The sequence below is a fragment of the Euphorbia lathyris genome, chromosome 6 (genome assembly GCF_963576675.1).
Source record: "Euphorbia lathyris chromosome 6, ddEupLath1.1, whole genome shotgun sequence".
Taxonomy (NCBI): domain Eukaryota; kingdom Viridiplantae; phylum Streptophyta; class Magnoliopsida; order Malpighiales; family Euphorbiaceae; genus Euphorbia; species Euphorbia lathyris.
Window position 1 is genome coordinate 48,909,882 of NC_088915.1, and position 72,089 is coordinate 48,981,970.

Genomic DNA, 72,089 nt, shown 5'->3' on the forward strand with positions numbered 1-72,089 from the left:
AAAAACATTTAAAATATGAATTGATTAGTAAAAATACGACTATACTATGTAGAATTGCAGCTTGAGTAAAACGGCTCAGCAGTCTTAACAAACTTTGGCGCCAAAATTACATGTTATTTATAATTACACTTAGTTGCCAGAAACTTAACTCATGATTAGTTTTTTTGATGTAAACATCACACGCATTACTTATTCAATCAATAAGAGAGGAATCATTTTCTCTTACTAGACTGTTTCCACCATCTAAGCGCTTGAAAACGAAACTCCTCCTATTTTCTCCGATTAATCACTTTAGACCTTTTTTTTTACCTCTAGATAATTTTTAGTCGTTTAGACTTCACCTAAGAACGACGAACAAAACCGTTATTTAATTTTTTTTTTTATTATAATTCGTTTTTGAACATTGTCGCATTTTTATTCGTAAATTGTGTTTATTATTTTCAGATATTTTTATTTAATTGTGTTCTCTACTTATTTTCATAATATGGTTTAAGATGGTGTTTGGTTACCTACTTTTCACCTTCTGTTTGTCTTTTCATTTTAAAATGCAGAATTTGATGTGTTTGGTTAGACACCTTCTGTTTATCTTTTACAGTTGAAAAGTAACTTTTTCCAAAGACAAACAACAAACAGGAGTAGTGATGGCAATGAGTAGGGTACCCGCGGGTAGTTTCACTCCCAAACCCTTACCCGTTTATTTTTTAATTACCCGTACTCTTCCCGTTACCCTAACGGGCATATGTTTTGTATCACATGCCCGTCCCATTTAATTCACGGGTACCTGCAGGTGCCCTTACCCGTTAAGAATCAATAAATAAAACAAAAAATATTACAAATTTAACAAAGTATAAATTTAATAAATCATCCATCTAAAAATCGAACAAATTGAACCTTAATCAATAAAAATAAAGTAGTTTAGTGGTATCACTTAATGGTCGAAGAACAAAAGTTTGGTGTTCAAATCTCAATCTTATATCTAAAACACAATAATATTTTTTAATATAAAAAAAATTATGATGGGTAACGGGTACCGGGTACCCTGGGGGGTCTTCCCATACTCTTTTATACAAGGTACGGGTAGTCTCATTAAAGTCGGGTAGTGTCGGGTACCCACGGATAGAGTACCCATTGTCATCCCTAAACAGGAGTAGGAACCAGCAAACAGGAACATCAAACAACAAGTAGCCAAACAAGCCATAAGACTTTAACGATATTGTTTCATAGTTTTTGGTGAATTATACTACTTGTGAACATTATATTTTATTTGTTTGAGTTGTTTCAATGATTTTGTTGTGAAATATTAGTAGTTGCACATTTTTAAAAATATATGTTACAAATATACATATTTTTCTATATTAAATAATTTTATATTATTATTTTTAATAGTATAATAGATATTTTAATTGAATTTATATAACAATTTATTGATTAACAAATAAAAAAATACAAAAATACAAATCTGATTATTCTCCGACTAATCCTCGTATCCTCTGATGGGTCATGGCCGTCCGACTAGTTGCTTCAGCCTCCTCTTCGGTTGCCTTCTGTGTAGGCAGCTGATGAGCTAGCAATTTTTCCTATACATCTTAGAACCTGCACACACATGAATCAACAAATCAAAACAAGAACGTATCATTTTAAACCTGCAAACGGAAGTGTACTGAGTCGTTCCCTCTCTATGAATTTCACCCTAGGAATCCATGAACACAAATGGCCTATTCTTATCAGTATGACTTAGCAGTTGCTCCCGAGTAAAGGTTAAAAGCAAGTCGGTCAAACAATCATGCATACACTGCTCTTTGGGAGAATGGGGAGCTAGCTCACAGAAGCCATCCTTTTTCATCACAGCCGAGTTCCAGGAGCAACGAAAGAGAAACCTAATAGGGTACAATGATTTATCCAAGATTCGTACTGCTTCGACCTTCGATATATCGATTCTCAACAGACGAAAAGGGGGACAAGAGAAAGAAGTAAAGATGTATTGGAATAGAAAAAATAATAGGTCCTCAACGATCGAAATGGGGTAAGACATATAAAAAGAAATGAAACACCCTTATATGAAAAGTAGAAGGAACGCAATGGAAAATGAAGAGACGACCAGAAGATGGAGAGTCATGGCATTAAAAGATTCTCACCATTAAGGCACAGATCATCATTTTCCAATGAAAAAGCCGCCCATACAAAACTCTAGTTCGAGTAAGAGCAAGACAAGTTCAGAAACGCGTGGGCAGAATTAGTCGAAATCAATAAAGTACAAATTCAAGTACACACAATTAGAAGGGGATAATTTTAAAAATGGTCCTTTCTAACATCCCTTATATCCTTATAAGTACAAATCCTAAAAAAACGTCTAAAGTCAAGGAAGGGGGCATATGATATCATGCAAAATGATATCATATGAATGGCGTCATCATCACCCCCTTTAAGCTTAAAGATCACGTGCAACGGAGCATGCCTAAGGGCGTCTTTAGAAGCTTCGGCTTCCTTAAGCTAACATTCTAGATACATTAGAATCCTATATGACAATGAATTCCTCTAAGGATAAGAGACTCCTCATAGGACACAGACATCCTCAACTCATAAGGATTCCTAATTAGTGAAAGACTTAACCTAAAAAGTCATATGTATAGACACAAGATACAGTATATTGACTATTATCTTGCAGCTAGTCCATACTCTTAAATCCTCCTAAATCATAAACTGACTTAGGCATCGGAGCGGATTCGCCGGACTCCAGCCTCTGGTTCTGCTTTATAGGTTGATACGAAGGAAGGTTACCAAGACGTTTTGGACAAATAAACAAGTTCAGAGACACGGTTATCACAAACATATTATTCGGAAGATGCTCTATTTGGGGTTTACATGACCTTAACACAACAAATAAGTTAGTTTCTTCAAGATCCAACCTAATTACACATGGATACTGATATTCATATTTTGAAATGTTTGAAAGGCACGACACATTTGGGTTCATTTTACTAAGTCAGTTTGATTTATAGTTGAGGCCTTTTACGATAATTATCATAATAAAAATGGTTATGAAGGGATGGTTACATCTTATAGTGATGCAAATTGGGAGCGTTATAAGCAAACCAGGAAATCAGTGGGGGGAGGGGCTATTGTATATTTTTAGGCAATTCCCTCATATCTTGGAAGGTCAAAAAGCATGCAACAGTTAGTAAATCCTCAATACAGATTGAGTATCATTCAATTGAAACTATTTCATGTGAAATCAAATGGTTGTCTTATCTTTTGAAAGAATTTCACGTGTTTGTTCATCAATCAATGTCCTTATATTGTGATAACAAAGTTGCAATTCATATTGCAGAGAATTCGATCTTGCATAAGAGGACTAAGCACCTCAATATTGAATGTCAACAGTTCAATGGCTTAACAGCCTTAGAAAACTTTGGCGCAAAATTACATGTTAATTACATTTTGTAGTTAGATGCTTAGTTGGAAGAAAGTTAACTCATTATTGGTTATAGTTTCTGTATATAAACATCAGATGCATTACACATTCAATTAATAAGAGAAGAATCATTTTCTATTACAATCCGATACTCTCAATTTTCTCCTTGTTTCTTCTTTGATTCGATTAATAGCTTTAATTGTTCATCAAACTCAACTGTTCACATCTAATGTCTATTGTTATTGATAGAAGTTTGTTGATTTTCCTTCCGAAATAGCTATTACTTATCTAATCCTATTGAAGCAACAGACATGAACAAGCCACAAAGTTCTTGGCTGTTGAAGAAATACAGGGAAAATAAACGAAGAAGAAGAAGCAAAGGAGCCTTTTGGGATTCTATCGAAGATCAGAAGAAGAAAATGGAGAGCCTTTGAAGTCACAAGTCCCAAGTACGAAGACTTAAGTGTAATAAACATCACAACAAGCAACCTTTCATTTACCAAGGACAACTTGGTCTTTTCACAGCCTCCAAGGGCATTTCAGTCTTTTCCGCAACAATGGAGCATTCTAGAAGATACCCACTCATTAAGTCATACACCCTACCACACTATAGTATTTACCAAATAAATCAACACCATCCATCATAAGGGAACATGATCAATGGTTGAGATCTTGACACTTGTAATAGATATTTACTTGCTCATCACACCTAGCATTTATATAAAAATGTAATAGTTAGACCTTTATTTTTCAATGAGAATTTCAGTAAAGTTCTTGAGAATTTTACCTCATTCATCTTCTTATGGTATCAGAGCAACTCTGATTTTTCTTACCTGAGTAAACTAAAATGGTTGTCCCTACCATTAGTGCCAACAGCCCCTATCACCTCCCACCAAATGAGACCCCGGCGTTGTCGCTCGTCTCCCAAATCCTTACAGGACCGAATTACCACCAATGGTCCTGTGCCGTCAAGGTAGCCCTCATGTCTAAGAACAAGTTCTCCTTCGTCGACAGCACCATCAAGGCTCCGGCTTTAGACGATGCAATGTATAACCAGTGGGAGCGATGCAATAACATGGTCATCTCCTGGATCAACCATGCCATCTCGCCTTCCATAGCTTGAAGTATTATGTGGCTGGATAAGGCGGACCAGATATGGGCGGATCTGAAGGAACGTTTCGCCCAAATTGACTCCTTGAGAATACTGGAACTCCGTAGAGAGATCCATAGCCTGAAACAGGGAAACGGAAATGTCAGTGATTACTACACAAACTTGAAAATATTGTATGATGAACTGTTGAACATGCGACCTATGCCCAAATGTACCTGCCGACAGACGTGTAGCTGTTGTGCCTTTAAGATCTTACGAGATCAACAAGATGCGGATCAAGTCATCGCCTTCTTGCAAGGACTAAATGAGTCCTACTCTACCATATGCTCACAGATCCTCCTCATGGAGCCTTTGTCCTCCATCAATAAGGTTTTCGCCTTGTCCACTCAGCATGAGCGCCAGATAGGCCTTGCGCCTGTCAAAAATGGGGAAGGAAATGAAAGCAACCCATTCGCAGGCTACACAAATACACAGGGCAAGCAAAACAATAATCGTGGGAACCCAAGGTATGCAAATCGCAAAAACAACAACAAAAGTTCATCTTTGTGTACTTTTTGTGGAAATACAGGCCACACTGAAGACATTTGTTTCAAAAAAAACACGGTTATCCACCAAATTACGGAAACAGAAACAAAGGAAATCCTTTCAGAACGAATCAACCCAAGGCAAATTCAGCAATGAATCAAAGCAGAGACAGCGGGGACTCTGGGGAAGAAGACAACAGACAGGCAAACACAGAGCCATTCACTCTAACCAAGGACCAGTATCAAACGCTGGTTGCCCTATTGCCACTGAACCAATCAGGAAAAGCCTCGGCCTCGGGCAGCAGCGTCAATACCTTTGTCAAGGGAGACAGCTCTGGTAACAGCCTAAACTCTAACTCTGTTTCATCTTACTGGATAATAGACACGGGTGCCACCGATCATATTATTTGTGATATCAAGTTCTACAGTGCATATACAAGGATTAACGAGTGCTGGGTAAATTTACCAAATGGGGACAGAGTCAAGGCGGAGTTTACGGGCACTGTAACTCTAAGCCCCCAACTTATTTTACACAATGTCTTATGCATACCCACTTTTGATTACAATTTAATATCAACCAGCAAGTTGTTGGACACCAATCGATTATGCATCGTGATAACAGGATTGACATGTATGATACAGGACACCAAAAGTTGGAAGAGGATTGGCTTGGCTAGAGAACACGAAGGATTATATTACCTAGAATATCCATTGCCTAGTGGATTTCATTCTGTTTTTTCAATTAAAGCCAATGTGTGGCACCTACGTTTTGGTCATCCCTCTTACGAGAGAATGAAAGGCCTCAACTTGTCTTGTAATGATTTCAATTCCTTTAAAGCAATACCATGTGATGTTTGCCAAAGAGCTAAGCAGAAAAGAATTCCTTTTCCACTAAGCCAAAACATAGCAAAAGAAAATTTCGATATGATACACATTGACATATGGGGTCCAACAACCGAGTCACATTCTAACCAAAGATACTTTCTAACTATAGTCGATGATCACAGCAGATACACATGGGTGACATTAATGCAAAATAAAGGGGAAACGAGCACAGTGGTGCAACAGTTCTGCACATACGTCAACAGACAGTTCAACAAAGACGTAAAGACTATAAGGACAGATAATGGCCCCGAGTTCATCATGAAGGATTTCTACACTACCAATGGCATCACACATCAAACATCTTGCCCAGAAACACCACAACAGAATGGAAGAGTTGAAAGAAAGCATCAAGATATCATGAACACCACGAGGGCACTCATGTTCCAGAGCTCTTTACCCAAAATATACTGGCCAGAGGCAGTCAGTCATGCTGTCTACCTCATAAACAGATTACCATCAACGCCTATACAAGGGGAGACACCGTATGAATGCATATATGGGGAAAAGAGCAGTCATGAACAGTTAAAGGTTTTTGGGTGTCTGGCATATGCATCAACTCTGGATAGACACAAAACCAAGTTTACAGAAAGAGCTGCCAAATGTGTTTTTCTAGGCTACAAACATGGCACAAAGGGGTTTCGACTCCTAAATCTTAGCACTAATGTCTTTTTCTTTTCCATGCATGTCAGATTTTTTGAAGATTATTTTCCTTTCTCAGAAAATAGCCAAGAGATACAGAAACCATTCTGCAGTGAGGAAGAACTTGACACACTACATATGGCATCGGCAAGTGATGATGAGGACACACATTCAGACACAGAAACAAACGATGCACAACAAATTGACGACATTCAAACCACAGATGATGAGACAGACAGAAACACAACAAATATACCACCTCAACAAATCACAGAAAGACCACAGAGAACCAGAAATATCCCTACTTATCTCAGGGATTACCACCTGGCGCTCGTGCAAGGTTCGCCCCTGCCGTGTTTATCATCACACCTAGCATTTATATAAAAATGTAATAGTTAGACCTTTATTTTTCAATGAGAATTTCAGTAAAGTTCTTGAGAATTTTACCTCATTCATCTTCTTAAATCCTAAATTACTATTTTCAGTTTACTATTTGGATGGATTAAAAAAAAGAACCGCGAACATGAGAATCAAATAGACACTAATATATATAATATAGATTGGCTTTTACAAATTTTACTTTTAGTTCATTTGTATATGTATATTTTTTTTAAGGGTCCTGATATTTACAGCCCTAAGGGCCGTAAATAAGAACCTTAAAATTCTTATTATTAGTGCTATTTTTGTTTTCCAATACCTAAAATTTGTTGATACTTTAATACTTAAATATTTAAATACATTTATCATAATATATTATTATATTTCCAATACAATTAATTCTCTTTTTTTATTGAAAATATAAAAAAAACACATGGATAATTAATGCTTATATACAACCCTTAGGGTTGTATATATCATTTGCCTTTTTTTAATTATTATTATCATTAAATTGGTTTTATCTAATCTATCATCGATTTATAATTATAAATTATTTTTCTTTTATCTAATTATCTAGTATCATACGCCGACAATTCATATTAATATAGATTTGAGCTGGTTAGGTCCTTTTTGGCTCTCTCGTCAAGTATTTTAATTACAAACTATGAGGGTGTTTGTTTCAGTTTTTCGGAGGAGCATTTAGCGTTTCACTCCAAACCGCATGAAATATAGTGTTTACTTAGGTTTATATAATCGCAACGTTTAGACATTATTTATATTTCTACAACATAATTACCAAAAGAACAAAGTTTTGTTGCGTTCAATAAATTTTTTATTTTTTATATAGATTATTTTTATTAATTTGTGTAACACATTTTTATTTTATAATAGGATAAGGTGCAAAAATACCCATGATATTTATAGTTAGGAGCAATTTTACCCTTAACATCCAAAATGGTGCAATTATACCCCTAATGTTGGCAGCCAAAAGCAATTTTACCTCTAATATCTATATTTTCTAATGATATCTGAAATCGATCCAATTTGTCAATGTTATGAGTAAAATTGCTCCTAGTTGTCAACATTATGGGTGAAATTGCACCATTTTAGACGTTAAGAGTAAAATTATTCCTAGTTGTAAATGTTATCGATATTTTTTCACATTTTCCCTTTTATAATTTCATCGTTGATTAATTTAAAACATGTCCATTTTAGACATTTTAAATTCAAACAGCAACATTTCAATATAATTTTACCAAACACTAGTAATTAAACAGCTAACAACTTACTGCAAACAGCTAACAGCAACCGCAACAGTTATTAGCTAACATCTGAACCAAACAGACCCTATATTTTCATTTTCAATATCTGAACCCTGAACCCTAAACCCAGATTAAGAGAGTGTTTGTTTCAGTTTTTCGGATGAGCGTTTAGCGTTTCACTCCAAACCGCAGGAAATATAGCGGTTGGTTAGGTTTATATAACCGCAGCGTTTAGTATTTTCTCTAGAAACTGCAATGTTCTGGAGCGTTTCACGAAAAGCTCATATTTGGATCTTTCATAAACAACTGTTTGTAGTTATTTGTTATTGATAAAATTATCCTTCTTATTCCACAAAATATGTTTATTTTTTAACATTATTTATATTTCTATAACATAATTACTGGAATGTGATATGTGCAATTGGTATAGAATAACAAATAAAATATCTATGTTTTCTAATAATATCTCAAATCAACCCAACTTGCCAATATTAAGGCTAAAATTGCTCTTACCTGCCAGCGTTATGAGTAAAATTGCACAATTTTAGACGTTAAGAGTAAAATTATTTATAGTTGTAAACATTATGAGCATTTTTTCACATTTTCCCTTTTATAATTTCATCGTTGATTAATTTAAAATATGTCAATTTTAGACATTTTAAATCGGAATAACAAGAGTTCAATATAATTTTAGCAAACACTAGTAATTTAACAGCTAATAACAAACCGCTAACAACAACTAATAGTTTACTGTAACTACAAACAACTAACAGCAATCGCAAAGCTATTAACTAACAGTTGAACCAAACAAGCTTAAATAGTCAAATTGATTCAGTAGCTTAACCATCAGTAGTGTTGACATGGACCCTGATGACCAAATGAATTGTGGTCATTCACTGTTAGATCGACCCTGATTAAATATAAACTTTAGGATGCTTTGAATCTCCATCCCATGATTTTGACCAGCCTCGATCTAATGGTGAATGACCACAATTCATTTGGTCATCAGGGTGCATGTGAACACTACTGGCTTAACCATTTGTACTTGGTACCAGGTGGTGATTATAATTATAAATGATTTGTAAACTGTTCTAAATTTATTATTTTATTTGCAAGAATATAAAAGGATAAAATTTGGTACCGTTAAGGAGATAAAACATTGATAAATATTATATACATAAATTATGCTTAAATAATTTATTATGATGTAAATTTAGGATGATCTATTCGTAATTGAATTCTGTTTAACAAAAAAAACTTGATTATTATTATTATGTAATTGAAATTGGTTAGTGATTGAAAGAGGTTGAATTATGATAAAGTAGTTTAATTAGGAAAAGGAGTTATCCTTATCGGAGTAGAATTGGCCTACTCTACTCTATATATGTATATCCAAACTCTTTCTTTTTCCAGGCTTCTGCTTCTGTTGTGTTTCTCGCCTGCAAACTACTACTTGTTCAAAGTAAGTTGCACTTTCTTTAACCCTCAAATGTATTCATCATATTCCTTTTGTGTTCTTCTTTTTCTCTCTAAACGCTAGAATATTGAAGATGTCACATCTTACCCATTATTTTAAACCATTCACATGGTACCAATTTAGCTGAAGTGTAATTCTACACTTACCACATTAATTAGTTCCATTGTTGGATATTAATTATTTAGGGAACAAATAATTCTGGTTTATGTATATAGTACAAAAATCACCATCAATTTCCATTCATATAATATCAGATTCAACTCCAAAATATTCTATTTTCTGCAAGTGAGATGCATGTGCATACATTATAATAACATCCTTATCATCACTTGCAATTTTTTTTTTTTATATCTGTTTAATTCTCCGAAATCAAACCTTATTTTGCCTGTCTGTCCATTAAACCTTGAATTAGGGTGTCAAAATTTCATTATATTAATTTGACAATTATTGGTGGTTTCGCTAATTCTAGGAATTTTTGCATAAAAAGAAAATGCAATTCAACTATTGTGGGATTTTTTCTGCACATGTAGCAATTACAGGACCAACTATAATATACTTGCCAAATGTAGTGTAACCCTTCAAGTGATTTTTTGTTGTTATTTTTGTTTTTTCATTCCTGAAATATCTATTAATTAGAATTTTTATGACTCTTTAATTAGTTTACTTGCTCTATTTGATGTTTTCTACTTTTAATTAAAAATCAATTAACCTTGAACTTGCACAATTAAAATATTTTGTACAAATTCAGACAACTTTAAAATGCATTCACATAGACCATTAAAACAAACGCATGCATATAGCAATAAATTTAATGCAATTTTGTGTTAGGAACAAAAGTTATTTATAGATAAAATACTGTATTAATTTAAATTCGTATTGTAAGCGTTAATTTATAATTTAGTGATTTGGGGATGATATTAAAAAAAATTATGAAAACAAATTAATTTAGTTGAGTTTAAATAGTAATTATGTGGAATCCGTAAGTTATAGGGAAAATAAAAGACCAAATTAACTCAACAATAAGGAGTTTTTCTGGTTTAAAAAAAAAGGAGTTTTTCTGTTTTTGTTTTTTAATCTTTGACTGTGTACCCAAAAAAAAAACAGTAAGGAGTTTTATTGTGTTTTATTAGAGTATTACTATACAGTATGAGAGTTATAAAGAAGTTAAAGTAGGATTAAGTTGGGATAACGAAAAAGAAAAAGAAAAAGAAAATTAGGATTCATATTTACAATGTCAGTTTTGTAGGCATTTTTCATCCACATGTTTAGGACTATAAGTAATAAATTCAATTTAAAATAATAAGTCATAGAAAATGCGTAATAAGGTAGAAAAATGTAAGCAAAAATTGCATTTATTGTCGGCTTGTTTGAATTTTCTTTGGAAAAAAGAGAGTTGAAAAGTTAATTATTATTATTAAAAAGAGTTAAATGGAGTCAAACAAAAACCCCCCTTTCTCTCTCAATTAATGAGTTGACTATGTTTATAAATACAACTTACAAGGAATGAAGCTTTCATTTTTATTTTTATTTTGAGTTTGAGTTGTGCTTGCTTTTCTCTCAGAAAAATAAAAATGGGGACTCAATCTACTGATCAAGACTATTCCAATAAGCAAGTAAGTGCCTCTATCTCTTTTATCTTTTCCAAACTTGTTGGAGATTTGTCTTCATCCTTTCAAACATTTATCCCTTTTTTTTTAATTGATGAACGAATTGCCTTACCCATTTGTTTCCTGTTCATTAATTGAAATCTTTTGTTTCTGAATTCTGAATTCTGAAACTCGAGCTCATTATGAAACAAAAATGGTCTTTTTTCCAAAATTACATTTTACACTGTTGGATGACGAAGAATTTCAATTTAGTGGCTGAAAATGAGAATTTTGTGTGTTTGTTTTCACTCCTATTTGGTTAGAATTGAACAACAGTTCAAATTTTGGAGCCATCAAGTAGAATATATGACAAGATGAGACCCTAATTACTTTGAAACTATGGAGGAGAGAATTAGATTTTAATTTGTTCATGCGGTTTAACCTTGTTTATACGGCACTTCCATTTTAATATATTATTATAATTCTCAATTCCCATACTCTTTTTCTTTATCATAAAATAATATCTAAGACGGTGTTTAGTTGAAAATTAGGATTTCTTTTTCTTTTATCTTTAAAAAGCAAGTATTCTTGAAATATCCCGTTGATTTGGTGGGCTTCTTTATTATTATTATTATATCTCAGATTGCATGTGATTAGGTGTTCTGAAACTCTCCCCTTTTTTAGCTTCAAATTAAATATCTTTTTCTTTTCTTTACAAGATAATTAACTGCATATATTACCATTAAGTAAACCCACTGCCTCTCTACTCTACGAGATTCCAGCTCATAGTATAAGAATAGTCACAAGTGTCTATATTAGATTCTTATTTTAAAGGATATTACAATTTTACCCTCCTAGGCTGCGGTTGTATTTTTATTATTCATTTTGTTTTGCCAAATAGACTCCCTCATAGAAAAGTCAACAGATATCATACTACTAGGATTGTCTTTTCTTGTTCAGTTTTTTAGAATGTTACTGTTGTGATTCCTAGGATTGTCTTTTCTTACTACTACTGTGTCATCAATTATTAAATAAATAGGATTTATGTTATTACAGATGAGTGAAATTGATGCAAAGCAAAAGAAAATAGATGAGTGGCTTCCAATCACTTCTTCAAGAAATGCAAAATGGTGGTACTCAGCTTTTCACAATGTCACTGCCATGGTTGGAGCTGGTGTCCTCAGTCTCCCTTTTGCCATGTCCGAGCTCGGATGGTATGTTCACCTCTAAACTTCAATTCCATTCAAAATATATTATAGCATACAGTATTTAGTCCACAACTCCACATTTTTATCAAATTAGTCTAAAAGGGTACGTATCAGTACATAAAAAAAGGTACCATCTTGGGACTAATTCAACCGAAAATGTGGAGTTGAGCAAGCAAATTGATGTTGCAATTGGCTAATGAAATTAATGGATGAATTGCAGGGGTCCAGGTGTTGCTGTGTTGATCTTATCATGGATCATTACGCTGTACACTCTATGGCAAATGGTGGAGATGCATGAAATGGTACCAGGGAAGAGATTTGACAGATATCATGAACTTGGGCAACATGCCTTTGGTGAAAAGCTAGGACTATACATTGTGGTGCCTCAACAACTTATTGTGGAAGTTGGTGTGTGCATTGTGTATATGGTCACAGGAGGCAAATCACTGAAAAAGTTCCATGATGTTGTATGCAGTACCTGCAAGCCAATCAAGCAAACCTATTTCATCATGATCTTTTCTTCAGCCCACTTTTTGCTCTCCCATCTTCCCAACTTCAACTCCATCTCTGGTGTCTCTTTGGCTGCTGCTGTCATGTCCTTGAGTTATTCCACAATTGCTTGGTCAGCTTCTCTACACAAGGGGGTTCAGCCAGATGTGCAATATGGTTACATTGCTAAGACCCCTGCAGGAACAGTGTTCAACTTCTTCAGTGCATTGGGAGACGTAGCTTTCGCCTACGCTGGTCACAACGTGGTGCTTGAGATTCAGGCAACAATCCCATCAACGCCTGAGAAGCCGTCGAAAGGGCCTATGTGGAAAGGAGTTGTTGTTGCTTACATAGTTGTGGCATTATGTTATTTCCCTGTTGCTCTAATTGGTTACTGGATGTATGGAAATTCAGTGAAAGACAACATTCTGATCTCACTAGAGAAGCCTGCTTGGCTAATTGCAATGGCTAACATGTTTGTTGTGGTTCATGTTATTGGAAGCTACCAGATATATGCAATGCCAGTGTTTGACATGATAGAAACTGTACTGGTTAAGAAAATGAACTTCCAGCCGACTACCATGCTTCGTTTCTTCGTCCGCAACACTTATGTTGGTAAGTAATCATCTTATTATGGGGTTCAGTTTTGATATGAATTGTGAAACAAAGGTTTAAAAGTCTTGTAATTTAAATGCAGCATTGACAATGTTTGTGGCCATTACATTTCCTTTCTTCGGCGGCCTCCTTGGATTTTTCGGTGGATTTGCGTTTGCACCAACCACATATTTCGTAAGTGATGCTCAATTCTTCTAATTAGAACCAACGAATGAATGAATGAATGGTGAATCTAATGATTGTGTTGTATGTTATTCAGCTACCGTGCGTAATGTGGTTGTCTATCAAAAAACCGAGGAAATTCGGGTTATCTTGGTGGGCTAACTGGGTAAGTTAACATTATATTATAAACTTATTTGGTTATTATAAATAAAATTGAATAGATTTATTGATAGAAATGAAAAATGTTGAAATGGATGCAGGTATGCATAGTACTTGGTGTAATGCTGATGGTTGTGTCACCAATTGGAGGATTGAGGCAAATAATTCTGCAAGCAAAGGACTACCAGTTCTACTCTTAAATGATGACGAAAATATCATAAGCTCAGAAGAATACATTAATTAATTTGGGATTTCTTTTTTGCAACTAGTTGCGATGCATATAGTGTGCCTTTTTTCTACTATAATGCTTATTATTTTTTCTTCAAGTATCGATATTTTTAGTATTAGTTTTATTTTATTGGAAATTGGAAATTGGAATGGTTGGAAATATAATCAAAGTATTCTTATTTAATAGAATTGTGTATGGTTGGATATTATTTTATAATCCACTAGATATCCGTAATCGATATGATCAAAGAGTCAGCTGAAATTTCAATAACTCAACAAAATCAGCTGTTTCCATCATTAAAATGGCTGGATTTACAACTTCATTCTTAAACCTTTTCTCTTGGAATGAATATTTTAGCCCATTTTAAACTTCTTTGCTTATTTTTATCATAATCTTCTGCTTAGATCAATATTTTTTTACAATTTCTCAAGTTTAATCATGCTAAGTCCAATGAAAAAGAGAGAGTAACATTTGTGATAAAACTGCTCAAATATAAGATGGAAGAATTTCAATTTATTTGTCGTTTAAAACTTTCATTTTGTTTTTGTATCTATTTATTTAAGTATATTGATTTCTCTCTGCCAGTATTTACTAATCAAATTTCTATCTCCAAGTATTGGAGTGGGTTTAACAATAGTAATAAATTACATACAGAGAAATCAACATAATAAAATTAAAACTTAGGTCAATTTAAACCAAATTACAGCATTTAGTTTTTGTTTGTAGTCGGTAGTAAATAAACAACATGCTGTATAAATTAATTAACAACTAATAAAAATGTCTAATTCTCTCTCAAAGATTAAAAAAAAAAAAAAAAAAGTCTAATTCAAACCTTATAAAATGTTGTTACTGCAATGACTTTTATGGATAATTAGATTAAATTACATATATACCTGACGTCATCATATATTATATTTTGACTATTTTAAAGGGCAAATTACTAGAAGCACCCGGTTTTCCATGTCAAATAGATGACCTCTCATACATATTTTGATACGTGTAACATGGACTCACATCTATTAGAAGAGACCTCAATATTTTAATTATAACGTGGGGTCACACTACACATGTCCAAATATGAATTGGGGGTCTTCCGAGTGATATGGAAAATCGGATGCTTAATATAAGAACTCGTTTCAAAGCCTACACACACAGTCATCACATTTGACCTCTTTTTTAAGTTTTGTATGTCTCCCATATTTTGGGAGAAATATCCCATTTTCAATATTGACTCGTTTGAGATGTGTGTCCAAAAGAAATGAAATTCTCAAAATATGTTTATGAAAACGAATAAAATATACGCCTAGTATAGCTTGACTTCTAAATAATCACAACGACTGAATGGGAAATATAAGGATTGAGAAAATAATTTCTTTTGGATTCCTAGTTGCACTAAACGTAAGTTTAACTAGATTTAAACCGATTGTTGGATTGAAAATAAAAACGACACACAAAAAAGTTTTTTTATTTCTTTCTTTATATCTATTTTCTCTATAATGTTTTTTATTACAATTGGAAGGAAATGAAAGAAATTACAAACCCAAATAATTTATCAAAAGGACAATACTTATATCCCAAGTTTGTAAATAAGCATGAACTTATATGGAATCAAATGAAATAAAAATAAAAACAGAAATTATATATGAAGCAACTTAACAAACTCGTGTTGTCGCTTTGACACACCAAATGGTCGATGTCCAGGCTGTCCAAAGCACTAAGATTGCAAACCGAGACTTATGAGGGAATTGAGCATGTAAATGAGTGAGTTGTTAAGTTCGAACATTGACTAAAATGGGACTGAAAAATTAATTGCGAAACCGACAAAAAAGCAATAGTTATGTGTTCGTTTGAAATGAAGAATTAAGGATGGAAATGGCCATGGTCGGAACATGTTTGGCTTTTGTTTCGTCCCGATTTGCCGAACATTTAAAGGTTGGCAGGATTCTTTGTTGATGTCCTTTATCTTTTGTATTGCCACTTTTCTAGTGCCTAACATCGGTTTTTTCCCCTTTCTTTTCGACCGTGAAGGGTCTATGATTTCCGAGGTGTTTCCGAGGCTGGGGAAGTGTGCCTCATATTTTCCCAACCTGTTTAAGGATGGATTTCCATCAGTCTTGACCTTAACCTCATCAGGTTGGTGCCTTTTGTCATGTTTCTGATCCTTCCAACACGTCGTGGCTAGAGCCTTGGCCTCCTGTTTCACGCATCCCCCGGGGGATTTTCTCTACTTTTCAGCCACGAGCTGATGAGGTCCCGATGCTATTCGGTTAATATCTGAAGGTCCTTTATCTTCAATGTGGGTCATCCTTTGCTCTGGGGTGTCAATCCTTGGTTTCTGACTCGGCCTTCGGGGGAATTTTGAACTCCTTATTTCCATGAATTTCCATAAAGGATTACCTTCGAACAGTCTTCCGGTATTTGAGGGCCTTGTGGGCTTGGTTGGCATCCATTTCTCCTGACAATCATTTACGTTGGACCTCCCACCTAGTAGGGTCTGATGGATCTATTGGATCCGCCATTGGCCGCCCTAGGCGATTGTCATGCCCCTGCTCGTGGGTATTCACCATGTCAAATACCTGATAGACAACGTTCCTACCGATTTAGACAGGAGCAGTCTTCCTATTATTACGTCGTATGGGAGTGCAACATCTGCCATAAAAACTTTCGCTTTACTCCCCCACCTAGGTCTTGAATCACCAATATCCACTTATAAGTAGATACTGCTTATCAAGGGGATTGTGTCGGCATTGACTCCCGTTAAAGGGGGCATATCGTGGATAGACCTCTTTTCTTTGACCTGCAGATCCTCAAAGGGCTATGATATTGACGAAGCTACTGATGTCAACGAAGGCTTTTTAAATTGTGCAACCATTAATAAACATCTTGATCACTAGCGCCCTATCGTATTCTTTATATAACTTTGATTGATGCTCCCTAGTTTTGACGGCACCATCGCCTTCCTTGCTCTTTATGGTCCGAGGACTGTTGCTTACTCCACGAAAGCCTCGACCTTCCTTCTTTTCCGCTTTCTCCTTTTCGCCTCCGTTTTTAAATTTTTCAAGAAAGCGGTCTAGCTTGCCGCTCTCTGCCATTTTTTCCAACTCAATTTTCACCTGTCTACATTCCTCTATCTCATGCCCTTCACTCTTGTGGAAGTGGCAATATTTTCCGTTACTTCGGTCCTTCTTGAGTTTAGGTGGATATTCGATTCGCATCTTATTGTCCTCCACACAATAGGGCATTTCTTTTCGGGGAGCATTAAAGGAATGACGTGGTTTATCCCTCTGCTCCCAAGGCCTGCCAGTGCTCTGCCTATTGCTCTTTTTCTTCTCGGGACGCTTAACATTGCCGGCGGGCTTTTCTTTCTAACGTAATGGGTTCGTTTTATGCCTGTCCCAACGAGTGTAGTCTCTGGCTCTCTTCATCAGTTCCTAGAAATCTTTTGGTCGAGTACTGATGATGCTTTGTTGAAGTGATCAGCTTCGGCAATTGCTCGCTAGGGCATCAATAGCTCCGCGCATATTAAATTCCTTTACCTAAATGGCCATGGCCTGAAACTTCTCAATGAACTGGGCCAAAGATTCCCCCTTGTTCTAAACTGCTCGATTGAGATATAGCATGGTCTTCCCCTCCGGTACTAAGGTGATGCAATGGTCCATGAAGGATTCTTCCATCTGATTGAAGTTATAAATCGACTCAGGTGGGAGTTGCTCGTACCAAAAGGCCGCTGATTCCTTCAAAGTAGTGGGGAAAATACAGCATAAGACAGCGGCAGTAGCCGTAGTTGCTTCCATTATTCGCCAAAATTTTTTGACGTGGGTAACAAGGTCACCCACTCCTCCATATTGTACAAAGGTTGGGACCCAAAATCCCTGAAGCATGGGTTGTCTTTGAATCTCCTTCGATAGAGGTGTGTTGGTCTCTGCTAAGTTCGAATATCTGTCTCAAGAACCGAATTTTCACGAAGAATTCTACTCTAAGAGCTCTAATATATCTTCTTTGCCGAGGGGCGAACCTTCGTTGGCCCTTGTTTTCTCTAATTCGGAACTTCAGTGGCAGTTACTCCGTCGTTAATGGGGCATAATTTTTTCCTCGCCCACATGGATTTTCCTTTTCATCGCCCTTTTCCTCCACTAGAAGCTGGTATTGAGGGTGCAACTAGGGTTGGGGCCCTACATGCTGATCAACTTCCTGATCATTATTTTGGTGGATCTCCGAATGAACGCAACTACATATTGAGCCATTGATGAATATTCTGGCAAATGGTGAATAATCGAACTCCACGCTTATCGCACCAAATATAACTTGTTACATGAACTCGGTCATGTGCCCAAACTACGTTGATGATCCGATGTCTTGTTATGCATGTCAGACGGGGCTGGAGTTCGGCAAACCTGCTCCGATGCCTAAGTCGGTTTTTGAGTTAGGACTAGATGGAAAGGTATGGACTAGTTTAGAAATAGCAGTTAACGTACCAAACCTTGTGCATATACCTGTATATTTATAGTGCATGACTAGATTTTAAGGTTGTCACCTCCTTAGGAATCCTTACGAGCTTAGAATTTCATATCCCTCAAGAATTCCAAATCCTGGGAGGAATCCTTTATCTCGTAGGATTTTAGAAGGTCCTTTGAGGTGCTGAGGTTAGAGGATTGTGCGTTGTCAGCGACAGGGATGGCAAATTTATTGGAAGCTTCTAGTCTGAACTATTCTGACTTCTGGGGTCGAGTGTTGACATGTCTACTAATTATCATCCCTAGACAACAAGGACAAACAGAGCAATTTAATAGCATGCTGGAAGAGTACCTTCGCCACTTCGTCAATGCTAGTCAATGGAACTGGTCTTCGTTGTTGGATGTGGCACAGTTCTGCTTTAATAGCCAGTAAAGTTTTGCTACTAATAAATCACCTTTTAAAATTGTTACAGGTCAACAGCCGTTAGTGCCTCATGTGATGGATATGCCGTATAAGGGCAAGAATCCAAAAGCATACCTATTTACCATGGAGTGGAAGCAGAACGAGGAGATTGCTAAAGCGTATTTGGAGAAAGCATCAACAAGGATGAAGAGGTGGGCGGATTCAAGTCGTTGTCCCCAAGACTTTCAAGTTGGAGACCGAGTCATGGTGAAGCTCCTACCTGAACAACTTCGTTGCCTATGCAACAGAGATGGAAGACTAGTGAGAAAGTACAAGGGCCCACTCCTAATCCTAGAAAAAGTGGGACTCGTAGCTTACAAACTCGAACTACCACAATGGATGTCAATCCATCCAGTCTTCCATGTTCGCAACTTGAAACAGTACCACCTAGATCCAGTGGACAATCAGCTCAACAAATCAAAACGACCACCAATCACAAAGAAAGCACCCGCCAGCAGAGAAGTTGAAGAAATCCTAGCAAAACGCACAGCATCAGCATCCCAACGCTCTTATAAGGAGTATCTAGTCAAATGGAGAGCCCAATGAGAAGAGGAAACTAGTTGGGAGAAAGGCACCGACCTCCAACCTTTCCAGCACAAGATTGAAGACTTTATTAAGACCCGTTCAATGGGGACGTCAAACCTTTGAGTGGGAGAGAGTGTAAGGGGGGACTATCCATGTAATCATCTTATATAATGAGGGGGGAGTGACTCTAGTGTAGCATTCAAACATTGTAATGGTCATTGACCATAGACCTCGACTTGGTATAAGAAACACTATAGGGGGGAGTGACCTGTCACTAGGTATGTCGGCGTTCTACCATCTCTAGTAGTCACCCCCTACTACTATGGGACGGGACCTCTTGGATGTAACAATGCTACTTATATATGAATAACATCATCTGTGTATTGTTCATTCTTGTGTGCCTTATATAATCTCCATATGTGTGTATGAATGTGATGATTGCCTATATGAGTATATCGTACGTATGCTACTATACTCTCCATGTATGGCTTATGTCTAACCCTCTATGTGTGGCTATTGCAGATAGAGTGATCTAATTCAATTGACGGGCTTACTTCAAGAAAGACAAGTAAGCCCCGCATGGGCCCCGACGACTGGCCCCGTGACACTGAGGTTGGAGGTTTGTGCGTTGTGAGGCTTGTGCACCGCCTATTGGGCTTCGGCCAAGTTGATCATTTCAGACTTGTTGGAGTAAGGCTGGAACCATCCTTTGGGCTCTTATCATTCTTTGGGTTTGAGCCGTAATGAGGATAGCGATGACGTCATGCACGTGATATCATTTAGTCTAGTATCATAGAGATTACGCGTAAATTTAATAAAATAGAAATAAAATTCCTATTTTTCTAATATTTAGATTAAATTCCCTAATTATTTCACTTAATTGTCATTAGCAAGCTGTCAAAATCAAAATGAGGAATAGTTCCTTGATGGGGAAAGGAAAGAAGAAAAATACAGAACATATGCTAATTTTGGTGAATCCGTCAGAAAAATGTTCCCTAATTACTCCAGGAAGCATTTAATACTTCATACTCCAAATAAATCCAAATTGCAGCATCATACAAATCGGACAGAATAATTATATATTTAGTCCATCAAATAATGTGAAATACACTATTCAGTCTCCTAGCTATAAAAATATATTATAATAATCTCATTAGTATTTGTTTCCCTTGGTTCATCCAACTTTCCACTCTAGAGATAAATAAATAAATTAGAATTATTACAAAGACGAAAGTATCCATTACTGGTGCTTAATCTTTAACAAAATATTTTTTTCAAAAAATAAATCTTTAAAAAATTACAATTTTTAATATATTTTGGTGAATTGACAATCCGACTATTTGTTTTTTTTTTAATTTCGCCACTCATTAAAAAAAACAAGGTACTTGTGTTGATTTCTTTACAGTTTTTGTCAATTACATTACATGTGAATATACCAAAATATTGTATTTAGAATATACAAAAACAATTTAATAGGATGGACACTAACGGACACTGCTAAATGGATAGAAAAAATGAGGATAGAATGGATAGAATGAGTTAAAATATCATAATTACCCTTCATAAAATAAAATTAGATTTTCGTTTATATATTTATAGTCATGGGAACTCACAAACTAAAATAGTATTTAATGTACTAGTAGTATTGAATCATTAATAGAATATAAAAATAAACAAAATAAAAATATTTTAAAAGGACATTTTGGTAGGATTTTTTTTTCCTATCCCTTCTATCCGGATAAATTCTATCCGGATAGCTTTTCCCGAAACTAATATACTATATATAGTGTTTTTTTTTTTTTTTTTTGAGGAATACTATGCATAGTGTTAATGAAACGAATATAAGATGTTTACTTAGTTAAAAAAATATTTAAGGATACAAAACACTTGTTATTTAGACAGGTATTTTTATATATAATTTATGTATTTAGACAGGTTTTTTTTTTTTTTTGAAAAGAGTGTTTAGACAGGTTTAATCCTACATTGAATGTAAATATTTTTCATGGAATACATTCAATGTTTTTGAGAGTAGAAATTAATATTTATGTTTTTATTTTCGTAAAGTGAACAGTGATGAAATGAATTTGGTTTTCATAAATGGGAACAATTGAACCTTAACCATAAATGTAATGAAGCAAAAAAATAAATATATATTTTGAATGGAATAGTATTAACTATTTATTTTGAAAAATAGAGTTAATTAATTAAAATATGGGAAAATAGGCAAGTGAAGGCAGGCCTAGAAATGGAAAACAATATTAAATGAGATTCTGTATTTGAATAATAATGAAGGCATTTTCTGTAATTTTGTTGATTGTCATTAAGCTGGAGGCCGGATATCTCATAATGGACATCGTCAGTTACGATATTTCCTTAGTTTATATAAATAAACACTTGTTTTTCTTCATTGTTTCATTTTCCTCAGAAAAATTTCATTTTTCTCAAAAATATGGCTACTGAAGTTGATAAGCCTGATGATGTTGTCCCCAGCCACAGCCAGGTAAGTTTCCCTCTTTCTTAATACTATTACACAAACGTTTCTGTTCAACTGGAATTAATAATGGATACACTCACTGCTTTTATGTTGCCTACAAGATCTAGACTGGTTACTCACTCAGTCTTTTCTTTTTTCTTTTCTTTTTCTGAAAGAAATTCAAATTGAAGGCTAATTTGTATGTTTTCAATTTTTTTTTTTTTTTTTTTTTTTTTTTTTTTTCACCATTGGATGAAAAGTAAAGTTTATTTTATAAAAAACAAACATAAAATTCAGTTTTGAGTCAAATTGAACTTTTTAAATCCAGATTGACCCTCTATACCATTGAACTAATGAAAAGATAGTAATGCGTTATTTGTTAAAGTGATTAGCAACTCCTTTCTATTAAGTTGTTTGCTTATTCCAATAAACATTCGTTTGGATGAAGGGTTAGAAAGGAAAACATTTACAAGGAAACTATCATCGCTCGTCTTTAGTTCCTCTACTCTGAATATTAACTAGAATCTACAACTGATGTTTGGATCGTTTATGTTCTCTGAAAAAAAGTTAAAGCCATAATTAATCCTTTGAATTTTGAGCATGTTGTTAAGGATTGAGGTGTGTTAACAGGTAGATGCAAGGCAGAAGGAAATAGATGATTGGCTTCCAATTACATCTTCAAGGAATGCAAAATGGTGGTACGCAGCTTTCCACAATGTGACTGCCATGGTTGGAGCTGGTGTTCTCAGCCTTCCTTATGCTATGTCAAGTCTTGGATGGTACCTTTTCTTTTCTTTTCTTTTCTTTTAAATCATCAAACATTCACATATCTAATAATGTTGTGCTTTCAGGGGGCCTGGAACAGTTATATTGGTACTATCATGGACCATAACATTATACACACTATGGCAAATGGTAGAGATGCATGAGATGATACCTGGAAAACGTTTCGACAGATATCATGAGCTTGGTCAACATGCTTTTGGGGATAAACTAGGCCTTTACATAGTTGTCCCTCAACAGATTATTTGTGAAGTAGGAGTTGACATTGTCTATATGGTTACTGGTGGAAAATCCCTTCAGAAGATCCATAATGTTGCTTGCCCCGATTGCAAACCTATCAAAACTACCTATTTTATTATGATTTTTGCATCTGCTCATTTTTTCCTTGCTCACCTCCCTAATTTCAACTCCATTTCTGGTGTTTCTTTGGCTGCTGCTGTCATGTCTCTCAGGTATCTATCTATCTATTTCCAACTTATCATTTTATGAGTTATCATTTTATGAGAAAATGTATGTTTGCAGTTATTCTACAATAGCATGGGGAGCATCGGCCCATAAGGGTCGTGAAGCAGATGTAGATTATAGTTACAGATCCACAACAACAGCTGGGAAAGTGTTTGATTTCTTTAGTGCTTTGGGTGATGTTGCTTTTGCTTATGCTGGACACAATGTTGTTTTGGAAATTCAAGCAACTATTCCATCAACTCCTGAAAAACCATCCAAAGGACCAATGTGGAAAGGAGTCATATTTGCCTACATAGTTGTGGCACTCTGTTATTTCCCTGTTGCCCTTGTTGGCTACTACATGTTTGGCAACCACGTCGCTGACAACATCCTTATTTCCCTCAACAAGCCTAACTGGCTTATTATCTTGGCTAACGCCTTTGTTGTTATTCATGTTATCGGAAGTTATCAGGTTCGCCTTGTTCAACACCACTGCTTCTTTCTTTTTCTGTTTCTGCTTTTAAATATAGTATAATATTTGCAGTTGTATGCAATGCCTGTTTTCGACATGCTGGAAACTTTGTTGGTGAAGAAGTTGCATTTCAAACCTACTAACAGTCTCCGATTTATCACTCGTAATTTATACGTCGGTAAGTACATTTCCATTGTCATCCTAATTTATGCAACAACTGAATTGTTTTTGTTTTATTAGTACGAGTGTGAGTGTGATTCGAGACTTGTTACATTGTTGGTTGCAGCATTCACAATGTTTGTGGCCATATGCTTTCCTTTCTTTGGTGGGCTACTTGGGTTCTTCGGAGGATTTGCTTTTGCCCCAACTACCTACTTTGTATGTTCAATCTATTACACCTCATCACAGATCTTTTATCATACAGTTATTAATCAATTAATTTAATTTCAATTTCCAGCTTCCTTGCGTCATGTGGCTTGCAATCTATAAGCCAAAGAAGTTCAGCTTGTCCTGGATTACAAACTGGGTATGATTTATATCTTACATCATAATTATAAAACAATTATTTTCATCTTTCCTAATTACTTAAATTATCCTTTCAGATATGCATTATTCTTGGCCTTATGTTGATGATTTTATCCCCCATCGGAGGATTGAGGAATATAATACTTCAGGCCAAGGACTACGAGTTCTTCAATTGAAGACAGATGAAACCCCAGTTGGATTTGTATACAAGAAATAAACAAATTGAGGATCAATTAGGGGTTTAGAAAAAAAAACAGGTTTATGTCCACTCCACACAACTGCATCACAGTTTCATTTCCTTTCGTGTAATTCCAATCATTTAATTAATTGAGTGCTGGTTTCATTCTCCTTTTTAACTACTTTTTCTTTTTACTCCAACTAACTCGTGACTATTTTGGATGAAAAATCAACTAAATGCAAACAATAGAGATGAAGAGTTAGATTCAAACTAACCCTAAAAAGTAAATTGCTATTTAGGTTTCTGCTCAACAATATTAATATAAACAGGTAAACCAAAAAAACAAGTACATTCTGCTTTGCCTTCCACAAGCAATAATTGAGCACATGGATAAAGTATAGATTATATATTAAATTAAATGTTTGATAAATACATTTTCATTGTTTCCGTTTGAATCTCAATTTTTTCTATTAAAAAGGAAAGAAGACTGAATAAACAAATGAAAGTCAACACCAGCCAGTGCCACCCACTATTAGTTTGGTTAGAAAGAATCCGTAAACTATAATGATTGAAGTCCTAAAATTGGTTGGGAATGATTTCTAAACAATAAAATTGAAATGAGCATTTTTGTGTACTTCTCATTAAATATTAAAGAGAACAAGGTACATTATGTTTCAATTTGAAGATCTAATGCTCAAATAAGCAGAGGGTCAGGGATAATGAAACTCAAAAGAAGCAAATATAATATAGAAAAACTTTGCTAAGAAAGAAATTAACATGATACAAAGTAAAAGATAGAGCCTTCTTCTACTGGGACTAGTTCATACACTCTGCATTTTCCATCCATGTTCACACATGTATGAAAATTGAAAACACAACTAAAAGTAGGAACAAATGTAAATTATGACACACCACACCACACCACACTTTTTGGTGCCCAATATGACAAGGAAAATGGTAAACAATTCCAGTTTCAGTTGTAACCGCTTATATACCATTTATTTATATCTTTTCAGATGTTGCAATGCATTTCATTGTGTTTGTATGGTATTCTCATCAACAAAAATTTTGGAAAGTTTTGATAGAAACATCATTAAATAACAAACAGCTGTTAATTATATAAAAGTGATATCTGAAAAATGGGTATCTATTATCAGTGTTATACTCACCCAAAAAGCTAAAACAGAGGTTCAGTGTTACACAACAATGCAATATAAAAAGATTATCAACTAGATTTCTTCTCCAAATTTCCCTTTCTTTCTCTAAACAATTCAACCCACAAATTGCTAATCCACAATATACTAACAGAAATTGCCGCCATCACAACAATAATCCAAGAAACCCAAATCCATTTGGGTATAACGCTATCGGCAACCCCACTTATGTAAAAAGCACCCATTTGATACACAAAATAAGGACCCAAAAATCCCCTCACCAACGAATAGAACGCATAAAAAGGAGGGGAAAGGAAATTGTAAACCTTGGCAGCGAATTTCGCATCAGTCCTTCGTGCTCCGGCGAGCGTCCATGCGTTCTGGCAAGCGCTAGTAACCTCGGCGAGGACTAGGAGAGTGAGGATAGCGTAGGCGCCGTGGAACACCAAGTACCGGCAAGTAACGAAGACGAAAAGAGTGGCTAAGTGGTGGCCGATGAAGAGCAAATCACTCGGAAAGAAAATAATGTAATGAGTTAGATCCATTAAAAAATAAGCAATACTGTAATCAAGAACAGCGTTTTGAGAAATCGTGTTGAGCGAAGAGAAGCCACGATTCGAGTCGGAGAGAATAGCAAAAGTAGCTAAGAAAACGGCGGGAGTACCATGGAAGAGGGAGATTAAGCAACTGGAAGCTTCGGGTCGAAGATTGGGGCTCCAATTACGGAAAACGACGAAGTAAGCAATGAAATATATGACAAGGAATAAGGAGAAGAAAAGAGGGAGATTTGGAAGGGAGGGAATTAGGGATTGATGGGTTCCCAAATCCATGGGGAAGGAAACCCCAGGATCCGTATGTGGAGAAAAAGAAGGGAGATTGAAGGTGGAAGAAGGAAGGTAAAAGCGGGTAGTAGGGTTTATGATTTATAGAGAGATAAAGCCAAGAGTTGGTTGGAATTTGTGTTATTGTTGCTCACTCAATTTTGTTTCAATGTTCCTACTTTCCTATCAATCTGGATTTAAACCTATACTTTTTGAACCTTTAAGCTCCAACTAGATAGGTAATTTAGTTAAGATAGAAAATGTAATTTTTTTTTTTTTTCAAAAATTTGCGCACAATCGGCTTACATTAAAAAAGAAAGAAAAATTTTTACTCCACCCGGATGTGATTCGAACCCATGACCTCCCAAATCATAGGTAAGCTCTCATCCACTAGGTAATGGTTGAGGAATAAACCTTGGATATATTGAAAACCAAAATAAAAATGCAATGTTTGGATCGAGAAACTAAACTAAAAACTCTTAGATACCTAGAAATAACCTATATTTTGGGGGAAAAAATCATTTTTTAAAATAACTTATATAATGGAACAGATGGATTGAAAAAAATGAAATAAGAAATAGACTATGAATGGAGAGGGATTCCTCAATAATAGAAAGTAAAACAGTGACTCTTAGAAGCGTTTTTTTTTTAGGTTTCAGCAATAGGTTGAGGTCTTTTATTCCTTTTCTCATCTTTTACTATTTTAACCTTTAATCTAAATTCTATTTCGTTATTTATTTTACTTTTTAATTTTTGTTTTGATCTATATTTTTATTTTTTTTATTTTTTATCTTTGGATTAATTTCACTTTTGATTCTTGTATTTATATATTTTTAATTTTTTCCTTCAAAAATATATTGACCATATACTTTTTTATCCCTACACTCATTTCACTTTTGATCTTTATATTTATTTATTTATGCATTAGAGCCCTGAAAATAATTTTGACCAAATTTTTTTATTTTATTAATATTATTCCGTTTTAGTATTTATTTTTAATTATTTTAAAACAATTATTTTATTTTTAAAATATAATATTTATGTATTTTCTTTGATTAATTTTATTTTAATTTCTTATGTTTCACCCTTTTTTATTTTAATGGTTGAAGCACTTGATTGAAGGGAAATTCTACCGGACGGCAATTAGACCGGCATTGTTATATGGTACGGAGTGTTGGGCAGTGAAACACTGCCACATCCATAAGATGTCGATTGCGGAGATGCGTATGTTGAGATGGATGTGTGGTCATACGAGAAAGGATCGGGTGAGTGATGAAATAATTAGGACAAAAGTAGAGGTCACATCTATTGAGAATAAAATGAGAAAAAACCGACTAAGGTGGTTTGGCCATGTGAGACGTAAAGCGCTTGATGCGCCGGTTAGGAGAACCGAAGTGTGGCAAAGGGATGTAGTGGTGAGGGGTAGGGGAAGACCTAAGCAAACTTGGAGGAGGGTGATCGAGAGTGATATGAGTTTACTGGGAATTGAGGAAAATATGATAGTGGATAGGACGGAATGGAGGGAGCGAATTTGTGTCGCCGACACGACTTGATTTCATGGTTTTATATGATGGTTCATGTTAGCCGACCCCGAATCATTTCGGAAATAAGGTTTTGTTGTTGTTGTTGTTGTTGTTGGTTGAAGCACTTGATTTAATTTTTTATGTTAATAGTTGAACTAATTGATTTTAATTCTTATATTAAAACGTAGACATGTGTATGTATAAAAACAATCCACAACTCAAGTTTATTGCATCATTTGAACTAAATTAAATAGTCACAGAGGATTCTTTTTCTAGAATCGAAACAAATAGGCAATGAAATTTTTAAGGTCCTTTCATTCTTCTTTTTTCTTTGTTTCCTTTATTCCATTTAGAGAGAGAAATTTTTACGGTCATTTCATTCTTTCTTAATGATTTGTAATGATTTGAAAAGTAACTAAAAATTTCTTGTAATTGATTTTTTAACTCAAACTCTTTTAACTTTAATGATTTGAAAAGTAACTATGTAATTGATTTTTTAACTCAAACTCTTTGAACTTAAGAACCCTCGATGCTCTCTATAATTATTTTTAACTAGTTTATTATTCATAGAGAATTTTTTTTTGTTTAATCAAGTTTAGTACCATTAATAATAATAAAAAATTAACTTTTGAGTTATCATCTTTAGTCTGCAAGTTGGATTTAATGCATAAATTTGGAAATTCTTTCGATGAAATAAGATGAACAATACTACATAAAATTGAACATAAATGAAAATATACAAAGGCAATTTGATACCAGCAAGTTAAAGAAAATTTGATGGAAAATAAAATCCATCATCTACCTGACTTGGACCTTTTCTATAAGAATATCTAACACTGAACACTAACAGTAGGTAAATCTGCAAATTACCTAACAATTTAACATAATAAATAATAACCATGACTTTTTTTTTTTCTTTCTTTCAATTGGTTCTGTAAGCAATTCAGGGAACATTTTTTAGTTCCAGTGTGTAAGCACATTATATTTTAAGGCTGTTGGCTGAGCCATCTGAGATTTTTCATTTTTGTTTCCAGAACAAGATAAGATATGCTTAGGAGGGAGGAACCTTGATTCACAATGATTCATGAGTGCACACAAAATCAATCAATTTCTCCCTCTTCAATGTCATTTACATTATGATTTGAAACATTTAATGGGTCACCCTCTTCCTCATCTTCATCCCGTTTCATGAACAAACCAAGTTGTTCTAAGGGATTGCTTCCACAAAATCTAAATCCACCCAGTCCATCCTGAGACTCATCTGGACTCGTCTCATCTACAGAGCTTGGTAATTGCTCTGCAGGTGCTACCCCAAGCATTTCCAAGTCTTCCAGAAACCGTGAATTTTCATTGATTTCAACAGTTTTTTCCATCTGCACATAACAAATCAATACCAATCAAAAATCTCTGCTACAAGGAATGTCAAACGTGGTCGGTCGCACTTTCTATAACACAAAGCAACCCTTCCTACCTTTAGTAACGCCTGGCGTGCTGCTTCTCTTTCAAGTTCTCTCTTCCGTCTAGCCTCCGCAGCAGCTGCCTCCTCTGCTCTCCTTTGTGCATCTTTTGCCACCTTGGCTTCTGCTTGCAGCCTTGCTTTCTCTGCATGGATATAGACAAATCATCTTTCAGAGTGATGTAATTTCACCCTTGAGTACAACCATGTATTTTTTTCTTCAAAAGAATCAAAATTCGAAAGTAAAGCAATATATGGGAGCCTTATACACCTTGTTGTCTGTAAAGTAAATCAGTACCTTTCCTTTTCTGCAATTCTAGTTCTTCCCTCTCCCGCCTAAGTTTCTCAGGATCTCCCTTATCAACCTGACCGCACTCACAACTTTAACCTCACAGAAATAGGCAAGTACAAGATTATGGTATACAAGAAGACCATATCCAACCTGAGTAAGAGTCTTTTCTCGAGCTTTTAATATTGTATCAGCAAACCGGTTCTTTAGCAGTGCGGCCCTGATAAATTTCTCCTGCCTCTCACTAGGAGCACTTTCCCCTATGATAATCATAAGAAGATCTGTGAGATGCTCAACCCAGAATATGAACGAAAGCAATTTCTTCAACATACTCGAGCTTACCATCTTGGCAGGTATCTGACTCCACGGAACTTGGCTTTTGCTGAGACATTTGTTCAAGTTGATCCAATCCACTAACAGATTCTGCACACGACTCTGAATCAGCAAAATCCTTAACTTAGAGAGAGATATAAACCAAGATCATAAGCAAGATAAACAGAATGGGAGAACAGGGGAGAGGAGAGATGGTCTTCTAAGTTGTAACTTAATTGGTTACGAAAAAAGCACATGAAATTTAAATCACAATGGAGGCCCCTGTTGATTGTTGAAGAAAAAATTGATAAAAAAAAAATTGTGTTCTAAACTTGCTTTGTAGCCTCTCAAGTCTCCCCCAACACTCATTTCAATTATAATTTCACCAAAACCCTTGTTACGATGCCAGTCCAATTTGAAAACACTTCTTAACAGTTGCCTAGAAAAACACATGATAGCAAAGCAATCTCATAATTCTTTCTTCAGTTTGATTTTCATATTTGACCATAGAAAAGCCAAAAAGAAAACAAAGAAGATTATGTGGATATCAGAACACTTGTTAACAGGCCCACTAGAAAAATATATAGCTACAGACACAATTTCGTAATTCTTCCTTCAGAAGTAGGAAGATCACCTTATGCCAATTGATTTTCATATTTAAATCTTACATAAACCAAATAAGTAGATTGGTTCAATCCCCACAATCTCCAAAGTTGGCAAAATCCTCCCCCCCCCCCCCCCCCCCAACAAAAAAAAATGAAAGAAACAAAAACTTATTGACTTCTTAATATAAAATCAAATGTAATACGTACGGATTCTCTCTAGAGGATCACCACCACATGATCTATCATCTAATTGAGCTACCCCATCCGAGTTTTCAGGAACCTATAGAAAAAATAGTGTTAAGTCAAATATCAATGTGAATATGAAATTCCACATTCTGCTAAAAAAATAGCAGGTACCTTAGTTGCAGCCTTTTGGGTTACAGCTTTTGCATCATCGGAGTCACTTTCTGAAGAACTATCAGATTCAGAACCTAAAAAGGACAAGCAATCAGAGAGCAAGGGTTATCTACTTCCACAAGAGAATATGAAGGGTAACCTCAAGTGTACACTAGTATACCCTCCATCTCACAAATATAAAACAAATCTCTATTTCCATTTGTCCCAAATTATAATCCACATCCTTTTTCAAGAGTATAGTTAATAGTTAAAATTCAGTTCCTTAAGTTAATATGCCCTTGTTTAATACTCCCTCCATTCCATATGTCATTTAAGACAAAATTTTGTAAATTAAGAAGTCATTAAATAAGGCGTAAAAAGACAATACTACCCTATAATCTCCTCTCTAATGACTAATTCTCCCACAATATTCACTCTTTTCTCATTAATTACAATCTATGTTGCACGAAAACGGAAATGGGAAATGAAACGGATACCGGGAAACTTTGTTTCTAAGAAAAATTAGCTAGGAAACGGTAATGGAAAGGGCAAAGAAACGGAAATGGACACGAAAAATGGAAACGGACATGAAACACGAAACACTAATGAAGAAGAGTTTTCGTGCAACATAGATTACAATACAATTAAAATAGATAAATTTGTGAAGTGGCGCATTCTTCTCTCTATTCTCACTCAATATTCTCTCAAACTTTTCATATTCTTGGAAAGATGCGTTTTTAAATGGAGAATTCTAGCAAAGCCAAAATTGAGAAAATAAGTGAAATTGAGTAAAAACGACTTATAATTCAGAAATTTTCTCCATCCCTTAAACCACATATAATTCAGAATGGAGGGAGTGTATTGTTGTGAACAAGGTGTAAAGGGCATCAAAATTCTGGTTGGGATTATAAATTAATCAATAATCATCCAATTGAAATAGGGGTAACTAATAAAATTTTGTCTCCAGGCCATATTGAGTGGATTTACTTCAATTGTATGAAAAATAGAAGTATACTATACTTGGGGGACAGGGGGATTACCATCTTACAGGTCAAAATAAGATACTAGCATGATAAGTTTTAAGGGTTTGCATGGAAGCAGGCAAGAAATGTGTACTAGTGATTAGCATATATAGCAAAAATATAAACTTGAATTCCAGAAAAACAAGCAGGATAAAACCATCCTCAAAAGAATATGAACTATGTTCTATGTATGATTATAATTAGTTCAAATATTTATTCCAAAACCGCACTCTTTAATCCTATGATTGCCATTAATCTCACACCATGAAATAATACACACTATCTATATAGGGAAATCAACCAAGGTATTATGAATATAATAAAACTCCCAAGCAACAAAGTTACAGAGACACATTTTTTTATTTGACAGATTCATTTTTTACTTCACTTGCATACTGTCACTCAATGACAACTAGAGCTATCAACATTAACAACAATTCCACATTGAACACAAATTAATAAATTAATTACCACTCAAGCATTTTATAGGAAAAAAATGATAACATGTTATAGCAGAAGAATAGAAGACATGCAAAACAATTTAATTTAAGCATATAACATAATTAACAATTATGTTATCAAAAGTACATGTAAACATGCTCCTTTACCAAACACATGTAAACTAATACATATCTGCAGGGCTCATGAGAGCATTAATTTGAATAAGAAAGTACAATTTGAAAATACAAATTGATATAAGCTACAGAAGATATATGTGATTTACCACTAGAGCTGCCCGAACTGATGCATTTACTGCCCTTGCAGCCAGCATCCTTCTCTATCTCCACTGGAGGATAACTTGAGACAGGAGGCTCATTACCACCAATATCAACATCCTCATCAGCTGGATCATTCCCTAAAAAGAAGTGATATGAGAAAGATGAACAAAATAAAAATTTCCAAGTTGGAAATTTGAATGCTAAAGCCTACACATTCATAAAAAAAAACATATGCAATAGATGGTAACCTTTTTGCTGGTGCATGGAGGAATTGCTTAGTCCAGATTCATTCAACAACTGTAAAAAAAGAGAGAAGATGTTTCTAATCATACAGGCACTCAAAAACTACATGAGAAATAAGCTATCTAGTCAGTCTAGGGAGGTCATGCTACCTCTATCTCACAATGTTCCACTTTTGGTTGGCTTTTATGTTTCTCTTGCAAGTAGTCATCTAAAAGCTTACGCAATGTGAATAAAGTGTCATCACTTAGGTCATCGATGTCTATCTCAATTTCCTCCTCTCCAGCATCCCTACCGTTTGAACTATGTTCCCTCAAAAAATCAATTATATGTAAAGGCATTTCCGCCAATAAAGACTCCAATTCTCTTCCTAGATTCTGCTTCTCCTCATCTGTCATTGCCTGCCTAACAGGCTCTGTCATTGTTTCAAGTTTATATGAATCTATTTTCCTCTTTTTAATAGAAGATACTTCAGGAATTCGCAATTCTTCACAAGGCCCTGATTTTGCTGGCAGAACCTGAAGTTCAGTCTTGGGCAATTTCTTCTCAATAGTTTTCCATCTAACTTCAAAAAATTTACTAAGAGTTTCAGCCATTATATGTACATCATGCCCCTTTGGATTGTACTCCATTGCATTTTTAAAAGTCAGCCTCACATCAGCAAGAAATTCCAACGGGCTCGAGTATGAACCTGAATTTAACTTGCTCCTAATTGTCCCAAAATCCATTGGATGCTTAATTATAGTGAGATAGTCAGGGATGTTCAACTTAACAACATCAACTGGCGCTTTAAAGATCCACCCAAATTGATGGTTCAGCAATCTAGTCAACAATGTGTCACACTGCTTCATTACCATCACATCTGTAGCTGTCGGTACTGAAGTCTGCTTTGCAGACTTGAACCTTCCAGAACTAGTTCTTTTCAATTCACGGCCCTTGCCAATAGGATTTGGATTCATTCTCTTCCCCGACCCAGAGGTTATGCCTGCTTGAGGCACATTTGTTCCATTGCTACAACTAAGAATGTCACTGGAAGATGACATTGTAACAGCATTTATCCTCTGCACCTCAACTTTCTTCTGGAGGACTCTTATCTGTTCAAGTTCATATCTTAATTGACGCATTAGATCCTTTCTTTCAGAACGAGACATTTGCGACAAAGAAAGGACTTGTAGGGGGGCGCCAAACCTGTCCTGTTTATTGGAATTTAAATTAATCAATTTTCTGGCAGGAGCACTTGAATCCTCGGAAACTGTAATCTCAGCATCAATCCTCCCTGAGCTACCAGAACCCTCCAAATCACATGTTGTCTCAAATGCATTCCGATAATATCCCCCATGGAATTTATTATTCCTTGCCATCGTCTTAGACAGAACTAAACTCTAGTGCTCCCTTCGTTCCTTCTATGCAGTAGGAATACCCAATTCTGCATAAACGAAATCAGGAGAAATACCATTACCTCTAATACTTGTATGTCTCCAGCAATATATAAAAAACACCACTGAGTTTGCTCAAACCAAGCTTTTAAAAAGGCCAAACCAACAATTCATCATGCAAATCCATTCAAACTACTGTACGGACAATTAGCATTTTACAATTGTAATTAGTGTTTCGACAAATGAAAAGGCCGGGAAAAATTAAATGTAACGAACACATAGGGAAAAAAAACTTCCAGATTAACCCAATAAAAACAACCTAATCAATTTAGAAAGATTGGAAATTAAACATTTCCCAATGAAAGAGAAGGCTACCCTATTGAATAAAAGATCAATAAAGGTTTGAAATAAATTAAGATAGTCCAAAATTCAAATCTTTTGCACCTCAAGTACAGTTCCTACAACAAAAGCAAATTGTAGAAAATCCCTAACCCTAAATACGAAACACCCGCTAACTTGCAATAAAAACTACCAAAACACTAGAAGTGATTTACCAGCCACTTGACCGTTGCAGGCTCAATCAATGGCAAACACTTGAACAGAAACGAAGTCCGGTAGAACCATACGATGATTTAACAGCAAGATACAAGAACCCAAGAAGAATAAATACGTAACTAGGCGAAGAACGACAGCAGCAGAACCGAAAACCCTAGATCATAATGTTGGCCCCAAATCGAAGCTCAATATTCAACTTGAAGAGAGCGCTACGGTTGCCTGAGAAACTAAATCACAAGCAGAGCCGCCCGAGTCGAAGTGCAGAGAAGAAAGATCACCCAAAAGAAAAAAACGAGAGAGAAAAAGTGCGAGACTTGTACTTCGCTATACCGCTACTGTGTGCGCACTCTAAAAGGGGCTAAATGATTTTCTGTCTACATTGATCAGTGTTGGAGAGATTTTATCCATTGGATTTTTTAGATTTACTTATCAAACGGCTTTGAAAGCAACTTTAATTTTAGCCGTCGGATCAGACAGCAGTTACTTAGCTGCCTGTATTAATTGGGTACAGTTATTTTATTAGTGTGTTGCTTAGAAATCGTTAATCAGGATTAAGTGATTGACTATAGCATACCTGATAAGGTCAACGGTAAATGTTGATTTGGATTATACGATCAAACGAACTAATTCATTCATTGGATGGATGTAGGAGCTTATGGTGGGCTCCGACGTTTCTGTGGAAGCTACAAGAGTGATAACTTGTGAAAAAATCCTTGATCGGAGCACTTCCCAGTGAGGCGCCGTTGAGATCGGCTGGAGACTCTCCGATGCCTAAATCAGTAATATTCTTGAGAGAATAATCAGTAATCACAAAGTAGGATTAGAATAATGTGTATGTACCTTTGATCTCAGGAAGCTGGGGTATTTACATGCAATTATGTAACAATCGCATTAATCCCATTTATTGTTCTTGAATGTGGGTTTTGATGTTACTTTAGTTATACTCGATGGTTTCAGTATTAATGGAGTTGTTAGTATCATCAATGTCGGAGGTTTCTCCTTGATAACGGTTTAGAAACCCCTCGATGGATCCGTCTCAAGAAACTTCCTCATGTTCACCTAGCGGATACTCATCTCTTTATTAATGGATATTAATTGTCATTTAATTGTATGTGTTCCTCTTCATGCATGGTTATAAGTACACCTTTTGGTATTCTTAGAACCGTCGAGGCGTATGTATATTCTCCTTAAGAACTATGCGGGTCTCCGTTACTCGCTCTCATCGGACGTATCTTGTTATGGCGTGTCTCGTCATGGTCCATACGGCATAGCATAATGCTAGAGACTCCTTCATTTTTCTTCATTATTTGCATGTACACACATGCATTAATTATCATTAATTTCATATTAATCATGCATAAATCTCACTTTTATAAGGAATAATGGTTTGCCATTATTTCTATTAATTTTCCTTTTATTCCTCATTCTAGAATAATTTGGGTTGTTATCAGAAGCCCCCTCTAAAGGTATAAAAAAGCTCTATAGGGCTGTCTAAAGCGTGTTTTATATTTAATGATTTTCCATTAAACATATTTTCCCAGACCAGTAGAAATGGGACACGTCATTTAAATTTTTTAAGCATCAAATAAGCCAATGAAAGTGCTCGGGACACTACAACAAATATGTAATATTGTGACAAAAATTTCTATGACAAAATTATATTTGTTACAATTAATATATTTATTATGACAAAATTATAACTTGTAAGAAAATGTGAAAAAACTATACCAAATTGTGATAAAGCAATATCTTGTCAAAATATTTTATCACAATAAAGGAAGACTTAATAGATATTATGATAAAAAAGAATTTGGTCACACAATTTCATCATAAATATAAATATTGTGACAGAAAGTTATAAAATAAAATAAAATAAAATTTGTCAAAAATAATGTATTTTTAAGCGTCAAAATTTCCCCTCAAAAATAAATAAATTCTAAAGGGCAAAATTTTCCCCAATTAGGTGAACCAAAACCTATGGACTCCACCTCTCTCCCGCTCTCTACTGCAACCCCGCCCCTATCTCTCTGCTATCGGTCGCTCAGTCTCTCTCTCCCCGAGGTAAGCTCTCTATCGTTTTTCTCTCTCTATTTACGAGAAGCTCTCTATCGCCTCTCTCTTCATCTAAGACTCATCTATTATCAATGAAGCGAAATCTAGGTTCAATCTTAATACGGCAGCAGATGCATGTTCTTATTTAATCGATCACTTCTTGGAACAACAATCACATTGTTTAACCCTATATTACTTTTCACCCTTCCCTATTTGCTTTCTCTGAGGTTCTGCTTGTACATTTTGTCATTGGAGTAAAAATTGTGTATGCATTTTCTAGCTCTTTAATTTTAAGTTTGTTAATAATTAGATTTTATTTATTAAATCGGATTCTTGAATGAACTGTCGTTCGATTGTTAGCATCGCAATGTACTGATTATTAAAACTTTATAGCGTGTTTATTTTATCTATACAAAATTCTCTGTTTGGGAAAATTAATTGGGTTCTTCTTCATTGATAGGTTCTTGGTGGATGTAGTTGATTATAGGATAATCACATGATGCTCTTACTATATTGTAATTTTCAAAGATATTTGGGAAGGCCTTCTACTTAGTAAGGGTTCACAGATTACCATGTGGATGGTTGGTGATTGATTGCGTTCAGTTAGTTGGTCCAATTCGTTTATTATTATGCTTGTTAGTTGTAATTATATGTTTAATTATCAAGTTAATTAATTATTTAGATTGTAATTAATTAGTCCAAAGACAATTTTCATCATAGGAGGAGGTGAAGGTTCAACTGCTAGAGAAATTCTCAGACATAAAACTATGGACAAAGTTGTTATGTGTGACATTGATGAGGTAACAATTGCTTCTCATTTTTCTTCATTTTGTAAAATTAGAAACATCTTTTCTTTTATGTCTGCATATGCAGTTTTTTGGAATCAAAACATCTTTTCTCCTTATTAAAAGGTTTGTTAATGGTGTTTGAATATGCAGTTTTTTGGAATCAAATTCTGATAATATTATATTGGGAGAAAATACCAAAATAGGGCTATAATTGGAGAAGTATCAATTTAGACTCTATGTACAAAATAACACCAATATAGGCTTAAAAAAGAGTACCAATTTAGGTCTCGATAACAGAACGGGACACGTCATTTATATTACTCGTATGTGGAGAGAGAAATCAGAACTTAATGGTGTAATATGAATGACATATCAGATTTCGTTATCTAGGCCTAAATTGGTACTGTTTTTTAAACGTTAAGCCTATATTTGTGCTATTTTGTACGTGGATCCTAAATTGATACTTACCTAAAAACCATTGATCCATTACCTTATCCTTATTATATTTGATGATTTATTTCCTTCAATCTAAGTGTCTCTATATGATGATGTATGAGTTGCAATTTCTTACATTGTTTCCATCTTTTTATTTGCGAGAATACCCTATTTTTTTGGATGAATGTTTTGGCTAATTTGGGTCCTCTAGAAGAGAATGACACAACTGAAGGTGCCATGATATCAGTCCGAGCCTCACTGACTAGAATTGTCACAGTTGGATTCCTAAAAGATCGAAACCGTTAAGTAAATCGTACTTTTCACAGAACAAATATTTAACCAGTATAACAATATGCATTTCAATATACTCTGAAGCTTTTATGTAATTTAAGACTTGTTGTCCATCTTCTACAGTGATTACTATTGCGGGTAGAGGGTAACTGAAATAAAAGTCATTATTGTACTCGGAGTTGGCCATTATAGTGCCAACACCATTAGCTAGGAGAACTCCAGATCCATCCCAAATGGTTTCACAGAAAACAATCTTTCCTGCTGCTATATATGAATTCAATGCTTCCACTTCTGATACATGCAAATGCGTCTTTGTTCTTCTCCCCTAACAACAAGAGACAAGATAAGATGCCTCGAGGATGTGCATTTGGGAGAGCAGAAGATGCAGCCCAGCCAGAGTCCATGCGAGCTGCATTAACTGAGTTTATATCCACTCGCAGCGTCGTGTTTACCGGAGTAGGATCTGTTCTTGCTCTAGGTAAGAATATATATATTCCTAATTCTTGAATTAAAAGCTTATGTCGTGATGTTCTCTTTTGGTGCAGATAAAATGTATAAGGAAAAATGGGATTCGGCAGCAGCAGTTTCAGCAAGCATCAACATATCAGGAGGGCATGTGAATCCGGCTGTTGCTTTCGGTGCTTTGGTGGGAGGAAAGATTTCTATTCTCCGAGCTTCCTTTTATTGAATTGCACAACTTATTGGTGTTATTGTGGCTTCTCTCTTGTTGAGGCTTGTTACTAATGGAATTGTAATTACCTACTTAATCCTTATTGGGGTTGTTATTTTGTTGATCTTCATGTTTTATTATGAATGCAGAGACCAAAAGGAGAAGCTAGAGCAACAACTAAGGTCATGTGGGAAAAAGTTACCTTTCATTGGTTATCTAGGAGTTGCCAAGTGGAATTCATGGCTCCTGTTGCATTGGATACCTCTCAAGATTATGTGTTCCGTTATCCTGTAGATTGAGTTAGCAGCCTTACAATTTTGTACTTGCATCACACAACGTAGCTAAAATAGTGATTAGTCAGTTGTTAGAACTTGATTTATGCTTAACAATAGTTCTCTTTCAATTTATTTCCTATTTAATTTTACCTGTTCTGAAACCTAAAATTTATGGTTTCATTAAGATCTGTTTGTAATTCTTTTTTCATTATAAAAAAAGCTATACACTTCTAATTCATATTCTTTCATATATATAAATTAAGTTGGTACTCACATTTCTTTAATCATAATGTAACTATTGTACTAATGTATCATTTGTCATCTTGCATTATTTGTCACGATAAATTTTATTTTATGGATTTTTCAATATAATCTATTATGACAGAAAAAAAAATTGTATTATGATAACTGATTTTTTCATAATAGCTAGACCCATGACAAATTATAATTGTAACAATAAGTAGTAATTTATTACGAGGAAGTTAATTTTTGTCACAAAAAATTTATTAAGACGGGCTTATTGTGACTAATATGGTGACAAAGGTGCCTTCTATGGTTACTTTGTTTTTGACAAAGTACCATTACTTGGTATGTTTTCACCATTAGATGATGGAGTATAAAATTAATCTAATGGTGAAAACATACAAAGTAAGACCTACTTTGTAAAAAACAAAGTAAGCATAGCCTTTACCTGGTGACAAAAGATTTTGTAACAAAATGTTTCTTTTGACAAAAATATGACATATTTTGACAAATTAATTTGTCGTAATAAGCTTGAATTCTTGTAGTGGGAGTGTAACTCAAGAAACTCTCCTTTTTCGACTTATCAAAATATACCAATCTTTTTGGCTTGAACTTGATAATTTCTTATTTATCAAGCTTCCTACATGCCCCATTAATTTGTTGGGAATCAAAGCCACGTAGTTCTAGCAGTTCTACCATTATTCTAGACATTCGCCACTATAGGCTTTGTTCCCTATTTTAAGTTTTATTCGCTTTTCTAGGGTTTTGGCACTCCAGGCACTTGCCTTTTAGCCTTTACTCATTTTCTAAAGTGTCTTTACTTAGTTTTGGTGAAGGTGAGACTTCATCATTTTTTATAGAAATTATGTCAGAGGCAAATCCGATATAACCTTATTCATAAAGAAAAAGGGTAAGGATACCCTGCTAAGCATATGTTTGGTAAAAAGAAGAATCTTCTCCTTTGAACACAAATATATGTTGATGATATTATATTTGGTACTAACGAGTCTCTTTGTAAGGAATTTAGTAAACATATGCACACTGAGTTTGAGATGTCCATAATGGGAGAACTCAACTTCTTTCTTGGACTCCAAATCAAGCAAGGGAAGAATGAAATTTTCATTAGCCAAACAAAATATGCAAAGGAAATATTGAAGAAATATGACATGGAGAATTGTAAGTCAATATCAACCCCTATGGGTACTGACATTGTCCTCTTAGCAAATGAACATGGTAAGTCAGTAGACAACAAGTTGTACAAATGATGAGGGCATCCCTTCCCTAAGTCCGAGCCCGGACCCACGAGACGAGAATAGCGAAATCTGGGGTGACCAGCCAAGCACGCGGGGCGTGCTCACTAAGATGTGAGGCGTGATGAGTCCCATTTCTGAAGAATTATCCAAGAGCTCAGAGGCGCGTGGCGTGCCTCTATATGCGCAGGGCGTGGATTCGGCATCCGAGAAGAAATCAGTCCAGGAGGTCAAGTACGTGAGGCGTACGCCTAGGGACGCCACGCGTGGATCCCAACCAACAGAGCCACCAAGTTTAGGGGCTCAACTACGCGGGGCGTAGTCCCGAAGATGCCACGCGTGAGGTCCATCAGCGAGCGTCACTAAGGTCAGAAGCTTAAACATGTGGGTCGTGAATCTAGAGGCGCGGGGCGTGCTAAGCTGGAGAATACTTCTCCTCCAAGTTCTCACTATTGGGGGACCATTTCTGCTCTTGTGTAATTATTGTTTTGCCATCACTCACAATTTACTAGACTGTCATTATTTCCTTCCATTCCCATCTTACCCTTGTTCATATGTTTTACTAAAAACCCTATTCAAGGGCTTTTAGTATTTTCTCCCATGTTTAGATGGAGTATTTAAGCATTTCTTTTTGTAATGTTCAAGAACTTTTGATGAATTAAACAATATAGCCTCCATTGGAGCTTGGGATTTCTATCCTTGGGTTTATTCAACCTTTTAGTTTAGCTAGAGAAGATTTGCATTCTTTGTGAGTTTATGATTAAAACTCTCAGTCGACTTTAATCTACATCAGTTGGTATCAGAGGCGAGTCTTTTTCCTTCCCGAAGACTTTTTCTCGGAAATGGTTCAACCACGTATCACAAACAAAGCCACCAAATCCATGGAGCAACGAGTTGATATGCTAGAAGGCAATGTGAAGCATCTAATGGAGTCACTAAGAACGTTAGAGGAGAAGCACGACACGAGTACCCGAGATATTCTTCTCGCCCTTGAAGAACTAAGAATCGGAAACCGCAATACTCAAGCTCTTCTAACCGGAGAACCCCACCGGCGGCAAGAAGAGCAAACCCGACCCCAGCTTGAGCGACAACCGACACCACCCCTAAGACGAAATTATGCACCCCAACCGATGGACCTTCGGGTTTAAGAGGTAAGGCGAACTAATCCCGTAATTATTAGAAATGGGGATAGTGATAGTGATGGGGATTTGTTTGATGATTATGGTATTCTATGATTGCTAGGAATATGGGGATTAGAATTGATGACAATACTATGAATGATAGACCTAGGCATGATATGAATGCAAATGATGTTGTTGGTCTCGCGCATGTGCGTGCCGGGAATATGGATATTGTGCATAATAATGTTGTAGGTGGTTATGAGAGGGAAAATGTTGGTTTGAATGATCCGTATGGGGGTAGGGGTAATGAAAGAGGCGGATATAGAGGCGAGCCGAATATGAGAATGGCCTATGGGGGGAACTTCGAGCGGGATGATGCTTTCAAATTAAAAGTGGACTTACCGTCGTTCGGGGGAGAACTCGACATAGAGGGTTTTCTTGACTACTTGCTAGAGGTGGAATGGTTCTTTGATTATGTGGGAATACCGGAGGATCGAAAAGTCCATTTAGTGGCTTATCGGTTGAAAGGAGGAGCTTCGGTTTGGTGGGATAATGTTAAAGAAGGGAGAATAAGAGGAGAAAGGGAGCCGATTAGATATTGGCTTAGAATGAAGTCGATGTTGAGAGAGAGGTTTCTACCATCCGACTACGAGCAATACATCTACAGTTCTTATCGGAATTGCTCTCAAGGTGCAAGGAGTGTACACGAGTATACCTCGGAGTTCCTGCGGCTTTCGGCATGGGCTAACTTGTCGGAAACTGAAAGCCAAAAGACCTCAAGGTATCTTGAAGGATTGAGATACAACATTCAAGACTGGATTGGAACGCAAATGGTGATTCGGGTCCAAGACGCCCGTAACTTAGCATTGAAGGTTGAGTCGCAGTTGAGTTTGAGAGGGCGTGACGGCTATAGGAGAGCCGGGATTGAGAGTACTTATGGAGGGAAAGGACCTCCCAAGGGGATTGACAAAGGTAAGGGCATCGCAAGTTCAAGCGATCCCAAGGCGCCTAGTGCGGGAAAGGCACCTAGTGGGGACGTAAGGCCTTTCAAAGCGGCACAACCCCCTAGGGACAACAACCCCTATGCAAGGCCGACTCCTTTCAAATGTTTTTGATGCAATGAGCGGGGCCATCATTCCAATGAGTGTCCCAAGAGAAGAAGCGCCAACATGGTTGAGCGGTATGAAGACGATGAGGAATATGATGATGAAGGGGATGTTTGTTGTGATCCGATTGGTGATGATTATGATGGAGAATATGATGGTGGGCAAGCCATACATGTTGTGAGGAGGCTTTTGGTCTCGAGTAGAGTAGAAGTGGACCAAAGACACCAATTGTTCCGAACCCGATGTCTAGTGCAAGGGGTGAAGTGCAATGTGATCATTGATAGTGGCAGCCAAGAGAACATTATTAGTGACACCGCCGCCAAGAGGTTCAGTTTGGTTATTGAGGCGCACCTTAGTCCATATAGTGTGGGGTGGATCAAGAACGTGGGAGAGTTAAAGGTCACTCAAAGGTGTCGGGTACCTCTTGAGATTGGAGAGTATCGGGATGAGGTCTATTGTGACATTGTGGAAATGGATGCTTGCCACCTCTTATTGGGACGTCCTTTGCAATTTGATAGAGATGCTACCCATGCCAAAAAGAAGAATACCTATCAGTTTGTGAAGGATGGGGTTCGTTATGCTCTCACTCCTCTTGTAGGAGAGGCTAAAACCAAAGAGAAGCCTACCTTGATCGTTTGTCCAACTCACAAGGTGTTTATTAACGAGTGTGAGGAAATTCAAATGGTCTATGTAGTTATGGTGAAGTCTAGCATGTTGAAACACCTTTCCACAAGATTTTGATTTGACAAAATCATCCATGATTAAGAGGCAATTAAATTTAAATGCTTTGATTTAATTGTACTAATGTGTTTGTTCAATATTGAGTGCAAAAATATATATAAAGTTAAACAGGACAAAAGTCAGCATAAGCCAAGCTGAGTGGAATGGAACTCAGCATGAAAGAATAGAAGTTGAGTGGAGTAGAACTCAGTCTCAGAAGTCTTCTTCAAAGTTGCCAGAACGAAGCTGACTAAATTAGAAGACTCCTTCAGAATTGAATAAACAGAACGGTGCTGACTAAGAAGGAACTCAGCATGGAAGTTGAACATTCGAAGATAACGAATGAAGCTGAGTAACAGTCAGGACAGCATGAAGGATCTGTTCACTAAAGGACAAAGTCTGACAATCTTCTGCACCAATAATTGAAGCCTCGAAAATACACAGAAGAATAATTCCAAGAAACATGTGTCAATGGATTATTGGTAAAAGACAACTGGCACAAAAAGATAAGTCTGATGCAAGAAGACAAAACCTGACGCCTGAAGAAAACAGAGGAAGGGAATGGCGGAACAGTCTGAAGCTGACCAGAAGATGTTCCCTAAAAGAGCCATTTTGGTGTTAACAGCTAAAACAATTCAAATGATCCATATGTAGATTTCCATCTATAAAAGGACAATCAAGAACCTTGGATCATTGCCGAAGCATCAAAAGAAAAATACAAGAGAGAAAATCTTCAAAGCACTCAAATACAAAAAGATCTTACACCAAATCTTCTATTCCTTGTGTAAATGATAGAGTGATACTGTGTAATCTTCTAAAGTGTTCTTTACTGAAAAGAGAACAAGTGTTTTATCAATTGTTATATTGAGAGTGTATGCTGAGTGCTTGGTTGTAAGCATTCACTGGTAGAAAAATCTAAGTGCTGGGTTGTAGTACTTAGTAGGAGCTGAGTAGACGAATAGAGGACATACTCTTGCATACTCACTGCCTTGTAAAGGGTTTGTGCTCTACCTTGAAAGAGCTCAGTATTGGATTGAAAATCCCAGGAGGAACTGGGGACTGGACGTAGGCAAAGAGGCCGAACCAGGATAAGTCGTGCTGAGTAACTTCTAAACTCTTTCTCTCAATATATATATATATATGTGCATGTGTTGCTTGTGAAATTTACTCAGCTTATAAATTGTTAAAACTGAAACTGAGTAAATCTGAGTGCTGAGTTGGAACCTGACCTTTCAAGTGTCAATTCCCAACTCTCAAGTCAAGCAGTCTTAGTCAGCATAGAACTAAAACTGTCTGACTAATCAATCGGCCGTGCTGACCAACACGCTGAGTTATCAAACTCTTAAAATAACATTAAGTCAGCATAATTAAAAGCAAAAAAGTTACATTAGTTCATATCCCCCCCTTGGAACTAATTACTAGGGACCAACAAGTGGTATCAGAGCCTAAGCTCACTACTCAAAGATCTAACAATCTTGAGCTGATCCCGAAAAATGGGTGAGAATAGCACTCGTTTCCTTCCCGGGAACCAAACAACACAAATACTCCCTGATGGACTATCAATAACTAGGCCTCCCCTATTCTTAGGATCCAATTATACATTCTGGAAGAATAGGATGAAGAACTTTATTCAAGCCACTAACATGAGTGCATGGCTTGCAATTGTTCAAGGTCCACATGTGCCATACAAAGCTGTTAACAATGAGAAAATTGTTAAAAGTGAAGCTGAGTGGACAGAGGATGACCTCATAAAATTACAAAATAATGCTTCGGCTATCAATATGCTTCATTGTGCTCTAGATGCTGCAGAATACAATAAGATTTCAGGTTGTGAGTCAGCACAGAAGATCTGGAAGAAGCTGGAAGTGACTTATGAAGGCACCAGCAAGGTCAAGGAATCCAAAGTGAACCAACATATGTGATTGTATGAGATGTTCGAGATGACTGACAATGAGGACATCTCAGCAATGAATGCCAGGTTCACCAACATAATAAATGAGCTTAAAAGACTCGGTAAGAATTTCATTGAAGAAGAACAAGTGAAGAAGATCTTACGAAGTCTTCCAAAAAGCTGGCAAGATAAGAAGACAGCTATAGAGGAAGCTCAGGACTTGACCACATACAAATATGATGAGCTGATCGGTTCCTTGCTGACCCATGAAATGTCCATGAAAAACTTTGAAGCTAAAGAAAAATCTGAGGACAAGAAACAGAAATCACTAGTGATGAAAGCTGACTCCACAAAAGCTGAGTCAACTGATGATGAGGAAATGGCCATGTTTACTAGAAAAATGAAAAAGCTGTTCAGAAGAAGTGAAAGAAATAGTAAGTGGCCATACAAGAGAGGAGACAGATATAAAGCTGAGTCTAGTGACACCAGATACAAAAAGGACAGCTCCAAGCCTGTCACATGTTATGAGTGCCATCAAACTGGGCATATTAAGTCAAGCTGTCCTAATCTGAAGAAAGATAAGAATGGAAGCAAAAAGGCAATGGTGGCCACGTGGAGTGTCAGTGATGAATCGACATCATCTGAAGCTGAGCAAAATGAAACAGCCAACATATGTTTCATGGCAGATGATGGAGCTGACCAATCTCAATCTGAGCAAGCTGACCTCTCTGGAGATTCTGAGTAGGAGGAAAACAACAATGAGGTAACATCCTTACTTTTGCTTAGAAATGAAATGGTAAATGCCCTTAGTGACTTATATGCACTAACTAAGAAGTGTAACAAAAATATTAAGGCACTCAGCAGGCGCTGCGACGAGATTAAGGAGGTCAAGCTGAGTGATCTCCGATATCTCCTCCAGGACAACTCAGATTTACATACCAACATGCAAATCTTGCATAAGTTTGTCACTGAGGTTCAATCTGAGTCAAAGAAACTTAGAAAGGATGTCACAACCTTGCAGAGTCAAGTGAAAGGCTCAAGTAGAAATAAACCCCATGCTGAGTACGCAAGTACTAGTCAGCATAAGCAATTCACTCAATGTGAGTGTTGTGGAAAAAGGGGGCACACAAAAGATGTGTGTTGGCATAACAAGCGGATTGTCTAATGTGACTTCTGCGGAAGAAAAGGGCATTCCACAAAAGTATGCTGGCACGCCCAACACACCAATGCTGACCATACTTAGTACAACCCTCAAAGGGTACCTCTTTGTGACTTCTGTGGTAAGCCTGGCCACACTATAAAAGTATGTCGTCACAATTTGAAATATGACTTTGCACCTGTTTACACTAACAAGAAAGGACCCAAAAAGAATTGGGTACCTAAAAACAAATAGTTTAAAATGCAGGTCAACTTGACATGCGTGGAGAAATCAAAACTTTGGTATATAGACAGCGCATGCTCAAGACACATGACAGGTGATGAAACTCAGTTCATCACACTAGAGCTTAAACGAGGAGGTAGTGTAAGCTTTGGAGACAACAAGAAGGGCAAGATAGTTGGCTCGGGAACTATCGGAGGTAACCCTAAAATTGAGTCAGTCTCCTTAGTTAAAGGTCTCAAATATAATCTTCTAAGCGTAGCTCAGCTTTGCAAGAGTGGAAGAAAGGTTATATTTGATGATACTAAATGTCAAATACTCGAGGGAAAAACAAATGATTTGATTTTAACAGCCCCTCATGTAGAAAATGTTTACATGTTGAGTTTGGAAAAACAATTTTCAAAAAGTATATGCTTGGTGTCTAAAGAGGACAACTCCTGGCTATGGCATAGGAGACTTGGGCATGTCAGTATGGACCTCCTTGCCAAACTAGCTAGAAAGCAATTAGTTGAGGGATTACCCAAATTAAAGTATGAAAAAGATCAACTTTGTAATGCTTGTCAGCAAGGTAAACAAACCAAAAAATCTTTTCATAGCAAAAAGGTTGTCTCAACCAAAAGACCATTGGAATTACTACATTTGGATCTTTTCGGACCTATCCAGCCACTCAATATGGGAGGTAAGAAATTTTCCATAGTTATTGTAGATGATTTCTCTAGGTATACTTGGGTCATCTTGCTGAGCAGCAAAGATGAGACATTTGAGATGTTTACTACATTAGTGAAAAAGCTTGAAAATGATAAAGACCTAAGAGTAGCTCACATTAGAAGTGATAATGGTGGAGAATTCAAAAACCAATTGTTTGATAAATTCTGTGAAACTAATGGTATTGACCACAATTTCTCTGCCCCTAGAACTCCTCAACAGAATGGAGTTGTTGAAAGGAAGAATAGGACAATAGTAGAAATTGCTAGGACAATACTGAGTGAAAATAGGCTTCCAAAGTATTTTTGGGGAGAAGCTGTCAATACAACATGTTACATATTGAATAGGGCATTGGTAAGACCTATATTAAAGAAAACTCCTTATGAACTTTGGAAAGGACGAAAGCCCAATATTGGATACTTTCGTGCCTTTGGGTGTAAATGTTTTATACTCAACACTAAGGATAATTTGGCAAAGTTTGATGCCAAAGCTGATGAAGCAATCCTTTTAGGGTACTCAACAAACAACAAAGCATATAGAATTTATAATAAAAGAACCCAAGTTGTAGAAGAGTCAGTCCATGTAGATTTCGATGAAACTGACCCTGCAGGTAAGACAACTCAACCCATGGAGGACGAGCCGAACTCAGCTCATACTGACCAAAGTGGAGGTGCTGAGCCATCAGCACAAGAGCTGACCAAAGGTAAAATCGAAACTGAAATTACCTTTACTGACCAATCTGTCCCTGCAGAGATTGTAGAAACACCTATTCCAAACAACTCAATATTACCCAAGGAGATAAAAATTCTAAGAGGACATTCAGAAAAGTCCATCCTTGATGATGCAAACAACAAAGTAATGACTAGAGACCAGCTTAGGAAATTCCTTCGCAACGTTGCTTTCGTATCAGTTCATGAACCAAAGAACTTTGCTGATGCTGAGCATGATGAGTATTGGATCAATGCTATGCAAGAAGAGCTTGACCAATTCACGAGAAATGAGGTATGGGATTTAGTACCTAAACCTAGGAATCAAAAATCCATAGGAACTAAGTGGGTTTTTAGAAACAAACTAGATGAGCATGGAAATGTAATCAGGAACAAAGCTCGACTTGTAGCCCAAGGCTATAGTCAGCAAGAGGGCATTGATTATGGTGAAACCTTTGCACCAGTTGCTAGGTTAGAAGCTATACGCATATTGTGTGCATATGCTAGTTTCATGAACTTTAAATTGTATCAAATGGATGTTAAAAGTGCATTTCTTAATGGTTTTATAAACGAAGAGGTATATGTTAATCAACCTCCCGGTTTTGAAGATCCAAAATTTCCAAACCACGTTTATAAACTCAAGAAGGCCTTATATGGCCTGAAGCAAGCTCCAAGAGCTTGGTATGAAAGGTTGACCAACTTCCTACCGACCAGGAATTATGTCAGAGGAAAAGCTGACACAACCTTGTTCATTAAGAAAAAGGGTAAACATACCCTACTTGCACAAATCTATGTAGATGACATAATATTTGGTGCTACTGACGAATCCTTGTGTCAAGAGTTTAGCAAACAGATGCAGACTGAGTTCGAAATATCTATGATGGGAGAACTCAGTTTCTTCCTTGGGCTTCAGATCAAGCAAGGTAAGAACGGCATCTTCATTAGTCAGTCCAAGTACACCAAGGAGATGTTAAAGAAATTTGATATGGAAGACTGTAAGCCCATATCAACCCCTATGGGTACTGATACTGTCCTATGCAAAGATGAGAAAAGTAAGTCAATAGATAGTAAACTTTATCGAGGTATGATAGGCTCCTTACTTTATCTCACTGCTAGTAGACCTGATATACAGTACTCAGTATGTTATTATGCAAGATATCAAGCTGACCCAAGGGAATCTCACTTAATTGCTGTAAAAAGAATTTTTAGATATTTGCAGAGGTCAGTTGATGCAGGTTTGTGGTATCCAGCCTCAAATGACTTCACACTCATAGGATACACTGATGCTGACTATGGACGGGATAAGCTAGAACGTAAGAGTACTTCAGGAGGATGCCATTTCCTTGGAAGCTGTCTAGTATCCTGGTTCAGCAAGAAGCAGTCATCAGTTGCTCTGTCTACAACTGAAGCTGAGTACGTTGCTGCTGGAAGCTGTGTAGCTCAAGTCCTATAGATAAAGCAACAGCTTGAGGATTATGGAGTAAGAACTGAGACAATAGAGATCAAATGTGACAACAAAAGTGACATTGATCTATCCAAGAATCCTATTCAACACAGCAGGATGAAGCATGTCAGCATAAGGCATCACTTCATCAGAGATCACGTACTAAAGGGTGAGATCAAGCTGACCTATGTGCCAACAAATGAACAGCTTGCAGTTATCTTTACCAAGCCTTTGGCTCGTGAGCAATTTAACATACTAAGGGAAGCTATCGGTATGTCTAATCCTCTTCAATAATTCTAAGTATTTGAATAAATGTTGAGTGATTACCATACTGACTGATATCAGTCTAGTAACTACTGCACATTGAGCTTAATAGTCTATGCTGAGTAGATACAAATGTTGAGTAAAATATTCTGTGCTGAGTAGATAGACATATTGAGTAATCACCTTATGCTGAGTAGATGTACATGCTGTGTGATTAACATATGTTGAGTTACTAAGAGATAGGAAATCTATCTACGTAGAATTAAATACTCAGTATCATAAACGACTCATATTCTGGCAAACTGAGTAAAAGCCCACTTGCACCGATAAACAATGACACATGTAACAAATCATACCTAGAAAAACGCAAGTAATAATGAATACCATGAAGAGGATGCTGACTATTTGGAGACTACAGTCAAAGGTCAGAAAATCACCATAACCCCTGCCTATCTAGCTACTTTGCTAAATTTACCAGACGAAGGAATAGAATTTAGGACAACAAAAGAGAAGGTACCAAAGGAAAAGCTTGACAAGATCAAGGGGTTCTGTAAACCCAAAAATCACAAGGGAGAAATACCCAGCACGTGTGTGGGGCAAGACCAGAAGATGGCACACTACATACTGACCAACTTCATCTTTCCCAAACTCAACTCAGCCTCATCTGCCTCCAATTTTGAACAGTGCTTCATATGGCACATGTTGACCTACACTCCACTTAACATACCCGTCTTTCTAGTTGGGGCTCTTCAACGCAGTGGAAAGAAGCTCAGGCTGGGTTCTCTGATCACTAAGATCATTGAGGACAAAAGGATTGAGACAGTCAATGAGACTGATACTTTGGGAAGTGAGATCACAGCAGCTCTACTATTTGGATTATTATTTAATCAACCATTGAAAGGATATGAGGAAGTTGAAGATATTGAGGAAAATGATGAAGCTGAACAGGAAGAGGTGCCTGAGCATGAGCCTGAGAAAGAAGTGGAGGCTACTGCTGAGTCCCCTAAGGAAAAGAAGAAGAATAAGAGAAAGGCCATTGAAACATGCTCCAAAGACATCAATGCTGTCCCAAAGAAAGTGAGACTAGTGTCTCAAGAAAAAGTTAAAGCTGACCAGACTAAGGAGAAAGCTGAGTTGGCAGAGAAGAGAAAGAGGCCAGAAGAGCCTGAGGATGAAGAAGAGGGAACTCCGGAATCCCCTTTGATGAAAAGGAAGAAGGTTAATACCTTAAAGACAGTTGAAGCTGATCCCCTAGATTGGGCTGTATCTTCCAAAGGTCATGGAACTGACCTAGAAACGGAAGCTGAGAAAGAAACTTTTGTTGAGGAAGACATTCATACTGAGCAGGAAGAACCTGCTGATGTTGAGCAACCTCAGGGTGATGCTGAGCAAAGAGTTGAGGAAGAAGAAAATGTTGCTATTGAGGATCACATTGAACAACATGAAAATCCAACTGTGGTAGAAGAGACAGTTGATACTGATGAGGAGGATATTCATGCTGACCCATCTCCTCCTAAAGAAACAAGGTTCAAGCGACTCAAGAAGAAAGCACAAAAGCAAATTGATCTTCTGGATGATTCCCCTCCTCAAGATATTGATGCTGAACTCTCCAAAATTCAGTTCAAATATTTCTCTCATGATGCTGAGCCTGAATCTCCTCCAACGGATCTTGTGCAAAACCAAGCCTCTGTTACTCATATTGAGGAACAATCCAAGACTCCGGAGAATCCAAAAACTGCTCAAGATGGAACAAATCCTGCTTCAACTTCACCCACTCAGGATGAGCAGGTCAACATGATTAACCAAACTCCACCTCCAACTCAGCATGTTGACAACTCAGCTCCTGAAGCTAATCTGCATCAAAGTCCTGTCACCAATCAAGAAAATCAATCTGGCAAACAGCCAACTCCACCACCATCAAGCTCAATTCCAGCCTCTTAGTCAAATGCTGCTCAATTCCAATACTTGAATGCTACTGAGTCAGGACGACGAATCATTGCCTCTGCTCAGTCCTTGCTTCAAGATTTGAACCCTCCTCAAGCTGATGCTACTAGATCTTCTCATGCTGAGTCCTCCCAACTGTCTGGTATCACTCAGCTTCTCAATGAACTTAGAGGACTCAAGGATCTGGTAAGTATTATAACCACCGTTCAAACTCAGCAACCAAGCCAATACCAAATAGCAAAACTGACTGAACTGGTACTCACCATGGTGAATCATCTGAACTCGCTTGAAGGGAAAATCCAACAATTGTCGGAAGTCAATCCAGGGTATGCAACTTCCACTGAGCTTCAAGGATATTTTGCTAAGTTAACTGCAGAACTGACCACATCAAGTGCAACTAGCAATCCTGAGTATGCTTCCTCTGCTGAGTTACAAGAATGCTTTACCAAGCTCAATGCTGAACTGACTTGTACGCATGAGTTAGTCACCTCCCCCTCTCAGTGCACAATTGACCAACTGAGTGAAGCAGTAAGTTTACTCAACGTCAACAAAGCACAAATGGATGTTGACCCAGTCACAAACAGTCAACTCTTAAGTTTTTCCCAAGAAATTATGAAAGCAATGCGCATCAACAATGCCCAGCGCATGTTTTATGACTCTGTCTTGCTAAAGATGTACCACCAATCTTTTGCTCAGATCACCAGCTCGCTCACCTGGCTTAGCAAATCACATGAATGCCTACTTAGCATGATCAGCAGCTCCCTCCGGGTTCCTCGGCATGTCCAAGATGACAGTGTCCCTGTAATTGATGGCTTGGGTGAAAGCACTAAGAGGCTCCAGCGCTACTCCCATTACCTCTCCAATGCAGCTAGAAACGAAACCTTCCTGTATAAACCCGATGATGGCAAAATGGGGGAGACAAGCCAAGAAGGAACTCAGCTTGCAGGTAATGCCTCAGGAAGTAAGGATAAAGGCAAAGGAGTATATCAAGCTGATCAAGCTAACCATCTGAAGGAAAAGAAGAAGAAGAACTAGATATAGTCTAGTCAATGTTTAGAACTTAGCATAGAGTCTTTTCTCATATATGTCTTTGCTTTATCTAATTGCTTTATCTATGACAAGTACCATTTTCTCAATCTGGTTGATAAAGTTGAACAAACAAATTAAGAAGTAAAACATACTCAGTATACATTAACACTAAAATACTTAGGTAATAAACTGAGTAACAACATACTTCTAATATTTTTGAAAGCTGACTTAAAATCCAATTAGCTCAGATCTTGAAGAATCTAATATTAAACTAAGTCAGTATACACAAATGTCTTAAGGTTAATTCAATTAAATCTTGGAAGGTTTAGAATTAAGTTAAGACAATATGTGCAACCCTTACGGGGGAGTTATTTCAAAAATAAATCAATCATGGGGTAACTTATAACTGAGTTCCATAATTATGTATTTTGCCAACATCAAAATGGGGGAGTTTGTTGAAACACCTTTCCACAAGATTTTGATTTGACAAAATCATCCATGATTAAGAGGCAATTAAATTTAAATGATTTGATTTAATTGTACTAATGTGTTTGTTCAATATTGAGTGCAAAAATATATATAAAGTTAAACAGGACAAAAGTCAGCATAAGCCAAGCTGAGTGGAATGGAACTCAGCATGAAAGAATAGAAGCTGAGTGGAGTAGAACTCAGTCTCAGAAGTCTTCTTCAAAGTTGCCAGAACGAAGCTGACTAAATTATAAGACTCCTTCAGAATTGAATAAACAGAACGATGCTGACTAAGAAGGAACTCAGCATGGAAGTTGAACATTCGAAGATAACGAATGAAGCTGAGTAACAGTCAGGACAACATGAAGGATCCGTTCACTAAAGGACAAAGTCTGCCAATCTTCTGCACCAATAATTGAAGCCTCGAAAATACACAGAAGACTAATTCCAAGAAACATGGGTCAATGGATTATTGGTAAAAGACAACTGGCACAAAAAGACAAGTCTGATGCAAGAAGACAAAACCTGACGCCTGAAGAAAACAGAGGAAGGGAATGGCGGAACAGTCTGAAGCTGACCAGAAGATGTTCCCTAAAAGAGCCGTTTTGGTGTTAACGGCTAAAACAATTCAAATGATCCATATGCAGATTTCCATCTATAAAAGGACAATCAAGAACCTTGGATCATTGCCGAAGCATCAAAAGAAAAATACAAGAGAGAAAATCTTCAAAGCACTCAAATACAAAAAGATCTTACACCAAATCTTCTATTCCTTGTGTAAATGCTAGAGTGATTCTGTGTAATCTTCTAAAGTGTTCTTTACTGAAAAGAGAACAAGTGTTTTATCAATTGTTATATTGAGAGTGTATGCTGAGTGCTTGGTTGTAAGCATTCAGTGGTAGAAAAATCTAAGTGCTGGGTTGTAGTACTTAGTAGGAGCTGAGTAGACGAATAGAGGACGTACTCTTGCATACTCACTGACTTGTAAAGGGTTTGTGCTCTACCTTGAAAGAGCTCAGTATTGGATTGAAAATCCCAAGAGGAACTGGGGACTGGACGTAGGCAGAGAGGCCGAACCAGGATAAGTCGTGCTGAGTAATTTCTAAACTCTTTCTCTCAATATATATATATATATGTGCATGTGTTGCTTGTGAAATTTACTCAGCTTATAAATTGTTAAAACTGAAACCGAGTAAATCTGAGTGCTGAGTTGGAAGCTGACCTTTCAAGTGTCAATTCCCAACTCTCAAGTCAAGCAGTCTTAGTCAGCATAGAACTAAAACTGTCTGACTAATCAATCGGTCGTGCTGACCAACACGCTGAGTTATCAAACTCTTAAAATAACATTAAGTCAGCATAATTAAAAGGAAAAAAGTTACATTAGTTCCTATCCCCCCTTTGGAACTAATTACTAGGGACCAACATAGCACACCATCAAATGGGGTAGGAAGCGAGGATGGAGAAGTTCTGAAAGATGTGGGGAGATTGCTTAATGAGTTCTGTGATGTCTTTCCGAAAGAGTTACCTTATGGATTGCCACCTCTACGGGACATCCAACACCATATTGATCTCGTGCCGGGAGCTAGTTTACCTAGTCTTCCCCACTACTGGATGAGTCCCAAGGAGAGTGAAGTGATGAAAGAGAAGGTGGAAGAGTTAATAAGAATGGGCTATGTTAGAGAAAGTATGAGTCCATGTGCGGTGCTGGCATTGTTGACACCAAAGAAAAATGGTTCATGGAGGATGTGTGTAGATAGCCGAGCCATCAACAAGATCACCATACGGTATAAGTTCCTGATTCCCCGACTTGATGATATGCTTGACCAATTGGGTGGGTCTAGGGTCTTTTCGAAGATTGACTTGAGAAATGGATACCACCAAATTCAGATTAAGGCGGAAGATGAGTGGAAGACGACATTTAAGACGCGTGATGGGTTGTATGAGTGGCTAGTGATGTCGTTTGGGATGACCAATGCACCGAGTACTTTTATGAGGTTGATGAACCAAGTCTTACGTCCGGTGATTAGGAAGTTTGTAGTGGTTTACTTCGATGATATTCTCATCTATAGCAAGACATTGGAAGAGCACGTAAAGCACTTGAGGTCCGTCTTAGCATTACTCCGAGAGAATCAACTCTTTGCCAACACTAAGAAGTGTGATTTTATGATGGAGAGTTTAGTGTTTCTTGGGTATGTGGTCAGTGGGAATGGTATCGGGGTTGATGAAGAGAAAGTTATAGCTATTTGGGAGTGGCGGACTCTGAAGACTGTTGGGGATATTAGAAGCTTCCACAGGTTGGCTACCTTCTATCGACGGTTCATCCGGAATTTTAGCGCTATTGTGGCTCCTATGACCGAGTGCTTGAAGAAGGGTAGAGGCTTCAAGTGGGAAGACGAGCAAGAGAGTAGCTTTGCATTGATAAAGGAAAAGCTAAACACCGCTCCGGTTTTAGTGTTTCCAAATTTGGTAAGCTCTTTGAAGTCGAGTGTGATGCGAGTGGAGTAGGAGTTAGGGGAGTATTGATGCAAGAGAGGAGGCCCCTTGCTTATTTCAGTGAGAAGTTGTGTGACTCGAGACAAAAATGGGCCACCTATGATAAGGAGTTCTATGCGGTAGTGCGGGCTCTCAAGATGTGGGAGCACTATCTTATTGGGAAGGAATTCATGTTGTATACCGACCACCAAGCCCTTAAATAATTGGAAAGTCAAAAGCAACTCCGGAGCTCCATGCATGCTAGATGGTCCGCTTTCGTGGACAAGTTCCCTTATAAGCTTCTCCATAAAGCGGGTCAACAAAACAAAGTGGCGGATGCTTTGAGCCGAAGAGTACCACTATTGAAAACTGTAGCTTTGGAGTTAGTGGATTTTGAGCACATCAAAGGAGAGTATGATAAAGATCCGGACTTTGGAAGTGAATGGGAGAAGTGTAGGAATGGCGCTGAGGGAGGCGAATATCAGTTGGTGGATGGGTTCCTCATGAGGGGAAGTCGGTTGTGTCTTCTGATCACGTCCATCTGGGAACGAGTGATCCGAGAACTACATGGAAGGGTGTTAGGAGGCCACTTCGGAAGGGATAAAACCTTTGACGCGGTTAGCTCCCATTACTTTTGCCCTAGGATGAGGAGAGATGTGGCGTATATCGTGGAGCGATGTGAGATTTGCCAAACCTCCAAGGGACATGCTACTAATACCGGATTACGTATGCACTTACTGGTTCCGGAAACCATTTAGGAGGATCTCTCAATGGATTTTGTGTTGGCGTTATCGAGGACTCAGCGCGGTATGGATTCCATCTTCGTGGTAGTAGACAGATTCTCGGAAATGGCCCACTTCATCCCGTGTCGGAAGACTAATGAGGCCACTTCCATTGTTAAATTGTTCTTCCGTGAGGTGGTAAGGTTACATGGGGTTCCTAAGAGCATAGTGTCGGATAGAGACACGAAGTTTGTTATGTTGGTCCCGTGTGATTAGTTCCAGGCGGGGTTAGGAACTAATGTAACTTTTTTTGTTATTTATGCTGACTTAATTAATTCTTTGAATTTATTTAACTCAGTTTTGGTCAGCACGACCGAGAGATGTAAGACAGCTTTTGTCAAATGCTGACTAGAACTGTTTTACTTGTGAGTTAGGAATTAACACTTGAGGTCAGCTTCCAACTCAGCACCAAGATTACTCAGTGTCAGCTTTCATAATTTATATCCTGAGCAATTTAATCAATCAACACATACATATATATATATACTGAGAGAGAGTTAGAAATTACTCAGCAGACTTATCCTGGTTCGGCCTCTCCGCCTACGTCCAGTCCCCAGAATCCCTCCGGGCTTTTTCAATCCAATACTGAGCTCTTTAAAGGTAGAGCACAAACCGTTTACAAGGCAGTTGAATATGTAAGATTACCTTCTTCTATTCGTCTACTCAACTCCTACTGAGCGCTATAACCAAACACTCAGATTCTCTACCGCTTAGTACTTAAAACCGAGTACTCAGCACCACTCTCTCAATCTTTTACAATTGATACAAATCTGTTCTTTCTAGATGAAGAACACTTTAGATGAAAACAAATTCAATCTAGCTTTTACACAGAAATGAAAATTTGGTGTAAGATCTTTTTCTTGTTTGAATGTGCTTTTGTATGTATGCTCTTTTTCTCTTGTATATTTCGGCAATTAGTCCAAGTGATAGACTTGTCCTTTTATAGTTGATTCTGAAGCTCTAATGATTTGAATCTAGAAATATCCGTTGGATTCAAACGACTCTCTTTCGTCACATGTTTGGTCAGCATTCAGAATTCGCAGGTCAATCCTATCGTCTGAAATTAGCAGGCGTCAGGCTTGTCTTCTTCCGGAAGGTTCGTCTTCTAACGTCAGTTCGTCTTTTAGCTCATGGCCAGTTGACCCATACATCTCGAAACTGTCTCCGTGCGTAATTCCAAAGCTTCTGTTATTGGTGCAGACAGTTGTCGGATCTTGTCTTTTAGTAAAAGGATCAATCACGATGTCCTGATGAACACTCAGCTTGACTTTATTGATGATGTTTTTTGTTCTTTGTTTCTAAGTCATAATCTTACTCAGCTTCCGTGGTCAGCTTCGTCTGCAAGCTTTAGTTTAAAGAAGACTTCTCTTCTTTGATTCTGAGTTGCATTCCGCTCAGCTTCTTTAGTCAGCTTCATCTTCAAGCGTTTGTTCTGAAGATGACTTTTCTTCTATTATGCTGAGTTACACTCTACTCAGCTTGTGTTGTGTTCACATGCTGACTTCGTCCTGTCTTACTTTTTATTTCTGTTTTCATTTATACTTATACTCAACATTGAACAAACATATGAGTACAATTAAATCAAAGCACTTAAATTTAATCGCCTCTTTAATCATGGATTAACTTAAATAATTTTGTCAAATCAAAATCATGTAGAAAGGTGTTTCAACAAACTCCCCCATTTTGATGTTGGCAAAATATTTAACTGTGGAACTCAGCATTGAGATTCCCCATGATTGAAATTCTTTTTATACTTCTGAAGTTACTCCCCCGTAAGGGTTGCATCTATTGACTTAACTTAACTCTAAACCTTCTAAGATTTAATCGAGTAAAATTAAGACATGCCTATACTGACTTAGTTCAATTCTAGACCTTCCAAGATCTAATTCAGATGAGCCTAATTCAGCTTTCGGAAGAGTTCAATGCTTGACGCATATGTTTACTCAGTTTGATACATAGTCAGTTTAGGTATTAGAGTTATGAAAGGGTGTATTAGAGCTAATGTGTACTGAGTGTGTTCCTTTTTAATTTTGTTTGTTTGTTCATTTAAGACAGATTAGCACAAAGCACAACAAGTAAGTAAGCATCATATAAGATTTGTCAATTTGAATAAAGAATGCTTAAATATATATATAGATGGTCAGCATTAACAAAATAGAACACGCCAGATAAAATTACAAGTCAAGTACTAAGACTAGTCAATCTATTTCTTCCTATTGACTTGAGCTTGGTTAGCTATTCCTTTGCCTTTGGCGTTTCTTTGTTGCTGACCCTGAGTTGCGGAACCAGATGCCTCCCCCATTTTCTGCTGAGTTCCAACAGCTTGCTTTTCTTTCTCCCCGTTTTGCCATCATCAGATGAAGGAAGAATAAATGTCTCGCGAAGAACAGCACGAGTCAGTTTTGATGAGTACGCTTGGAGTTGACTCGTACTCTCCCGAAGACCGTCGAAGACGGCCATACCATGGTCCAGAGTGGAAGCGGGTATCCTAATGGTGGCACTGAGCATACTGAGAAGATACTCTTGAGATTTCCTGATCCAAGTTATAGTGTCAGTCAGCTTGGCATATGATTGATGATACATTTTGAGCAAAGTAGCATCATAGAACTGACGTTGAGCATTGGTATGTCGGACATGTTTAAATGTGGCTTGAGAGTACTGCAGAATCTCATTTGTCTTTACTTGGTCTGTGTCTATTTCTTCTTTAATCAAGTTGAGTAGGCGAACGACTTCACTAATTTGCTCAATGGAACACTGGGAGGAGGAGGAGATTAAATCACGAGCTCCGGTCAACTCAGAAGTTTGCTGGGTAAAAAGCTGATTAACCTCAGCAGAGGTTGCATAGAGTGAGTTCACAGCTGAAAAAGTATTGAGTTGGCCCTGGATGGAGTTCATATGATTGACCATTGTCAGCTGGAGTTCAGCCAGCTTTACTATTGAGTCTTGCTTGGGTTGTTGAGATGCGAAGGATGTCATGACACTCATCAAGTCCTTGAGACCATTGATTTCAGTTAAAAGTTGAGTGACAGAGGAAAGTTATGTTGGCTCAACATTAGCAGACCCATCAACATCGGCATGAGGCTGATGAATATCCTGAAGTAGGGCTTGAGTTGAGTCGATGATTCTTCGTCCAGACTCAGTGGCATGCAAGAAAGCATAGGATTCATCAGTTTGCGGTTCAGAGGCCGGAATCGGAATAGCACCAGATGGAGGAGGTGTTTGGTGCTGTCCAGACTTAGATGTTCCAGCTTGGTCAGCAGCTGGGCTTTTATTCAGATTACCAAAAGGAACTGACTGGTTATCATTCTGCGATAAAGGAGTAGGAAGGGGTGGATCGGTAGAGATATTGACCTGTTCAGAGTCAGCTTGAAGATGAGTTGAAGGTTAAGGTTGAGGCAGTTCAGTGCTAACCTGAGCAGGATTTTCCTTTGCTAACTCTTTGTCTTGAGTCGTAGAACTTCAAGCACTTGCTCGGTAGAAATAGGACCTTGAGGAGCTTTGGGGTCGGCTTGTTCCTCAGCTTGAGAAATAGAGGCTTGCTTTTCCTTAAGTTGATCTGGAGTTGGTTAAGTGAAAAATTGAAATTGGAGTTTTATGAGGGCAGTAATCGGATCTCTTAGTGGAGAATCATCCAGAAGGTCAATGACTGGAGATTTTTGAGCCTTTCGTTTGAGTCGTTTGCATGTGCTGTTCTTATGAGTTGGAGGAGAGGGATCAGCAGGAATGGAGTCAATGGACTCAGAAGAGGAGTTCAGCCCAAGGTCAGCATTGAGATCTCTCACAGTTTTGTCTTTTGTTGTGGGCTCAGCATCAACTGTCTTACTTAGCTCAGTTGGATTTTCAGTCTGCTCAGCATCAACTATTTGATTTTGCTCAGCATCAACTTCCTCACTTGGCTCAACAACATCTGTCTTTTCAACATCAAAATAACCTCCAATATTACCCAGTTCTTCTTCTTGGTCAGTGGGAGGTTTCTCGAGATTGATTTCTTGACTTCTCACAAAGTGTGATTCTTCAGAGACTAAAAAGTCAAGAGGAGGTGCATCAATCGACTTTAACCCAGAAGTTTTCTTCTTCTTTTGCAAAGGTTGCTGTTGACCGATTTCTGCAAGTGCACGCTATACGCTTGTAGTAATAAAAGATATCGATCCCACAGGGAACGCTTTTTAACAAAATCTTATTTTGAATCAGTTAGATTTACTTTTAAGGTTTATAATATGTAAAATCGTTGAATTGGATTTGGTTTTGAAATTGCAAGAATAAGAATTAGATTAGAGTATAACAAATGTTAGAAAACATTTATGATTTAGGGATTAATTTGCAAGACAGGAACGTTTAAATAATTTTAGAAAAGTAAACAAATGTATTCGTTTGCATTAAGCAAAGAAAACAATTTAAACTTTGTATAAATTATAACAATGAAATAAGTGACGGAACCTCTAATTTTAGGGCTTTGAACCATAGTCAATCTTCCTACGATCGGGTAAGATCGCTACCTTAATCAAATTAATACTCTACTGATGATATTAATTTGTTAAGTTGTTCAACAAAGTTTCCTTGTAAAGATTTTGAATTGAACTACGTTTTAATGAAAACACCAACAATCCACCTCGGATCCTTTACCAAAGTGCTGCATAAAAATCTATCGAATAGAACGGACTTTATTAGATGAAACATAAATTTGATACAAGTTTACAGAGAAAAAGGAGCATGAAAACATTCTACGGTGTGCAAGTGAACGGGTTGTCAATCCTTTCCTTGGGTTTCGTTAGAGTTTGTCAGACTCAGGGCGGATCCTCTACTCAATCTTCTCACTGTAACTTCGTAATAGGGATACGGTCAGCCTCTACCAAAATGTAAACTAATATGAACAAATCTAAACGCTACTGTGTTTGTTATTATTGAATAAACAATGTGTGTACACCATAATGCTTTTTACAGAAATGAACTCCAATCTCTGACTCATTTCTGAGTCAGAGTTTTTGCATAACTCTTGCACTAATCTTAAAATCTAACTCTCTCACTATTTTTCAACTCTCAAATCAATACTTTATTTATAGATGTTGAAGAGTCGTGATTGAAGTATCGTGTCCGTTGTGGATAGTCGTGTCCACTGTGGAGAGTCGTGTCCGCTGTGAAAAGACGTTTCTATCCACCCGAACGAACGCGTTTCTTGGATTTTAAACATGTGTTTGTTGTGCTTGCAGAATTTCTGATCTTACCGAGAATGGGGAAGTAATTTTTCAGCCTTCGGACGAAAGGAAGAAGATGACTGGACGACGCGTGTCGCGACCGAGAATTTGGGATTCTCGGTCGCGGCTTTCACAAAATTCTCTACCGAGAATTTGGTTTCCTCAACCGAGAATTTGACATTTTCTTCTGTTTCTGACCTCGTCTTTGTCCTCGTTTTGGTGTAATTGATCTTCGTCATTTTTGACTCATTTTGTAGGGTTTTTATTCTGTTTTTAAGCTCTTTTCGCTCCTATTTGGATTCCACCAAATATTTAGGTACCTTGCAAGAAAGAAACATATTCGAACGTAAAAGTATTCCAAACAGGTATAAATAGCACAAATTCGTAGCAAGATTGATGTAATTATTGATGATATATTAGGTATATTTTGGGCTTAACAGTTGCTCATGGGTTTCCTCACTTTCTTCCTCAGGCTCAACGTGCCTTTTCTATTTTTCTGCTGACTTAGGTTCCTCCTGACCTTGCTCAGCATCAGCTTTCTTCACACTTGATACAAACCGAATCTTCTTCGGAGCTGAATTAATATCTTTGGGAGAGGTTTGGGCAGTTTCCTCTTCTTATCATGTCTAGTGCCATCAGCAGATTCCTTGTTTACCACCACTTTCTTTCCTTTCTTGGTCAGCATAGCTTGTGCTCCTTCCTCAATATTAACTTCTTCCTCATTATCTTCAATAACTCCCTTTCCTTTCTTAGACTTGAGGGGTTGGTTATATGCTAACCCAAACAGCAGTGCCACTGTTATTTCTGTACCCTAAATTTCTATTTCGCCGACAGTGCTCGCCTGGTGGTCCTGGAGAATTTTCATGATGAGGGAGCCCATCCTGAGTTTGCCAGTACTTCGTTGGAGAGCACCGATAAGAAACACGGGCATATAAAGTGGTTTGTAAGTCAGCATGTGCCAGATAAAGCACTGCTCGAAATTGGAGGCTGATGAGGCGGAGTTGACCTTAGGGAATATGAAGTTGGTCAGGATGTAATGAGCCATTTTTTTATTCTAACCCATACACGTGCTGGCTATTTCACCCTTGTGGTCCTTCGGTTTACAAAACTCAACAGGGTAGTCAAGTTTGGTGTTTGTGGTCCTGAATTCTTTACCTTTGGCCGGCAGCTTTAGCAAAGTTGCCAGATAGGATGGAGTAATCATTATGTTCTTGCCTTTGACATTGGTTACCAGATGGTCAACATTATCCTCGTCAACACAGAGGTTGGTGTAGAATTCCCTTACCAACTGCGGATAGGTATTACTGGGTAGAGAGAAAAGTCCGGACCAGCCATTTTTGGAGATCCACTCACAAAACGGTTGCTCAGCAGTTACAAAACTTGGGGAGAACCACCGGCAACGAAGTACCTCACAATTTTTTACACTATTGTAAACCTGAAGAAATACTTTTTCTTTAGGTTGTTTCTTCTTCTTCTGTTTCGTTGACGGAGTGGTCTGGTCATCTTGGTGGTTTTTGCTTGGAGTGGTAGCTTTAGATTGGTCATACTAACCATGTCCTTGAGACTTAGTAGAAGTCTCGTCGTAGTCCTGCTGAGCAGGTGAAGGAGGATTTTCATCAGAGCGGTTGTCGTCGTAACCGGCACCGGAGATATTTTGTGAATAGTCAGACATGATTCTTTTGAGAGACTTTGAGAGGATTTGGGGATTTAAAAGAGAGAGAGAGAGAGATTGAATGCCAGAAATTTTGAGTGTAAAGAGAGACCAGTGGGAATTCATCCACTATTTATAGAAATGCCAAGATGATCTGATACGTTGGAGTGGCGGTTTGACCTCGAGATGATTAATCGACAATTATTCTAGCATTTATGACACAATCGGCGCATGTGTTTTCTAATTATTGCGCTTACGTCATCCTTAGTGACTATTCAATGCGCGTGCTAGCATTTATTGTTTTACTGGCTTTACTCAGCATCTAGAATACCAAACGTGTTTAGTAACTCAGCTTAAGATAATCACTCAGTATGTGTGTCTACTCAGCATAAGGTGATATAATTGATATTTAACTCAGCATGCGATAGTTACTAATTTAGCATAAATCACTCAGCATGGTAATCACTCAGCATTCAGTTTAAACATAGAATTTTATTGAAGAGGATTAGACATACCAATAGCTTCCCTTAGTATGTTAAATTGCTTTGTGAAGATATCTGCAAGCTGTTCATCTGTTGGAACGTAGGTCAGCTTGATCTCCCCTTTGAGTACATGATCTCTAATGAAGTGATGTCGAATGCTGACATGCTTCATCCTGCTGTGTTGGATTGGATTTTTGGACAGGTCAATAGCACTCTTATCGTCGCATTTGACTTCAATTGTGTCAGTTTGTACTCCATAATCCTCCAGCTATTGCTTAATCCATAGGACCTAGGCCACACAGCTTCCAGCAGCAATGTACTCAGCTTCAGTTGTTGACAGGGCCACTGATGATTGCTTCTTGCTGAACTAAGATACTGGACAACTTCCAAGGAAGTGACACCCTCCTGAAGTACTCTTACGCTCTAGCTTATCTCGTCCATAGTCAGCATCAGTGTATCCAATGAGTGTGAAGTCATTTGTATTTGGATATCATAAACCAGCATTAACTGAGCTCTGCAAGTATCTAAAAATTCTTTTTACAGCTATAAGGTGAGATTCCCTGGGGTCAGCTTGATATCTTGTGCAATAACATACTGAGTACTGAATGTCAGGCCTACTAGTAGTAAGATAAAGTAGAGAGCCAATCATACCTCGATATAACTTATTGTCTACTGACTTACCTTTCTCGTCAGCACAAAGGACAGTGTCAGTACCCATTGGGGTAGATATGGGCTTACATTCTTCCATATCGAATTTCTTTAACATTTCTTTGGTGTACTTAGACTGACTGATGAAGATGCCGTTCTTCCCTTGCTTTATTTGTAGTCCAAGGAAGAAGTTGAGTTCTCCCATCATTGACATCTCGAACTCAGTTTGCATCTGTTTACTAAATTCTTTGCACATAGATTCATCAGTAGCACCAAAGATTATATCATCTATGTAAATTTGTGCCAGCAGGGTATTTTTACCCTTTTTCTTAACGAATAAGGTTGTGTCAGCTTTGCCTCTGACATAGTTCCTGGTCAGCAGGAAATTGGTCAACCTCTCGTACCAAGCACGTGGTGCTTGTTTCAGGCCGTACAAGGCCTTCTTGAGTTTATAAACGTGGTTTGGAAATTTTGGATCTTCAAACCCTGGAGGCTGACTAACATATACCTCTTCGTTTATAAATCCATTAAGAAAAGCACTATTGACATCCATTTGATATAGTTTGAAGTTTATGAAACTAGCATAAGCACATAATATACGTATAGACTTTAACCTAGCAACGGGAGCAAAGGTCTCACCATAGTCAATGCCCTCTTGCTGACTATAGCCTTGGGCTACGAGTCGGGCTTTGTTCCTGACTACATTGCCTTGCTCATCTAGTTTGTTTCTAAAGACCCACTTAGTTCCTATGGTCTTTTGATCCCTAGGTTTTGGTACTAAATCCCATACCTCATTTCTTTCGAACTGATCAAGCTCCTCTTGCATAGCATTGATCTAGTGTTCGTCATGCTCAGCTTCAGTGAAGTTCTTTGGTTCATGAACTGATGTGATATTGGTTATGAAAAAGAGATAATAACCAAATCAACAAGTTTTCCCGATCTATCTTAAGGAATTAATAGAATCAAATAACAAACATAAATTGGTGATAACAAACCAATCCCAAAGAATTAAAGACAATGAAAGGAGATCTGACCTTACACCTTCGAATAATTAAATTGGAACCTGAGTGTTTGGCGATTCACAAGTACCTTACCAAAATACTTGTTCACGATCAAGATAATATTGCAAGAATGATGACCCGGTCTCTCAAGCTCACAATAAAGAATTCAATCCCGGATTGAAAATAATTCCCAAAGGAAAAGAAGAACTTTTGTTCATAAAAATATTGATTTCTGATTGATAAAAATAATGAAGAATACAAGCCTTTATATAGGCTACAAAATAAACCTAAACCTAAACTAAAAAGGAAGTTGAATCCTAGTGCACCAAGGTAAAAGAAATCCTAATTAGACAAGGAAAAACATTAAATTCGTTTTTGTCCTTTAGAGCCCAATTTCAGCCCACTAATTAACATTATTTGGGCCTTTTAATTAGCTAGAAATAAGCCCAATCAAACCTATAAGGTTATAGCATTAATTTTAATGAGTCCCAATGGGTTTTGCACATGCCAAACACATGCAAGTCCAAAGCTTCTCTTAAAATATGATCAACCTTTTTACATATCACTATTATGGGCTTGGGCTTGGATACAACACAAAAACACACCATCTTTAATGACTTCGCTAGAATTCATTCCTTGTTTAAAGAAGCTCAAGATGAGTCCATTAAGCATTTGTTGGTCTTTCTTTGCACGATTCTTCGTCATAGGTCCAATTGACAGCTCCAATGGATCCCTCATGCTTCTACTAGGCTCCTTAACTCCAAGCTCCTTTGTTCCATGCTCTTGTGCTTTTGATATCACATCATTCCCTCTCTCTTGAAAAGGATTTGTCCTCAAATCTTCATCTCCTACGTCAAACAAAGATAAATCAGCCACATTAAAAGTTGCATGCACACTATACTCACCTGGCAAGTCGAGCTTGTAGGCATTATCTCCAATTCGTGCGACTACTTGAAATGGACCATCGCCTCTAGGATGTAGCTTTGATTTTCTCTGAGCGGGGAACCTTTCCTTGCGCATATGCAACCACACCCAATCACCGGGTTCAAATAGAACACATTGTCGACCCTTGTTAGCTTGCTTTGCATAATGCTCATTCTTCTTCTCCAGTTGTTGTTTCACTTGTTCATGTAACTTAAGCACCATTTCTGCCTTTTTCTTTCCATCTAAACTTTTCCTTTCATCAACAGGCAAAGGGATCAAGTCTAATGGTGTCAAAGGATTAAAACCATAAACAATTTCAAATGGTGAGAAGTTAGTAGATGAATGTATAGCCCTATTATAAGCGAACTCAATAAATGGTAGGCATTCTTCCCATGACTTAAGATTCTTTTGAATAACTGCCCTAAGAAGTTGTCCTAAAGTTCTATTTACTACTTCGGTTTGACCATCAGTTTGAGGGTGACAAGAAGTAGAAAACAACAGTTTAATCCCCAATTTATTCCACAAAGTCTTCCAAAAATAGCTTAAAAACTTAGGATCTCTATCACTAACTATACTCTTTGGCATCCCATGCAGACGAACAACCTCTCTAAAGAACAAGTTAGCAATATTAATAGCATCATCAGTTTTATGGCATGGTATGAAATGTGCCATCTTAGAAAAGCGATCTACAACCACAAATATGGAATCATTACCTCTCTTAGACCTAGGTAAAGCCATCACAAAATCCATGGATATAGCAGTCCAAGGTTCATTCGGCACAGGTAATGGAGTGTATAAACCATGAGGCATAACTCTAGACTTAGCTTTCTTACAATTAATACAACTAGCACATATTCTTTCCACATCACGTTTCATATGAGGCCAAAAGAAATGTTCAGAAATCATGTCCAAAGTCTTAGCAACCCCAAAATGCCCCATCAAGCCTCCACCGTGGGCTTCCCTCACAAGAAATTCTCTATGTGAACATTTAGGCATGCATAATCGATTATCTCTAAATAAGTAGCCCTCATGTCTATAAAATTTTCCAAAAGCAGTAAGTTCACAAGCTTTATAAATAGATGCAAAGTCTAGATCATCAACATATAATTCTTTGATATACTCAAATCCTAAACACTTAGCATGCATCACATTCAATAAGCTAACTCTCCTACTTAATGCATCAGCAACTACGTTTTCCTTCCCTTGCTTATACTTAATCACATAAGGAAACGTCTCTATAAATTCCACCCACTTGGCATGTCTTCGGTTCAATTTTTGTTGACCCTTAAGATGTTTCAAGGATTCATGATCGGTGTGGATCACAAACTCTTTAGGCCATAAATAATGTTGCCACATTTGCAAAGCCCTAACTAATGCATAGAGTTCTTTATCATAAGTGGGATAGTTTAAGGTTGCACCACTAAGTTTTTCACTAAAGAAGGCTATAGGTCGACCCTCTTGCATTAAAACAGCACCAATCCCTACTCCCGACGCATCACACTCAATTTCAAACGATTTATCAAAGTTTGGAAGAGCTAAAACGGGGGCAGAAGTTAGTCTTGCCTTAAGCATCTCAAAAGCATTCTCTTGTGCTTTGCCCCACTTAAAGCCAACATTCTTTTTTATTACCTCGGTTAGTGGTGCGGCAATGGTACTGAAGTTCTTCACAAACCTCCTATAGAAACTCGCCAAGCCATGAAAGCTCCTCACCTCGGTAACTGAATTTGGCGTTGGCCACTCTTGAATGGCTTTCACCTTTTCAATATCAACAGAAACTCCTTGTGCTGAAACAATAAAACCCAAAAACACAACTTTCTCCATGCAAAATGAGCACTTAGAAAGGTTAGCGTATAATTTCTGTTCTCTCAAAACATCTAATACAACCTTAACATGTTCTATGTGTTCTGCCTCAGATTTAGAATAGATAAGAATGTCATCAAAATAAACAACAACAAATTTACCTATAAACTCTCTCAAAACATGATTCATTAATCTCATGAAAGTACTAGGTGCATTTGTTAAACCGAAAGGCATAACTAACCACTCATATAAACCATGCTTAGTCTTAAAAGCCGTTTTCCATTCATCTCCTAATGACATGCGAATCTGATGGTACCCACTCTTAAGATCTATTTTAGTGAAAATAACAGCCCCATTTAATTCATCCAACATATCATCTAACCTAGGGATAGGATGACGATACTTTACCGTGATTTTATTGACGGCTCTACAATCGATGCACATCCGCCAAGTTCCATCTTTCTTTGGTACTAGGATGACTGGTACAGCACACGGACTCATAGATTCACGAATCAACCCTTTTGCCATTAGTTCCTCGACTTGCCTTTGTAGTTCTTTTGTCTCCTCAGGGTTACTTCTATAGGCTGGTCGATTTGGAATTTGTGCTCCGGGAACAAAGTCAATTTGATGCTCAATTCCTCGAATCGGGGGTAACTTATTAGGCATCTCTTCGGGGAATAAATCCTTGAATTCCTGCAAAAGAGGGGAAATACTAGAAGGAAGGTTAGACTGACTTACAGAAGATAAACAAAAACTCTTACAATAAAATAATAATAAATTTTTGTTTTCAAAATCAGCTTGCTTTACATCCCTCAATTTAGCATATAAAGATAGATTTTGGCTTTTGTTAATGCTCCTCTCTTTTTCTCTCCTCTCACCCTCATTTCTCGACCTCACTAATGCCTTTTCACTCACCTCTTCTCTCTTCACACCCTCACTGATTTTATCACTCTTATTTTCTCTCGCCTTAACCTTTTCCCTTCTCACAGATTGTTCTTGTAACATTCTTTGCATGTAGAGCTGATCTTCAAACACTTCAGCAGGTGATAAAGGTGGCAAAATATACTTCTTCCCATCCTCAGCAATAGTAAATTTATTTGTTCGACCATGATGTAGTGCTGATCGATCGAATTGCCAAGGCCTCCCCAATAACACATGACATGCTTGCATAGGTACTACATCACATAATACCTCATCAGAAAAAGAACCAATAGAAAAGTTCAGAAGCACCTGTTTAGTAACTTTGAGTTCGTTACTATCATTCAACCATTGTAACCGATAAGGATTGGGATGTGGAATTGTTGATATCCCTAATCGGCTTGCTAACACATTGCTTACCACGTTGCAACAACTTCCTCCATCAATAATTAGTAAGCATGTTTTTCCAAGTATGTTGCAATGAGCATGAAAGATGTGCTCTCGTTGCTCAATGTCACCACTCACTCCCATCTTCAATGTTCTACGAGTGACTAAGTTAACTCCATGTCCTCCTTTACTATCCACCTCTTCTATATCACTACAATCTTCTAAGGTGGGCATATCATCTGATTCATGTTCGGACTCACTTTCGGATATTAACTCACCATGCTTCATAACCATCGCCTTTTGATTCGAACACTCTCTTGCATAGTGCCCTCTCCCTTGGCACTTAAAACACACAATTTCACGAGTTCTTGTGGGTTTTTCAGTAGTTTTGTATTTTGGAGTAGTTCCACCAATTTGCAACTTCCCAAATGCTTTTGAATCAACCTGAGGCGTTTGGTCACTTTTAGAGCTAAATTCAGATTTAGTTTTGAAATTACCTCTTGGATCTGACTTCCATGGAGTGGAAGTAGTGCCTTTGAACTTTGATCTCCCTTTCTCAACCTCTTGAAGTTGTCTCTCAATTTTTATCGCTTTATGGAGCATCTCGTCCATGTGGAAATAAGTTTGTAGCTCAAGAGGGTTGCGAATCTCCCTCTTCATTCCCATGAGAAATCTAACCATGGTAGCTTCCTCATCTTCTTGTATATCAGCTCGGATTAGTGCCATCTCCAATTGTTTGTGATAATCTTCAACAGATTGGTTACCTTGAGACATGGATTGGAGTTCTTTCAACAACTCCTTATAATAGTGAGCCGGCACAAATCTCTTTTTCATGACCTTCTTCAATTCACCCCATGTTCTTATGGGTTCATCACCATCTCTTTTTCTTGTGCGCTTTAATTGGTCCCACCAAACAGCCGCATATTCAGTTAGTTCGGATACTACAAGTTTCACCTTCTTCTCCTCGGAATACTCATGTATGTCAAAGATTGTTTCAACCTTTCGTACCCAATCAAGATACGCCTCTGGGTCACTAGCTCCTCGAAAAGTAGGCATTTTAAGTTTGATAGCATTAAGATTACTATCTTTTCGATCGTTACCCCTTTTTCGGTATCCAAACTGCTCCTCCTCTTCAGACTCGGATAGTTCATCATCAAAATTCAATCTCCCGCGTCCTCCTTTCTTTTGGCTTGATTTCTTTTGGTTTGAAACCAAATCAGCCACAATAGCCCCTAACCTCTTCATCTCACCTACAATAGCTTGTTGCCATTCTTTAGAATCAACATCGTTAACGTTGTCCTTTTTAGGTTCGTTAGACATGACAAAATATATAAAGAATGAAAGAAAAGTGAAATCTAGTCTAAAGCAAGAAAAGAAGAAAAAGAAAGTAAAAGAAGTACCTCACAACCGGTTCAATCACTCTTTTATATTATCTTGATAGATCACAAGGATTATCTCGGGTAATATAAATGCCAATGAAGCAAAAGAATGACAAAATAAAGTAGAGCAGAAACTAGAAGCAAAGAAGACTAATATTGTAACGATAACCAAAGTTTAGCACACTAAGAATAGAATAAAAGACGATTTTCGAAGAAGAGACAAATGTTTGAAAGAAATTTTAAGAATGTGTGTTTAGCATGCAAATTCTAGAAAACTTGTAACTTTAGTACAAACAATGAGCCGATTTTTTTTTTTTTTTTTTTTTTTTTTTTTCCTTTTTTTTTCCTCTTTTTTTTTCCTTTTTTTTCCTTTTTTTTTTTCTTTTTTTTTTCCTTTTTTTTAAACTAGATTGGAATTGATTAACAAATTAAACTTGCACTAATGATTTAGCATGCAAAAAAAAATTGAAGAAATTCACACACATAAATGGGTTTGGCTAGTAAGAATAGAATCCAAAAATAATCAGTTCGCTACAACTAAGAACCTAAATAACTAGATGCAAAGATATGAGGAACTCGATCAATAATTAAAGACTCTAGATTGGGGTAATTTTTTTTTTTTTTTTTAATTTCGACAAACAAAACAAAAACAACAAATTCCTTAAGAGCCAAAGCTCTGATACCAATTGATGTGATATTGGTTATGAAAAAGAGATAATAACCAAATCAACAAGTTTTCCCGATCTATCTTAAGGAATTAATAGAATCAAATAACAAACATAAATTGGTGATAACAAACCAATCCCAAAGA

At 37.1% G+C, this 72,089-nt stretch overlaps 4 protein-coding genes and 1 long non-coding RNA gene across 12 annotated transcripts; 3 read left to right on the forward strand and 2 right to left on the reverse strand.

The window, feature by feature from the left end:
* Window positions 1–11,145: 11,145 nt before the first annotated feature.
* Window positions 11,146–14,324, forward strand: LOC136233103 (lysine histidine transporter 1-like). The gene is made up of 6 exons (XM_066022668.1): window positions 11,146–11,301; window positions 12,331–12,488; window positions 12,703–13,586; window positions 13,669–13,760; window positions 13,846–13,914; window positions 14,009–14,324. The coding sequence occupies exons 1-6, from the start codon at window positions 11,260–11,262 to the stop codon at window positions 14,105–14,107; spliced, it is 1,344 nt and encodes a 447-aa protein (XP_065878740.1). The 5' UTR covers window positions 11,146–11,259; the 3' UTR covers window positions 14,108–14,324.
* A 7,644-nt stretch (window positions 14,325–21,968) lies between these two features.
* Window positions 21,969–24,606, forward strand: LOC136233115 (lysine histidine transporter 1-like). Its single transcript, XM_066022686.1, has 8 exons — window positions 21,969–22,078; window positions 22,682–22,830; window positions 22,903–23,286; window positions 23,357–23,750; window positions 23,823–23,928; window positions 24,037–24,128; window positions 24,208–24,276; window positions 24,353–24,606. The coding sequence occupies exons 1-8, from the start codon at window positions 22,028–22,030 to the stop codon at window positions 24,449–24,451; spliced, it is 1,344 nt and encodes a 447-aa protein (XP_065878758.1). The 5' UTR covers window positions 21,969–22,027; the 3' UTR covers window positions 24,452–24,606.
* A 978-nt stretch (window positions 24,607–25,584) lies between these two features.
* On the reverse strand, window positions 25,585–26,599 carry LOC136231908 (TLC domain-containing protein At5g14285). Its single transcript, XM_066020930.1, has one exon. It carries the CDS (start codon window positions 26,435–26,437, stop codon window positions 25,679–25,681), a length of 759 nt encoding a protein of 252 aa, XP_065877002.1. The 5' UTR covers window positions 26,438–26,599; the 3' UTR covers window positions 25,585–25,678.
* A 2,441-nt stretch (window positions 26,600–29,040) lies between these two features.
* Window positions 29,041–35,228, reverse strand: LOC136232358 (transcription factor GTE8-like). 3 transcript variants are annotated; one of them, XM_066021464.1, is made up of 11 exons: window positions 34,861–35,228; window positions 33,083–34,356; window positions 32,939–32,987; window positions 32,696–32,815; window positions 30,971–31,044; window positions 30,821–30,893; window positions 30,039–30,131; window positions 29,850–29,956; window positions 29,706–29,772; window positions 29,423–29,553; window positions 29,041–29,324 (listed from the first exon to the last, which is right to left on the reverse strand). In XM_066021464.1, exons 2-11 carry the CDS (start codon window positions 34,289–34,291, stop codon window positions 29,052–29,054), a joined length of 2,196 nt encoding a protein of 731 aa, XP_065877536.1. In that variant the 5' UTR covers window positions 34,292–34,356; window positions 34,861–35,228; the 3' UTR covers window positions 29,041–29,051. The 3 variants fall into 3 exon arrangements, with proteins under 3 accessions (XP_065877536.1, XP_065877537.1, XP_065877535.1); XM_066021465.1 differs by having other exon boundaries at window positions 30,039–30,119; window positions 32,696–32,827; XM_066021463.1 differs by having other exon boundaries at window positions 32,696–32,827.
* Window positions 35,229–36,804: 1,576 nt separating this feature from the next.
* LOC136233851 (uncharacterized) lies at window positions 36,805–39,610 on the forward strand. 6 transcript variants are annotated; one of them, XR_010690963.1, is made up of 5 exons: window positions 36,811–36,922; window positions 37,374–37,515; window positions 37,634–38,437; window positions 38,551–38,883; window positions 38,973–39,610. It is a non-coding gene; the product is annotated as an uncharacterized lncRNA (long non-coding RNA). The 6 variants fall into 6 exon arrangements; XR_010690961.1 differs by having other exon boundaries at window positions 37,374–37,494; XR_010690962.1 differs by having other exon boundaries at window positions 37,374–37,465.
* Window positions 39,611–72,089: the final 32,479 nt, after the last annotated feature.

Excerpts from the sequence above, each read along its gene's own strand:
- LOC136233103 (XM_066022668.1), top strand. The coding sequence starts at position 11,260 with ATGGGGACTCAATCTACTGATCAAGACTATTCCAATAAGCAA. Across the intron at positions 13,587-13,668 it reads CGTCCGCAACACTTATGTTG|CATTGACAATGTTTGTGGCC; the intron begins GTAAGTAATCAT and ends ATTTAAATGCAG. Across the intron at positions 13,761-13,845 it reads TTGCACCAACCACATATTTC|CTACCGTGCGTAATGTGGTT; the intron begins GTAAGTGATGCT and ends TATGTTATTCAG.
- LOC136233115 (XM_066022686.1), top strand. The coding sequence starts at position 22,028 with ATGGCTACTGAAGTTGATAAGCCTGATGATGTTGTCCCCAGCCACAGC. Across the intron at positions 23,751-23,822 it reads ATGTTATCGGAAGTTATCAG|TTGTATGCAATGCCTGTTTT; the intron begins GTTCGCCTTGTT and ends TAATATTTGCAG. Across the intron at positions 24,129-24,207 it reads TTGCCCCAACTACCTACTTT|CTTCCTTGCGTCATGTGGCT; the intron begins GTATGTTCAATC and ends TTCAATTTCCAG.
- LOC136231908 (XM_066020930.1), bottom strand. The coding sequence starts at position 26,437 with ATGGATTTGGGAACCCATCAATCCCTAATTCCCTCCCTTCCAAATCTC.
- LOC136232358 (XM_066021463.1), bottom strand. The coding sequence starts at position 34,291 with ATGGCAAGGAATAATAAATTCCATGGGGGATATTATCGGAATGCATTT. Across the intron at positions 29,957-30,038 it reads GTCAGATACCTGCCAAGATG|GGGAAAGTGCTCCTAGTGAG; the intron begins GTAAGCTCGAGT and ends TGATTATCATAG. Across the intron at positions 29,325-29,422 it reads CACGCCAGGCGTTACTAAAG|ATGGAAAAAACTGTTGAAAT; the intron begins GTAGGAAGGGTT and ends TGTTATGTGCAG.